Below are 72,089 nucleotides of genomic sequence, written 5' to 3' on the forward strand. Positions count from 1 at the left end.
CACAACTGGATACATTCTGTGGAAGAATAGTATAATGGCATTTTAAAAGAGAGTTGGTTAAGTACCCAAGGGAAAGAGTGTTCATTCGATTTGCAACTGGATCTACAAGATCCAGTTGGCCAGACTGCAATGAGATATGCTCAACAAGGGGACTTTGACTCTGAGGAGACTTTTGCACCAATCATTAACATAAAGATCATCTGGTTGATACTTTTCTTTTCTTATATTATGAGACTCCATATCAAATGAATGTCAAGTCTGTGAATTGTAAGACAACAAGGACTTATGAGACAATCTAAGCACTTCTTTTACCATTCCAAAAATGCATGTTATGGTTTCAAGCAAGCCCCACGGACCAGGAAGCAGCTACTCTGATGAGAACAGGAGGTGCACTGAAGCAGTCGAAAATGCAGGTTATGGTCTCAAGCAAGCCCCACCGACCTGGAAGCAGCTACTCTGATGAGAACAGGAGGTGCACTGAAGCAGTAATGTCATATTCAAAGCAAAAGCTGCACATCAGCGTTGATAATGGAAGGTCAGAACCAATTAAAATCGCCAAAATTGTTGCATATTGAGTGCAAAGTAATATATTTATGCATTTGAATTCTAAACACATGGTCCTTCATATACCTTCGACTAGAGAAACAGCAGTCGCTGTCAATTAATTTGTAGTTGCATGATTCTTGATCAAAGAGAAGATACATCAAAGTCTTTGCAAGATATAAGTTGAGATACCTCCATGACAGCCAATTTGCAACTACCAAATTGTAGGATTAACATAGCTCCTCAGATTTATGTTATGATCAAACTAGCCCTCTGCTCATTGCTGTACTTGATGTATGTACAGCCTCACAAATGGCAATGCCAAATCACCAGGGCATTTTAGTTCATAAACAGAACCTTTAAGTAGGTATCTCAGAGTTAGATGTGCCCAAAAAAGTGTTATGTTTGGAGCTAACCAGTGTCCTTACTGGACCAGATTTCTTGCAATACCTCAAAACGTTGAAGCAATATAGGATGATCTGTGGATCCCTTCATAGCGTAAATTCTGTCAAGTTGGGGTGTTTGAACAGACCCAACTACAACATTTTCAAATGCCCCTGACATCACCTTGTTACACTCCTGCAATGAGGACGAAACCAGAGTTTTCAGTTCATCAAGCTCATCAGGTAGACCACCACTCAGCAGATTCACATTATTCAAATCAGATTCAATTTGGGCAACGCCATCCTCTATCAAATTTCTGGCTGTATGTTTTTGAGGGCAATAAGTCAGCACAGGAGCCAATGCCATGCCATTTGAAGAAAATTGGGATTTGATATCACCATACATCCGTTTCTCCAAGGATATCTGTGGGAAAAAACAGAAAAGTCTTGAATGAATCGTCTCATGTAAGCAACAAAAAAAGAAGCAGCATTCATCCAGCTAATTATAAGAGTTTGGCATCATAAATACAGGAAGTGAATTTCAACTATTACCTCTGCATTTATGGCAGCAAGTAATGAAGGGCTGACAGGATCCGGAGAAAATTCATCTGGCTCAATGTTCAACAATATCCGTCTTACGATAGGAAGAGTAAGCACAGGGCAAACCTGTTGGCACACAATGTCAAGAACATTTTCAGAGGATCCCAGTTTCAAGTATCCTCACATTGAAAAATAAGAAGCATTCACAATCATAGAGAGCAATATAAATACAAATAAGGCAAGCATGAAGCCCAACAACCTTAACTGTCAACCGAGCTGCTTTTTTGTCTTTTGTAATTCTAAGGAAACTACAAACTTCTGTAGAAGAAAGCCAAGATATCACTTCAATAGCAAGAAAGTTTTGAAGTAAACAGGTTGGGTAATCCCTATATTTCTTGCGACAAACTACTAACACATGTTGCAGCAGAAAGTAACAAGACTTGAAAATGCGGTTAGCTCTCACAATCAAAGCACTTTCTAGGGCCTCTCTCTTATGCATATGTGGAATTGTAAATAGAGTAGAACTTGCAACGGTTGAGCACCGTGTAGAATGTGCGCATCATCTACACCCATATTAGAATGGCAGAACTAGGGATCGTAGTCTTGTAATATGAGTCCTAGAGAAATACACTTCTTGCCAAGAACAAATTGTATGTCCTATGGATTGAATTTTTGAATTACAGACTTGAAGGAGTATCTGGCCAAGATGTTTTAATGTTTCCAGAGATGATGTTGTTACTTGTGCGACCATTTGCCAAGGCCTGTATTTGGCACGTTGCACTTGCTGGGGTTAGCTCTACCCAAAGTTGAGAAAGACAGATAATATCTATCTCCTTAGTATCAATGGCATGATCAATTGTATGTTCAATTTGATTAGGTAGTACCGCTCTTATGGTGTGAAAAGGTGTAATGGCGGTAGGTTTATAATTGTCAAGGTGCATAAAATAAGTACCTTTAGCAATTGGCGGATCTAGTGCAACCAGTGTATGCATCCAATTTAGTGAGTCTTCTAACTCTGGTAAGGAAGCACACCAAGAGTCTTCAAGACTCTTCTTGTTGTCCTCTTCCTTATAAACTTTGAATACATTTACCTATGTTGACCTATTGGTAGTGTTAGATTCAGTGGCAAACAGATTCCCAAACATAGGGTGAGCCTTCCAAGTTTGGAGATCCACTCTCATGACTTGCTCATCCTTACGTAGTCGTGGACCAATCCTATAGTTCGCATGAAAGGTCTACCCAATATGATGCCATAGACATCCGGTTGGTTGGGAAATTCCATTACGACATACCAGACTTGGTAGGTTAGATGAAGGTCTTAATCTCCCTTTGAACTGCTACTGGTTAGGCTGTTGCTCCACCAGCTAATTTGACTATGAGGTTTGCGCTATCCATCTTAGGTCGTCCCCACTTAGCCCAATGCTACTTAGTGACTATTCTTACACCAGCTCCACCATCCAAGATTGCAGTCACACTCATACCTTAGTAAGAGAAGGGATAAATTGCATTAGTGTTGTCACTTTCAAAGTATTGGCCCAATTTGTTGACAGAGACCTTGGGAAAGTATTAGGGGTCATTTGGGAGTTTGAGTGGACTCAGGAGCTGCTATTTGCCCATTCATCCCATCCGAGAGGTCTCTCCCACTCTGTCTCTCCAAAGAGTGGGATTACCTCATAATATTGTCACAACGGGCATCTTTACTTCCATGGATAGGAATGAGACTAATACTGTGATGTATCGAGGTCCAGTGATAGGTTGCCTACCAATTTCGTCTCCTCAAAGCCATAGAAGGACATGTTCTCGTCCTCCTTTAATTATTGCAAGGCGGGATCTACTTCAAACGTTCGCTGCATTAGTGTGGATCTTTCTGTTGAAGAGCATGAGGTAAGTTCTTCCACTCTTCTAGAAAATTTCAAGAATTTAGAGACTCAGTTGATTCCATGGTGCCTTGGATAGATCATATCAGCTCCCTTGCTTGCCTTGAGTCTTTACTCAAACTTTGCTTGGCACTCACACACCAAGGTTTGTGCCCGGATGAGGCGGCGTTTCTCTACAAAAGGGTTTGGGTATTCATCATGACTCTTGGTCATTGTGGCTCTACCCTGGATAGGGGTTCTTAGTAATTCAGTGACTTCTTGTGGAGGAGGATTGATTAAGCCTCCATGAGAGGAAGTACCACCCAAAGAAGATGATGTGGCTAGGGTGGCAGTGTCTTCATCAGAGCCATCCTGGATGATTAGGTAGAGATATATACAATGATATGGTGGTGTAGGATAGACTAGGACTTAGACTATTTTAGAGTTTTTGTGTGCTCTAGTACTTGGACTATATATATCAAGTACTTATACTTCATTTGGTTCAACATTTCAGTTGGAGTTCACTTCTGTTCACTTCTTGTTCTCGTGCTCACAACTCTTCTCCATTCTTGTTCCTACATGTGGTCTCAAAGCTAGTCCTTCTAGTCCTATCAGTTGCTTCCCCGCTCTCCTGCATGCTCCTATTACACTTCTGTCGTGGAGAAGAAGTTAGTTCTTGCTCGTCGACTTCCCTTTTGGAAATCCTGAGCTCCCACGAGCTTCGTGTGATCTCAAGCTTCAATTTTGTTGCGAGATTTTGCACCAAGAAGCACTCCTCCGCTAGGTGACTTCGTTTTGCATCACGCGTGCAGTTGTTTTAGGCAATTCTGGATACCGAAAGTTCTATAGCTGTGTTGGGCAACCCGGTTGACCAGTCGTACTAGTATTTTACCCCCCTTTCGGACCTGTCCGTGCTATCCGAATTTTATTCTGCGCAACAAATAAGAAGATACCAGCAATATCATTTATGTTTTGCCGATTTTTACTAATTTTCGTACAGCTTGCCTCTCTACCTCACCATTTGATTTCCCCGCTTGCCCATTACCTCTCCTTATCGCCACTTCCATCTCCAGCTCCAAACTCGACTTGGTGGTCTCCAGCTCGACTATAGGAACAAAGTGGAGACAGGTTGTGAACACAAGTGAGCAAGAGTACACACACAAGAAAGCTTCAATAGAAATGTTCAAATGAAACAATACAAGTACTTGGTATATATAGTACCCAAGTACTACTGGTCAACCATAGGGTTGACTTTATGCCTACAACAACATATCTTTGTAATGTCTTACAAATCCCCCCTCAAAGATATGGCTGAAAGTACCTGAGAAACGTCTCAGGTGTACCTTGCAGTACCGAAAGTACCATGGTTGCACAAATTCATCCAAATGGATATGCAACCTATGGGAGTACATGAAAACTATGTCATTGTGAATCACTTCACAACCTCCCTTGACATTGTGAGAATGTCTCTGATCCCCAAGCCATGTCGATGTAGTAAGAAAAGATCTGTTGATAGGGCTTTGGTGAAGATATCCACCACATTGTCCTCAGATGGACAATAGATGAGATCAATGAAGCCATTAGAAGTCCAATCCCATACATAATGATAATGATTTTCAATGTGTTTCATGCAAGCATGAAAGACAAGATTGTTAGCTATGACAATGCAACTTTGGCTGTCACAGAAGATAGAGTTTGCTTCGCCACTCCGTAGTGGCTAAATTTGCAGCTTTGTACTCTGCTTCACTGGAGGAAAGAGAGACTCGCTCTTGCGTCTTACTGAGCCATGAGATACAAGCTCAATCCAATGAGAAGCAATATCCAGTAGTGGACCGTCTGTCGTCAATGTCCCCTAACCAATCTGAGTCGGTGAAACCAATCAGCTCTAGATCACAATTTGAAGCATAATGCAAGCCAAGAGAGAGAGTGCCATGGACATATCTGAGAACCCTCTTTGTTGTATTCCAATGTGTGATCGTGGGACAATGCATGAACTGGCTCAAAATCCCTGTGGCGTAGGCAATATCAAGCCGTGTGGAGCATAGATATATCAAACTACCAGCCAACTTCTGTACAAAGTGCTATCAAACTTTTCAGCAGCATCATGCTTACTCAGCTCGAGTCCCTTTTCCAATGGAGTAGAGCCACAGGCTTACAGTTCTTCATTTTAAATTTCTGCAACAACCCCTTCGAATAATTTGTCTGTCACATAGAAATCCCATCATGGGTCTGCCAAAAGTCAATGCCAAGACAATAATGCAATAGGCCCAAATCTGTCATGTCAAAGTTGTGACATAAAGCGAACTGCATTGCTGTAATTTGCTGCAAATTACTGCCAATGAGTATGATGTCATCCACATATAGTACCAATATGACTAATTCTGAGTTTTGCTGCAGAACATACAAATTTGGCTCTGTATGAGTGTTTATGAAGCCCCGTGACATCAAAAACTTGATGTATCTTTTGATACCATGCACAAGGTGCTTGCTTTAGCCCATATAAAGCCTTCCTGAGCTTGCATACCTTGTGCACTAATCCCTTCACCTCAAAACCTTGGGGCTGATGTACATAGACCTCCTCTTTAAGATCTCCATTGAGGAAAGCGGTCTTGACATCCATCTAATACACTGACCAACCATAAAATGCAGCAAGAGAGATGACAGAACGAATGGTGGTCATCTTGGCCACTGGAGCAAAAGTCTCCTCATTATCTATCCCCTCCTCTTGTGCATACCCCTTGGCAACCAAACAGGCTTTGTATTTCTCAACTGTGCCATCTGAATGGTATTTCACCTTATAAATCCATTTTGTGCCAACCACATTTTTTCCAATGGGCGCATCAACCAAGTCCCATGTAGCATTCTTCTCAATGGATTTAATCTCAGCTTCCATAGCTTTCTGCCATGCCGGATTATGCTGAGCATCCTTGAAGCTTTGAGGCTCGTTTTCAGCTTCCATCACTGAGGTCATCAAAACAAAATTGACCTTTTTTTTATTTTTCTGAGTGCTGGCCTTGGTTTTTCCCAAAGTAGGCTGATCCTTATCATCTTGAATGGTAAACATTGCCCAACGTGGAATAGATTTCTTTGCTATACCACTCGGGGCTACATCAACATCTTTAGTGGCCTCACGACGTTGATAATGCCTCCAAACATGAGGCTGTCTATTCTCATTAATTGGCTACAAATCTAAAACATTTGAGGGAGAGCCATCCTCAACATGTGGCAAGCCATCTCAACTATGAGAAGTAGAAGGAGAAGAATCAAGAGACTTCGTCTCATCATCCTCAAATTGGATGATGTCCAAAGGGGTGTCATCGTATGGTGGCAAGTCTGCACTAGCGGACTGCATGCACTCATTCTCAGCAAAGAGAACATCTCTGCTGATTATTACCTTCCTAATAGCGGGATTATAAAGCCTAAATTCCCTGCTTTCAGTGCTATACCCCACGAAAATGTATTTGACACTCTTGTCATCAAGCTTTGTCCGATGTGCATCTGGAACCAAAGCATATGCCACTGAGCCAAAAACTCTGAAATGACTAACCTTTGGCTTAAAGCCATACAAAGCCTCAAATGGAGTCACATTAACCAAAGCTTTGGTAGGGCATCTGTTCTAAATGTAAGTGGCTGTCACAACTGCTTCTCCCCAAAAAACCTTTGAGACTCTTGAATTTCAGCATGCATCTTGTCATCTCCACGAGAGTACGATTCTTCCTCTCAGAGAGTGGATTATGCTGTGGTGTGTAAGGGCATGTCAAGTGATGTTTAATCCCATGCTGCTTCAAAAATCCTTGGAATGCATGTGACATGTACTCTCCCTCTCTATTTGAGTTGAGTGTTCCAATTCTAAAATTGGTTTGGTTTTCAGCCATAGCTTTGAACTCCTGAAACCAATAGAACACCTCAGATTTTTCATTCATGAGAAAAAGCCATGTGAACCTAGAGAAGTTATCTATAAAGGTCACAAAGTACCTTGCTCCTCTATGCGTGGGAACAGTCATGGGGCCACATACATCACTATGCACTATCTACAACACTCTGGTTGCCTTGGCCCAATTCTTGCCTTGTTTACTGAATAGCAAGCGATGCAATTTGCCAAGTGCACACCCCTCACACACTTCATTTGCTGGTTGCTGCAATTTTGGCATTCCCTGAGTCATATTATTATTGTACAAGTAGGACAATGCCCTGTGATGGACATGTCCAAACCTCGCATGCCATAAATCAGCCGGGAAGTGTTTGCTACAGCCAATACCTTTCGATCATAAGGCTGAGCATCAAGCTTGTATAAGCCTCTGTCATATGTGTCTATTGCTACAACCTCATACCCTTTCTTTGGATCCTTGATCCTGCATTGGTTATCCTGAAATTCGACCAACATATGTTGATCATGGGCAATGTTTGAAACTGAAATCAGATTTTGCCTCAAATCTAGAACATACCAAACATCTCGGATATACTTAACTTTCCCATTATCAAGCTGAATAGGAATGTGCCCAACTCCAATGATGTCTTGAGAAGCATCATTGGCACATGTAACCTGTCTGCCATGAACAGTTGTGATGCTCTCAAACCACTCCTGGCAAGGAGTCGTGTGCTTAGTAGCACCACTATCGATATACCATGTATCACAAGGGAAGCATCCCTTGATTAATTTTCAGCATTCAAATCCCCCCTGGCATCCATCTTCTTACTAAATGCAGCAAACACAAAATCTCTATCACCTTGGGCAAGATGAGCTTCACCATGTGCATCTGAAACACGAGTTTCAGTGGGGGCAACAAAATTACTGCTAGAGCTGTCCCCTTGCCTTTTCTTTTCATTGGCAATCCTTTTTTGACACGCTGCGATGTAATGTCTTGGCTTCTTGCAATAGTTGCATTTGTCCTTTTTCTGATTTTTGCTTAAACTGCTTGCATTCCCCTCCTTGGGCTGAGTTGTATGGCTATGTTTTGACTCAAAATTTTTCTGAAATTTGCCCTTTCCACCCATGGCAAGCGCTTGCTCACCCTGACGAGAGGCTTTGGCAAATTTTGAGCATCTCTCCTCTTCCTGCAACAGAAGCCCGACCAACTCATCGAACGAGAGTGGGGTTGCCCTGAGAACAATGATCAATGAAGTGACGAATGTGTCATATGAGGACGCTAAGCTATTGAGAGTAAAGAGACGAGCTTCTTGTCTTCTTTTTCCTCATCAATACTTACGAGCTGATCACGTAGATCAGTGATCCTAGCAATATGATCAGTGATGGCCTGGCCTTCCTGCATCTCGAGATCCTTGAGCTGATTTGTCAAGGCAATGACCCTTGCCTCATTCTTAACATGATACATGTTTGCCAATCTTTCCCATGCTGCCTTTGTATCCTTGCACGACTTGATAGTCATCATAATGTGCCTCTTCACATTTGTGGCAATCAAAAACATTGCTTAGGTGTTGAGATATCAAGCTTTACTTGTGATATGCCAGGGTGAACATTGTGCATTTACGTCACCGACTTGTTAGCTGCAGATGCGGTTGGTTTACCGCCCATGAATAATAGCTAGATGACAACTATCTTTATGTACTCTAGTTAGTGGCTCAGTTAGTATGCCACCTAGGTTAGCTGAGTTTGGTTTGAGACCCACATGTAGGGTTCATCTATTCCTTTTGTACTAAGAGAGAGAGTTCTTTTTGCTTACACAACTAAGAAGAGAAATACTGTTTTCAACCTCCACCTTTGTGTGTATTCCCCCATAAGGAGCTCAAGAAAGCAAACCAAGTTCGCGGTGTCTTAGTAAGAGGATCAATGTTGCTTTCCTTTTTTGAGTTTGGGAGCAAATCTCTGCAGGTAGCACAGCCGAAAAGTGCAAGAGTACACTGTCTCAGATTGGGACGCCCTTCACAGTTTCCCGCAGGCACTCAAAAAGGTACCATGTTTTTGCTATGCGACCACTGTTCTGCAGGTCGGTAAAAAGTTGCCACAGAAATTGCATCATATGCCTATGCGCAGAGATATTGGGAGTCACAGTATCATTCTTATTGCCTGTTGATGCAAAATCGTCACTAGGAAGTGACTGTGTGGTCAAATACCACTTTCGTCAGTTTTGCAGATTTGCCCTTGTGAAGCAGAAGTTGTGTTTTTTACAGTGATAGAATATTTTTACAGTGTTCTATAATGGCGTCTGATGCTCTTTCACAGATAGTCACTGAAAAACTTGACAAGAACTTTCCAGCATGGAAGTTTAGAATAACGAATTTTCTTAAGGAAAAAGGCTATTCGGAGCTCATAACTGGAGCTGAACAAGAACTAGTTATTTCTAATGTTCCCAATCAACAGGAGTTGCAAGCATTTAAAGATTGACATGAGAGAGCTAGAAAAGTTATGTACTGGCTGTCTATCAGTATTTCAGATTCTATGATTGTGCATATTTAGGATGCAAGCACGCCGAAGGAGGCATGGGATACTTTGACAAAAATGTATAGCACAAATACGCCAAGTCAGGAAAATGCAGCTCAAGCAGGAGTTGCATAATGTGCAGAGAGAAAATATGAGCATCAATGACTACCACATGAAGGTGAAGAAGATTGCAGATGCACTTGCTTTCATTGGATCGCCAGTGAAAGATGATGATTTAGTTTCTGTGACCTTAAATGATCTAGGAAAGGATTATGCACAGTTCCGGACATCCATTGCCGTCCGTGAGAATTTTTCTGATTTTGGGGAGTTGATTGCTCTTCTAATTTCTGAAGAGCAGAGAAATGGTAGTGCATCTTCTTCAGGAGAAACTTCAAAAGAAGCTGTCTTCTACTCAAATGCTGAAAGAGGTAGAGGCAGAGGTAGAGCAGGCCAATCTGGAGGCCGTGGCAGAAATCAGAATATGCAGCAAATTCAAGAAAACCAGTCCTATGGAGAAGGACGTGGTAACCTTACAGGGGGAGCCAAAGAGGTCGTGATGGATGGCAGAGAGGCCAAAATGCAAACAGCAATGTTGAATGCTACTACTGTGATAAAATGGATCATATGGCTAAAGACTGCTACAAAAAGCAGAATGACATCATGAATGAAAAATTGCAGCAAGACAATTATGTATCTTCTAGTAGATAGGATGATGACAGAAATGAGCATTTGTTTATGGTGCAGCACATGACCAATTCTGTGACAAGTGCATAAGAAAGCAATGATGTGTGGTATGTTGACTCAGGTGCGTCAAACCACATGACAGGTCATGCAAAATGAATGCAGGATGCAAGAAAAATGGAAAGACCAGGATTTGTAAAGACTGGTAATGATATTGCACATCCCATTGTACATTGGTAAATTCCTTTGTCTATGCAGGATGGAAAAAAGAAATACCTATGTGATGTATTTCATGTCTCGAATATCACCAAGAACCTGATTTCTATTGGTCAAATGGTTGAGCAGGGCTTGCAGGTCAGATTTAATCCTCATGGATGCTTTGTTGAGGATATGAAAAATAAAGGTCGCTAAATAGCAAAAGGAAAAAAGAAGGGCAGGATGTTTACGTTGGATGCAGACATGCCTGAATTAAGTGTAGCAATGTTTGCACATGGGACCGGTGTAGTTGCAGATATTGATATCTGACATAAATGCATTGGTCATGTTAATGTACATCGACTTAAATTAATGCAGGCCCAAAATATTATTGCAGGATTGCCTAAGTTCAAGGTTGCAGAAATGCATAGGGTATGTGAAGCCTGTCAATTTGAAAAACAGGCAACCATTTCCTAGACATGTTCAAGAGAGTAAGAGGCCATTGGAATTAATTTACTCTGATGTGTGGACTACTAAAGCTGCATCTATTGGAGGCTGTCATTATTTTGTCACTTTTATTGATGACTACAGTAGAAAAGTTTGGGTGTATTTTATGAAAAAGAAAAGTGTTTGGACATTTCAAAGCTTTTAAAGCTATAGTTGAGAAAGAAACATGCCTGCAAATAAAATACCTAAGGTCAGATGGAGGAGGAGAGTACCTTTCAAATGAGCTTGCAAGGTTCCTGTAGAAACATGGCATAAAGCAGTAATATTCATGCAGTCATACCCCATACCAAAATGGACTTGCAAAAAGGAAAAATAGGCATATTGGAGAGGTAGCTTGTGCCATGCTCAACGAAAAAGACCTACCAGATTATTATTGGGCTGTTACGGAAATTATCTTTCTGATATATCTTGCTTTGGACATTATTATTTTTAGTCGAGTGTGACTATGGCAAAGTACTTCATAGGAGCGCACCGGACGCAGCGGGGATCCTAGTGGATACTTTTTGTGGTTAGTTAGAAACGCCTGACTAACTTGTATTTTTGCCATGCTCGATGGTCGGTATTGTGGGTGATTCCATGTTAATACTGATGTCGCTAGTGTTATTGGTGTTGTGCTTGATTATTGTGCTTTGAGCGCGGTTATGTTGGGATCGGTTGATTCAGTGATTCGTTCGATCAATTGATTCGGTGATTCGTTCGATCGATTGTTAATAACTAATGTAATTGGCAGCTTGAGTACAAGTGATGGAACTCATAGCGAGGATTGGAGTTAGTGCGAGGGTACCGATCGAGGGGTCACACAACGCATTATAAATGGCCATAGGCCAATTTTCTATTTGTTTTATTATTGCACGTTTGAGCACTATATTTTGTGGAGGACATAATTCATTTTGGGCCCTAAGATGGCTATGTAAAGCAAATTTCTCATTTTTGGATGAGAGGGATAATTTTGGCTCCTTGGTACTTTTATGAAATATCATAAATACTCTAGATGAGGAAGCGTGAGCCACTCATCTAGGGGGAGGAGATTGTACCCATTTTGCTGTCGCTTTCATGGTGTGATTGTGTTCTTCTTCTCCAATTGATTAAGTGGTGAATTTGTGTGAAAAGAATTACCTTTTGGTTTCAGTGGTATCAGAGCTTTGGTCACGCTTTTGTGGAGGAAAGAAAAGAAAATTTGTGTGACAGGAGCTGCTCAGATGTCTACCTTGGAGGGGAAGGAGAGTGGTCGAATCAGATGAGTCTTGAAGGAGCTTGCCTCAAAGTTTGTGACATTAAGGCTGAGTTTAATACTCAAAAAGGACACTTTGGAAAGAGAAGCCTTGTGGAGGAATACTTGAAGCTGCACCTCTGATTGTGCATCTCGCTTCATGCACTAGTCTGCATCGACGCCCGAGCCAACTCTATTCTCTCAGTTCAGCTAATGCCCGTCAGCTCCTCTGCGGCTCTGCGTCACGAGTCGCTCTCGCAGACAGTCGATTTTTTCCTTGCCTTGGCTTCACGAATAACGAAGGCCTTTAATATTTAGTCTACGCAGTGCACAGCACCTCCATTTCTGCAGTGAAGATCAGCAGCCGCTTCTAAACTCAAGAGTTTCTTTGTCTTCAATGCGCCGCGTGCCCATCTCTGCAAGGTCCAGCCGCCCATCATAAGCATGCATTAAGCTGCTTTGGCAGTCGAGCTTTCTGCTAAGCTTAGAGCATTGAAGTGCACTGTGCAGCCAGCCATCGCGCGCCGCCTCTGTAGATCAACAGTCCCACCGGCAGCCGCCTTTGGAAGACTTTGGGACTTGGGAGTTTTTGTTTTTTTTTTGGGTCAACGTGCCCATTGCAGAATAACCAGGAGCTTCGGGCCCTCGGGCCTCTCTGGACACAGACTGTGATAGACTTCGTGCCACCGCCCTTGGGGAGACCTCTGTATAGCCGCCGCCCACATCGCCATTTCTCTTCCTAACCTTGCATCAAAGGTTCAAAGGCTTCATTTATTTATTTTATTTTATTTTTTTTTTAAAAAGAGAAAGTGTTCTAAAGGCCAACTCAAGAAGACTCTCTTCCATTTGGCGACCTACAACTCAAGTGCTAAGCCACTCCATCGACCAGCGAGGCCGTATAAAAGAGAAAGAAGAAGAGGAAAATTCAACAAGCTACAGGGCTCCTATAGGTGATCGAAGTTTGACAAGGCGAAGACCATTGCCAAATCTGAGAAGCTCGAATCAAGAAGGCGATTGGAACCACGAATCACCGAGCAATTAATTGGAGATCAGTCGAGCGCAAAGATGACTACGAGCGACATCATCAATCACATATCTCCCACTCTAGTCCTTTCTACCTCCGATCAAAGAGCGAGATAAGTGATTTCTTTTGCTTTATATTTCATACACTTAGTATATTCCGCCATCCATTTCTTACCATACACTCGAAAACAAACTTTTCCATCCGTTTAAATCTCATACACTTAGTATCCTTACCTTTCTCTGCTCTGCTTTATTTTGTACTTATCGCATTATCATGGCACATCAGCCACAACCACCCACACTCCAAGAGCAGTGAGATGCACTTCAAGCACAGTTGGCCGATGAGCGTGAGCATAGGGAGAGATTGGAAAAGAAAATCAATGGTAAGAAAAGGAAAAGACATTCATCTGACGATGAGTCATCCGACGATGATTCCGACGATGATACTATTATCAGGACAGTCAAAGCCACACTGAGAGCACAAAATTCAAGGAAGAAGAGTAAGATAAGTAGAAAAGCTTTCTCATTTCAAAATTTTGATGAAAAGAAAGAAGCACGCACTATCTTGTCGTGGATCAGTCAGCTAGATGATTATTTTTCAGGGGAGAAATTCTCTGAAAAAGACAAGATTAAATGTGCTGCAAATCATTTAGTAGAGAGTGCTGCACTTTGGTGGAACATCACTAAGCACAATAAAAGGCGACCAAAATCTTGGAAGTCTTTTCAAAAGCTCATCAAGAGAGATTTCCTTCCCTCACTCTTCAAAGCAAAAGCTAGACAACAATGGGATCCTTTCAGGCAATATGATAAGGACATACACTGATAGATTTTGGCAAACGTTGATCCAATTACAATTCTTAGAGAAAGTTCATGAGCAAGATCAACACAGAAAGTATGTGGCAGGTCTAAAGTCTAAGTTGAGAGCCGAGATTAACATGTTTCATCCTCGCTCACTGAGTTCTGCAATTTCTCTTGCAATGAATTGTGAGAGGAAGAATGGGATCCCAAAAGAAGGAAAAGATCTGGAACGGCATGTACCCTTCCATAAGAAAAAGAGATTTGATAAAAAGCCCTTCTTTAAATCTCAAAATGGTTTTGCTCCACAAAAGACAGATTCTTCTTCAAAGCCGAACGGTGGGACTTTTCCAAAGAAAGAAATAAGGTGTTTCAAATGCAACAAGCTGGGACACATAGCCACCGAGTGTCCCAAAAGAAAGAAGACCCCGACGGTGAAAGTGCACATGATTGACGACGAAGCAGCCAAGCAAGAGGGAGGTAAGTATAATTGTCATGCTCTTCTAAAGATGAAAGGTTTCATTAATGACAAAGAGGTTGTTATTTTGCATGACGATGATAGTACATATGATTTCATTTCCGAAAGAACCTTAGCAAAGCTAAACCTAGAGTCTTTCCCATCTAACTATAAGGTCAAAGCTGCTTTTACCAAAACAAAATACAATTGCATTAGAGAAGTCAAGAATCTTGAAATCTCAATCAAACCCTACAAGGATACACGAGACTTTCTAGTGGCACCCCTACAGGGAGTGGACATCATCTTAGGAATGCCATGGAGGCATCAATACAATCCTAAGATAGATTATGATTCACATCAGATGTGGATTGAGAATGACAAAAAAGAAATATGTCTAAAAAGCTCAATGAGACCTGAGATCGGTCCTTTACTCAACCACACACAAGCCAAAAGAGCAATTAGAAAACGCGAGAAGACATATCTGATTTTGGTGAATATGGTAACGGCTACTCAGCCAAATACTAAGCCTACCCACCAAAAGTTTCTTTCTCAGTTTTTTGATTGTTTCTTGGATGATTTACCGCCTGGACTACCATGTTCTCGACCTGAAGATCATAGGATAGAAATCCTACCAGGCAATACTCCACCTTGCAAAGCTGCATATAGAGTCAATCAGCTAGAACAAAAGGAAATACAAAAGCAAGTGGAGGAACTGATAGAGAGAGGATTGATAAGACCCAACAGTTCTCCTTATGGAGCACCTGTCTTACTAGTCAAAAAGAAAAATGGAACCTACTGAATGTGCGTAGACTATCGTGCACTAAGCAAAATCACAGTGAAGAACAAATATCCAATCCCTGGACAAATTAAAAGGGGCCAAGGTCTTCAGTAAAAGAGATCTCAAATCCGGCCATCTTCAAGTTCGTATGGTAGAAGAGGATATATACAAGACTGCTTTTAAAACTCAAACGGGACATTATGAGTTCCTAGTTATGCCTTTTGGGCTAACTAATGCTCCAGCTACTTTTAGTAGAATGATGAACCAAATCTTTCTTAAACACCAAGATTGTGTGGTAGTATTTTTCGATGATATTCTGATGTTTAGCAAAGATGTTGAGGAGCATAAGGAACATCTAAAGCTAGTCTTTTCGCTCTTGAAAGAAAATCAATTGTACATAAATCCTAAAAAGAGCAATTTCTTTCAAGATCAGATAGAGTATTTGGGTCACATTGTATCCGTCGATGAGATTCGAGTAGATCAAAAGAAGATTGAGTGTATAATCACATGGCCTAAACCCCGAGATATACATGAATTAAGATAATTCTTGGGATTGTGTAGCTTTTACAGAAAGTTTGTCAAGAATATCGCATACGTTGCACATCCATTGACAGATCTTATTAGAAAAGCTAAGCATTTCTTATGAACTGAGCGTCAAGATAAATCTTTTACAGCTTTGAAGGAAGCTCTCACACAAGCTCCTGTGTTGCAACTACCCGATTTCTCTAGACCATTCTTTGTAGTTGTAACCGATGCTAGTGGATATGGAATTGGAGCCGTACTTATGCAAGATGGACATCCAATAGCATATGAGAGCCGAAAATTAAAAGCAGCAGAATGCAATTATAGTACATATGATAAAGAATTAACCGCTGTTGTGCATGCTTTACAAATGTGGAAACATTATTTGATGGGAGCTGAGTTTCTTATCAAAATCAATCAGCAAAGTATCCAGCATTTGTTAACTCGGCCACTAATATCCGATAGGCACATCAAGTGGGCATCATTTATACAGAGTTTTCAGCCCATGATTCAGTATCAACCTGGAAAAGAAAATGTAGTTGCTGATGCTCTTAGCAGAAAGCCAAGTGATAGCAAGGGAATTTCATTGGCCTACTATAAGAAAAGATGTGGCTAAATTTGTAGCCAAATGCATCACTTGTCAAAAGATCAAGAGTTACAAAGGCAAGACCCCAGGATTGCTAATGCCTTCGCCTATTCCTACGCAGCCTTGGGAACAAATATCCATGGATTTCATAACAGGTTTTCCTACTACAACGAACCAAAATGATATGATTTGGACGATAATAGATCGCTTTAGTAGGCAAGCTTATTTCATCCCATGCAAGAAGACTTTAACAGCTCAACAAGCTGCACATTTATTCATCAAGCATATCTTTGTTCATCATGGCTTGCCAAAGACTATAGTGTCTGATCGAGATTCAAAGTTTTGCAGTAATTTCTGGACTGCATTATTTCATAATCTAGGCACAAAGTTAGACTTCTCATCAGCTTTTCATCTAGAATCGAATGGGCAAACTGAGGTTACAAACGGTACTATTCTAGATATGATAAAAGCTTATGCGGAAAGTCAACCAAAGACTTGGGACAAATACATTCATCTCTTAGAGTTTGCTTATAATAATACTCCTCATTCTGCAACTGGAAGAGCACCCTTTGAGATTATCTATGGGAAGGTTTTACCTTCACACGATTGACCCATAGAGTGGAAACAGCATATGCATTTACCCATGACTATCAAAATATTCTCAAAGAGGTTCAAGAAGCCATTGCAATCGCTCAAGAGAAGTACACAAAACAAGCTAATAAGAAACGGAAACACATGCTTTTTAAAGAAGGCGATTATGTACTTCTTCGGATTGAGAAAAGAAGGTTGAAGAGTGTTGAGAAATGGCCAGTAATCAAGATGTCCCCACCATTTTAATGGACCATTCAAGGTGATTCAGAAAATCAATGATCTAGCTTATAGGCTTGAATTACCTAATAATTGGAAAATACATAATGCTTTCCATATCAGCCTCTTAAAGCCCTTCAAAGAATCTTTACCTATTCATCCTATCTATGAAGAGGCTCCATTGATTGTTGATGAAGAAGAAATTCTAGAACCCAAATGCATTATTGATCATCAACAAACCTCGACCCAAAAAGGAAATGTCTATACTAAATACTTGCTCAAATTTAAGAATTATCCGAGAGATGATGCTCAGTGGATGCCTGAGCGGTTCTTTCGAACTTTTCCAGACCTCCTTAGTTCTTATAATCAAACACGCAACTAAGGTCAGTTGCAATCCAAGCAAGAGGGATGTTATGGAAATTATATTTCTGATATATCTTGCTTTGAACATTATTATTTTTAGTCGAGTGTGACTATGGCAAAGTACTCCATAAGAGCATACCGGACGCGACGGGAGTCCTAGTAGATACTTTGTGTGGTTAGTTGGGGACGCCTGACTAGCTTGTATTTTTGCCATGCTAGATGGTCGGTATTGTGGGTGATTCCATGTTAATACTGATGTCGCTAGTGTTATTGGTGTTGTGCTTGATTATTATGCTTTGAGTGTGGTAATATTGGGATCGGTTGATTCGGTGATTCGTTCGATCGATTGTTAATAACTAATTTAATTGGCGGCTTGAGTACAGGTGATGGAACTCATAGCGAGGATTGGAGTTAGTGTGAGGGTACCGATCGAGGGGTCGCACAGCGCATTATAAATGGCCATGGGCCAATTTTGCATTTGTTTTATTATTGCAAGTTTGAGCAGTATATTTTGTGGAGGACATAATTCATTTTGGGCCCTAAGAATCAAGATGGCTATGTAAAGCAAATCTCTCATTTTTGGATGAGAGGGATAATTTTGGCTCCTTGGTGCTTTTATGAAATATCATAAATACTCTAGATGAGGAAGCGTGAGCCACTCATCTAGGGGGAGGAGATTATACCCATTCTGCTGTCGCTTTCATGGTGTGATTGTGTTCTTCTTCTCCAATTGATTAAGTGGTGAAATTATGTGAAAAGAATTACCTTTTGGTTTCATGGGCTGAAGCAGTTGCTACAGCAGTCTACATAATGAACAAGACTCCCACTGCAACAATACATGGCATGATGCCAGAGCAGAGGTATACTGGTAGAAAACCAGATATTTCTCATTTGAAAGTTTTTTGTTGCATTGCGTATGTTCATGTGCCAAATGAGTTGAGATCCAAGTTGGATCCAAAAGCTGAGAAGTGCATTTTTATTAGTTATTCTCTGCAGCAGAAAGGGTATAGATGCTATAACCCTTCTACTCGTAAGTTTACAATAAGCAGAGATGTTGTTTTTGATGAGATGAGCAGCTGGTATAAAACAGTAAATGTGATTGATGATGTAGATGCACAAAATGGTAATGTTGCACGGAATTCACATCAGCAATCACAAAATATTAGTGGACCTGTAGTGTCCTCTAACAGTGGTTCATATACTTCGCCATGAATAGGCAGATTGAGATCAGGAGAATCTCCTCAAAGCAATGTAGATAGTGGTATACAAGTATCACGAAAGGGAAAAGAGAAAGTAGATCAGCCCATGGTTGATGTGAATGCAGGTCACTCTTATGTGGATGGTGAATCCAGTGGCTCAGAACAAAGCCTTGATGATGAGTTGGGTATTCCTTCTGTTGTTACCCCTGGAATAAGGAAGATAAGGGATGTTTTGAGAGCACCTGGTAGTGAGCCTATTTTCCACAGGTCTACCAGAGTTAAGTATCTTGTGGATAGGCTGAAATATAATGGATTTACAGCCATTCACTATGCCTATATGGTCAAAGTGATACAAGAACGAGAACCCACTTCTTTTGAGCAAGCCATGGAAAAAGAAAAATGGGAGAAAGCCATGGATGAAGAAATGGATGCCTTGAAAGCAAATGCTACATGGAAATGGGTGCCTTTGCCTAAAGACAATAATACAATTGGCTACAAGTGGGTCTATAAGGTAAAGCACAATGCAGATGGTTCTGTGAACAGATACAAGGCAAGATTAGTTGTCAAGGGGTATGCACAGACATATGGAATTGATTATGAAGAAACATTCAGTCCGGTTGCAAGGATGGCAATCGTAAGAGCAGTCATTGCTATGGCTGCATCAAAGGAATGGTCTTTACATCAGATGGATGTAAAGAATACCTTCTTGCATGGTGATTTGCAAGAAGAGGTCTATATGGAGCAGCTACCAAGTTATGTGCATGATGTTCATCCTGAGTTTGTTTGCAGATTGAAGAAAGCCTTGTATGGTTTGAAGCAAGCACCCAGAGCATGGTCTAACAAGATAGGACAGTATCTTGTCACTATTGGCTTTCAGATTTCCACGGCAGATTTCTCACTTTATGTGAGAAAAACACAGAAAGATATTATGCTGCTTGTCATTTATGTTGATGATTTGATCATCACATGTGATAATGATGAAGATATCATTCATGTGAAAATGCTATTGAAGCAAAAGTTTGAGATGAAGGATTTGAGAGAGCTTCGTTACTTCTTGGGCATTGAGGTGATTAGATCCACAAGTGGAATATGGCTCTTGCAGAGGCAATATGGATTGGACATGCTGTCCAAATATGGAATGACAGGCTGTAAACCTATTTCAGTTCCTTTGGAGCAGAATGTGAAGTTGAGCGCAGATGCAGGTGAGCTTCTGGAAGACCCTACTATGTACAGACGCATAGTAGGAAGTTTGATTTATATAACTATTACCAGGCCAAATTTGAGCTATGCTATTGGGTTGGTAAGTCAGTTTATGTAGGCTCCAAGGAAACCGCATTTGGATGCGGTTAGACGCATACTGAGGTATGTGAAGTTCACATTGTAGTATGGACTATTTTATGAGACTGGGGTTCAGATACAGCTGCATGGATACACTGATGCTGATTGGATTGGTAGTATTCCTGATAGATGCTCTACCAGTGGATATGTATTCTCTTTTGGGAGTGCTGCAGTCACTTGGAGCAGCAAGAAACAACCTACAGTTGCCTTGTCGAGCATTGAGGCTGAGTACAGGGATGCAGCAATGGTTGCATGTGAGGTAGCTTGGTTGCGTAAGCTACTTTATGATATGCATCAGTCTACAGATGGGCCAGTTGTCATTTATTGTGACAACATGAGCAATATACACTTGGCAAATAACCCAATCTATCATGCTAGAACAAAGCACATTGAGGTGCATTATCACTATGTGCGGGAGAAGGTTCTAGTAGGTTTTATTGATCTGGTTTATGTCAGCATAGAGGATCAGATAGCTAACATATTCACGAAGGCATTGAGTGCAGAGAAGCTGCACAAGTTCAGAGACCTGCTTGGTGTGTAGGAATTGGGATTGAGCTCGAGGGAGAGTGTTGAGATATCGAGCTCCACTCATGATATGTCAGAGTAACCGTTGTGCATTTATGTCACCGACTTGTTAGCTGCAGATGCGGTTGGTACACCGCCCATGAATAATAGATGGATGACAGCTATCTTTATGTACTCTAGTTAGTGGCTCAGTTAGTATGCCACCTAGGTTAGTTGAGTTTGGTTTGAGATCCACATATAGGGTTCATCTATTCCTTTTGTACTAAGAGAGAGAGTTCTTTTGCTTACACAACTAAGAAGAGGAAAACTGTTTTCAGCCTCCACTTTTGTGTGTATTCCCTCATTGTGTATGTGAGAAAGCTGTAAGTGAGACTCCTTACCTCTCTCCCACTCTCTCTTCACATTGGGCACTATGGCGGTCAAACTTCTTCTGCTCCTCCGTCGATGCTATGGGACAAGCAGGAGGAGCTATAGCAGACTGTTGTCTGCCTGTACTCTGACTCGAAGAAGCTGTGCTGGATGTAGATGAGCTCGCTGGCCTCACCTCATCCCCACTAACAATATCCCACAAGCCCTTACCAACCAAGATGTTCTTAAGCATGAATGACCACAAGGCATAGTTTGGTCCATCTAGCTTGTCACCCTTAGACAAATTGCCAAAACTGTCTAAAAGAGTTGACATGATGCAAAATGGGATACCCACAAGCTGCAAATGTACTTTCGAAAAGAACTACAAGTCCCAAAAGTGCAACTGGCTACAAATGTGCCTGTAAATCCCAAACTAATACTGGCTGCAAATGTGAAGTACGATTGGCTGCTCTGAAATGCCAATGATTGCGCAATGCAATCGCTGCAAAAATGGCATCAACCAATGACTGCACTCTGCTGCAATCTGAAGTGCAATCCCAAACTGAAAATGCACAACCCAAATTTGAAATAGCATACCCATGAGTGCTCAAATGCATCCAACGGAGCTCAAAGGCATCCACAGCTATAAAGTAACTGCAACTGTGCCCAACAATGCAGAGTATCTGCAAATACACGTGACAGTGCAAGAGTATGGGCTGCAAAAACAGTCCTGAAGCGAAATACACAGCTCAAAACACTTACTGAAAGCGCACCTTGGCCCGAACCACCTGCAAAACAGTCCATGACTGTGTGGGCAAGTTGGAGATGACAAAGGACTTCAAGTGAGCTGCTTGGAGATGAATGAAGCTATCGGGAGTACTTCTAAACACAATACACGTGTAGGGAAGAGCCTGGAGAAGTATGGAGACGATTGGAGCTACTGGAACACACCCAGGATAGGCTAGAGCTGAAAAGGGTCCAGATTTGAGAAACAACGCTGAAAAACAGCCGTAAACTACTCGAAATCACCTTCTGACAAGTCGCACGGACTCCCAACACTATCGTGCAACTGTACGGACAAAAAAAAAATTTCTCCTGAAATGGTGCGGGACAAGTTTGTATGTGGGCAGTTAAAAAATTTTTTAAAACGTCAAAATCGGACCTCAAAAGGTCAAAAAACAGCCGTTGGACTGTCGGAGCTACCTCAAACGAAAGCTGGAGAGCTGAATGTGAGAACCAGGAGCAGGCACTCGAGCATCAAGCTTGCGGGAGTCTGGAAGCAAGCGCGGGAATGGGCTGTAGAGACAGAAGCGCTCTAATACCAAATGTAGGAACAAAGTGGAGACAGGTTGTGAACACAAGTGAGCAAGAGTCCACACACAAGAAAGCTCCAATAGAAATGTTCAAATGAAACAATGCAAGTACTTGGTATATATAGTACCCAAGTACTACTGGTCAACCATAGGGTTGACTTTATGCCCACAACACCATTTCTTTGTAATGTCTTACATCGACATCCTTGCTTCAGCTCATTTTCAGCCTCTCCTAGTTGGTTCTTGCAGATAGCATTGCGCAGATGTCTTGCAAATTGCATTGCACAGGTGTCGGTGCATTTGGGACAGCTTTGGGCTGAACATTAAGTGCACATCATTGCTTAGGTGTTGTGCATTTTTGAAGCCAAGTGTTGGGCTGCTCCACTTAGTTTTGAGGAGTTAGTTGGCTTGCTCTTTCAGGAAGAAATGTAAACTTCTCGAAGCACATGACTCACGTGAAAGAGTGGTTTGAAGAAATCAAACCTGTTCATGGTGGAAGACAAGTTACTTGTGCCAATGACGCCACTCAGGACATCACAGGAGTGGGAGATGTTCCCATCCTTCTGGATTCGAGAAAGAAAAAGTATATCCGTGATGTCTGCTATGTTCTTGGCTTGAGAAAAAATCTTGTTTCCGTTCCATCCATGGCTCATGATCAGCACATGCTTGTGGAGTTCCAGGATGATCAATGTAGGATCAAGGATCCAAAGAAAGGATATGAGATTGTGGCTACAGGTTCTTATGAGGCTAGCATGGGTCTTTACAAGCTTGATGCTCAGCTTATAATCAGCATGCTATGGCTGTCTCTTCTTCTACTTCAGGTGATTTATGGCATGCCAGGTTTGGTCATGCACATCACAGAGCTTTGGCATATTTGCATAATCATAATATGGTTGAAGGATTGCCAAAATTATAGCAGCCCGCTCAAGAGGTGTGTGAGGCTTGTGCTCTTGGAAAGTTACATTGCCTACCATTCCAAAAGGATGGTCCACGTTTAGTATTCTTGCAGATTGTGCATAGTGATGTTTGTGGACCTCGAGGGTGTCAGTATTTTGTCACATTCATTGATGATTATTTAAGGTTCACTTGGCTCTTTCTCATGAAAAGAAAATCTTGAGTGTTCAATTGGTTTAAGGAGTTCAAAGCATTGGCAGAGAACCAAACCAATTCTAGAATTGGAACACTTAATTCTGACAATGGGGGAGAGTATACTTCACATGCTTTTGAGGGATACTTGAAAGAGCACAGGATAAAGCATCACAAAACACTGCCATACACGCCTCAGCATAATCCGATTGCAGATAGAAAGAAGTGGACTCTCATGGAGATGACACAGTGTATGCTGAAATTTAAGAGAATTTTAAAGGCATTTTGGGGTGAAGCAATTGTTACTACCACGTATATTCAGAATCGATGCCCTACACAAGCATTGGTTGACAGGACGTCTTTTGAAGCATTTTATGGATACAAGCCCAAGGTGAATCACTTCAGAGTGTTTGGCTCTGGTGCATATGCTTTGGTACCGATCCAAGCTTGATGATAAAAGCATCAAATGCATCTTTGTGGGGTATAGCACTAAAAGCCAAGGCTTTAGGCTTTATGATCCAGCCACAAGGAAAGTAATCATAAGCGGGGATGTTTTGTTTGCAGAGCATGATAGCATGCAACCCATGAGTGAGGAGTTGCCTCCATATTATGATACACCTTCGGATATCATTCAGTTTGAGGATGATGCTGATTTGGGTCTCCAGTTCATGTTCCCTCTACCTCTCAGACTCCGGCAAGGTTGCCACAAGTAATCATAAGCGGGAATGTTTTGTTTGCAGAGCATGATAGCATGCTACCCATGAGTGAGGAGTTGCCTCCATATGATGATACACCTTTGGACATCATTCAGTTTGAGGATGATGCTGATTTGGGTCTCCAGTTGATGTTCTCTCTACCTCTCAGACTCTAGCAGGGTTGCCACATGTTGAGGGTTCTTTTTCCTAAAGTGTTTCAGATTTGCAGCGAGCTCATGGGAAGGGACAGCCCAATATTTGAAGCATTATCAGCACCGTGCAAAAGATGTTAATCCAGATGCACTTCCATATGCTATTCCCAGTGGGACAGCTAAGAATTCAGTTCCTAGATGGGCTAGTTTGACACTTGCAGATGCTAAAGATCAGCCTATATTGGGAAGAACCAGGGCCAGCACTCAGAATGCTAAGAAGTAGGTGAGTTTTGCTCTCATGACCCAAGTGATGGAAGCTGAAACTGAGCCTCAGTGCTTTGAGGATGCTCAGGGCAATCCAGCATGGCAGAAAGCCATGGAAGCTGAGATTAGATCCATTCAAAAGAATGCTACATGGGACTTGGTTGATGCGCCCATTGTTAAATTACACGGCGCAGCGGAACAGAAACTGAACAAAGAATAGAGAGTACACAGCAAACTGGAGATGAACAAAATTTTCCTTCAATACTGATGTAGTACAGATGATGGCTCTGTCCAATCGTGCGCTCCCACAGTGGAGCTTAGATGGCAATCTAGACAGATACTAGGTGAAGAGCTACTAGCTGAAAGATCTCTGCTGGAAGATCTGATCTGGTACAATGGACTGGGGAGGTCGCCTCTTTATAGCTATGAGGGCAGTAGTCGGATCAACGTAGTCAGTGGAACCGACCAGTCAACCTAGTCAATGAAGCCGACTAGTCAACCTAATCGGTGCAACTGACTAGTCGTCCATGGAATATTCACGGAATATTTCCTATATCGTCGCCTCGAGGACACGCCTTGTCCCTTTTTGCTTGCTTACGCAGCTCTTTACTGAAGGCCTTGGCTTGGGCCCTTGTAATTACATTCAAGGATACAGAGGACAACTGACCTCTCTCAATGCTGAGAAGATTAAGACTTACATTCTTAAATGTAGTAGCCGGTGTTGCTAGTCTCCACATTGAACAATCCTTATAAAGGTGATCCCATTCCACAACCAAAACACAACGGTGCAGCCACATTAGAGGCGGTTGCCACTAGTATGTTTTGGTCATACTTGAATGAGAAATCCTCCAAGGAGTGAAGTCCTTCACGTTTAAAACACGAGACTGACGGATTAGCCACTCCGTTGTATGGATACTCATTAGCCCTGTGAGGATCTTGACATTTATAGAATTGAATCGACGGTCTCCTTGTCAAGGTATTCCTATCTCTCACTAGCTAAGGGATAGGAGCCGTTTGGTAGACGGAGATATATTAGTCGTCCTGCATAACATAATGACTTAAATAGTTGGAATGACCCATAGTATTACCAGATTGAGAATAAGCACTCCCACTAAGGGAATGATCCAATTCTTCCTAAATACTAGGTAGGTCCTCTACTAAGACTTGATTCATAGCAGTGATTCACGGTGGAGGTGGTTGAGGACCTAAGATAGGCGGAGGCAATGGGAGGTTTTGAGCCCTATATTGCCCTTGGTTGGCAGAAGGGGCTCCTTGAATGGTCAACTGTCCCTAATTGGACGAATTTGGTGGTATGGGCAAGGTCAGGGATTGCCTTTGTTGGTACATTGGCTAGGGGATGACCTTAGGGTAGCGACATTGAGAGGTCTCATGGTTTCCCCATCGAGTGCAATGGGCCCAGATACCACACCACACACTCTCTTCTACAAAATGGGTGAGGATTGCTTTGGCCTTCCCTTATCCATCCTCCCTTAAGTTGTTGGCTCACTCAATTCAAAAGGTTGGTGACCACCTCATCTATTATTATGTCCTAGGTGAGTGGAGTTGCCTCCTTGCCTTCACCCGCACTAACGATTTTGCTAGTAAGGGACACATTGGATGAAGCCATGTGTGTCTTTTCCACTTGGCCTCTTCTTTTATGTTGTCATCTAAGAGCACAATAGTCTTACTGCACACCAGGAGGACAATTGGAATCAACCTCCGGCCCACATTTTTTACCTTGCTCCCTTTTTTGAAATGGGATTCAAGATAAAAAGATGGTCATGAAGCTTTGAATCCCGTAGTCTGATGAGGAAGCGTGGCAGTAAACACTCATCACTCATCCTCTCATGGGACTCGCAAGCAGGAGTTCAAATGTTTGATTCTAGCAACATCATCTTGTAGAGACTCTGTCTCTTTCTTCTTTACCTCCTATAGTTGGATGACAGGGCTCCACTTGCGATCACTGGGAGCAAACCCCACTATGAAGGACTTTCGCAACGTGGTTCCAATTAATTTCCTCCTGTTCTAAACCATTGTCCAGCTTTGCCATCAAGGCTTAAGCCAAAAGCATTCACCTTGTCTAGATCCTCGATAACACCAAATGTCTCGCAGTCTCTTCAAAACGCTCAACATGGGAGACTGGGTCTCCTTCCTCTAAGATCTTGGTGATTAACTTGGAGATTGTGATGGGTATGCTTCTAGAAGGATTTCGGTCTCTCCCCGTAAATATTGGAGGCGCCCCTCTTCTTAGTACTTGCACTAGTACCGTTTGTGAAGTGGGTGGAACTTGAGGATATGGAGACCTTGCTCTATACATTGGTGGTCTCGGTGGAGGGTTCCATGTATTTGGTTGCTATACGAATGTATGATTGGAGGACTCTGACCCACTAGGCATTTGCATTGTGACTTGGGGTTGAGTAGGCCTAACAGGTTGGACTGAAGGTCCTCTAGGGAATGGCACAGTCACCCCAGTCATAGGCCTATAACGGCTGGTTGTGGGGCATGACATACCTCCCATATTCTGTGACCAAGTAGGAAACAATGGAACTTTAGATGTGGGGGTATTATCTATGGACCTTCTAGATTACTCCCTTGTCCACTTTGTTCCGACATCCGAAACTCTTGGGAAAGTTTGGGCACAAACTCACCTCTACATGATTGGCTTCCATCAAAGGATGGATATAGTGGTAGTGCATTGCCAACAGATACAATAGGACTTGATTTCCTAAATATTGCTTTCGGCACCGATGGTGGGCTAACACCTGATGTTCTAACGGCACCCTTTCTGCCTCGCAAATGGATTTAGCATGTCTCTTGGTTCAAGTAGTCCAACCCTGCCCATCATATTGGAAAGGGTTTCCCTTAACGTGGCTGTTATAGAGGGGTAACAAACTAGGGATCATTAAAGCTAGTGCTTGGAGCCACTGAGGCTCTAACATTGGAGGGTTCTCCCATGCCTCCGTCTAGGCTTATGGACTCTTTTGAGCTAGATAGGTCACCTTGTCGTGGTCCGTGTAAGGTGTAAGAACCAACTTTTGAACTTGTTGACCCTAAGGATGTAGAGCTACGTGTATAAGTCGATGATAAGAGGGTATTTGAGGCACTATCCTCAGGCTCAAGGTTAGCTCCTAGGACTCTTCTTGATCTTAAGTGCATGTATTGGTCAGCACAGTTGAGGCCCCAATTCTAAGTTGATTTTGCTTCGATGCGGCATCCCTTGTGGCTTCATCACGCAATGTAATCTCCATGCAAATTTCATCATTTTAATCTAAATTCGCAACTAGCCAACCTTTAGTTTTCAGGCACTAATGCAGCATGGTAAACACTAACATAACGTGGTCAAAGCTAATGCCATGTACGTTGTGTTATTAATGTAGTGTGCATCGGGTTATTAATGCAACATGTATTGGGTTATTAATGCAACGTTGACTTTGCCAACCTAGCGTGCGCTGGGTTGCTAACTCCCCATGCCCTGGATTATAACCTAGCATGCACTAGGTTAGGGGTTGAGCTCTGTTTTGGATTGGATTTTGTGTATTAATGATGCCAGTTGGTAGATCTTGAGAAGTGTCAAAATGTCAGTTTGTGTCAGAGTGTCAGTTGTTGCTAACCCCCATGGTCAACGCTAACTCCGCGTGCCAGTTAATGCATCGTGTGCTGAGTTATTAATGCAACGTGGTCAACATTAACACACTGTGGTCAACGTTTAATGCAATGAATTGTTAACCCGTCCTGCGCTGCGTTATATTGCAGCGTATGCTGCATTAAGGTTAACGCAGTGTCTCTCTCCCAAACTCTGTTGAGCCGACGGAAATTTTGGAGATTTTTTAGCTTTTGGAGCTTCTATGCAATGTTTGGAGTGCTTGCGGACTACTTTTCTACCTACTTACAAACATGAAGCAACAAAAAAACAACAAGAAATAACTTTTGAGGGAAAAATGGGATGTTTTGCAAAAAGTGACGATTTTTTTTTTTTTTTGGCAAAAAGAGACTTCTATTAAGTATTAAAGAAAACCGTTAGAGCAAGCTCCATACGGGATACACCATGCAATGCATGAAAAGCTCAAGAGCAAAAAAGAAAGGATTGGGGCTGATAGTGCCATCTCAATCAGGTAGAAACCTCCAAGAAAAAAGGGAGAACCCCTCCAAACTCCAAGAAATACAGTCCTCCTAGAAGAGGCTGCCCGTGAAGGGTCTTGCATGCTAGCCCATATGGCTATCAAAGTGTGAACTGTGTCACTCCAAATACCGGTAAACACCTGTGATGGGTGTATCTAGGTGCCATCCAAGGCCTCTGTGCATCTGGCTCTCCAAATGTACCAAGAGGAAATGCTAGTCAAAATCTCCTAAGAGGTGTCCACTAAAGCATGTGAAGCTCTAAAGGGAGTAAGTGGTACATCCTGAAGGGAGCATGGCTCTATCACCTGCCGGTGGATCAAGCATGCCCAAGAAGAAGGCTCACCCTCATAAAACACCTGGGGCCTAGTAAGAGATAACCATGCGACCGAGCCCCAAGTCATGAAGAAAGGGGAAGTATGAAAAATGCTGAGTATCTGAGCAACCCCTTTCCAAACAGTCCTCGCCTGACTACAATCCCAAAGACAATGTCGCACTGACTCCTCTGCAGAATGACAGTGAGGGAAAGTGGGATCAGCCCCAAATCGTGATCTCCATAGGTTCACTGCAATCCCTCCATGAATAGAAAGCCAAAAGTAAAGAGTGATCTTTCTATTTCTGAGGGATTTTCAGAGCCTCCTCCAGAAATTCCTACGCAAATCTGCGGTGATGAAGAAGCTGTCCCAATGGGGGGCTCTGGAGGGAATCCAACCCCTACTGCTCAGCTGAAATCTCCTGGCATTACCAACCATGAAACGAAAGAAGGGAATCCCCCTCTCTCGATGCTCATGATCTATCCACTCCCACTCTCTTGGGCCCCACTACAAGCACCTGATAGGTGCACCTCCATATAACCACAACCTCCAGGATCCCAGGACCAAGAGTAGAGGTTCGGGGTCTAAGTACCACTGCAAGCCCGCTCCATGGTCCACAAAACCAGCAATCCTGACAGGCTGAAAGGCAACCTCTAGAAGAATATCATCCGTGGATCTAGAGAGTATACCTCCATCCCCAACATCAAAGACCAGTGCATCTTCCCCGAGACCTTGAAGAGCGATCACCTGTAGAGGAACTACTGTCCTCGAAAAAGCTCCCATCCAAGTGGTGGAAGTAATGGGCATCTCAACTATCCATTCCACCGGGATGGCTGCATCTATATGCTGAATCCTCTGTGCTACCCCTTTGAGGTGACTCACGGACTCTAGTCTCTGATCCTCAGGTAGCCTGATAAAAGCCTTCCAAGTGCCTACTATGTAGGCGGGGCCTCTCTCCCATCTAGACCACTGCATGTAACAGGAAGTGCCCAATGGTCTGCCATGCTCATCAAGTATACTATCGTTCCAAATGATTGACCGCCTATCAATCTCTTCGAGGGTAGAGGGTGGAACCCTTCAAAGAGTGTTCCTAAAGCTCCCCCAAGCTTTGAGGATGGCAGTCATGAGAGGAGAGGCAGGAGATCTGAGAGAGGCAGAAGTAAAAATCTAGTGAGGGATGTCCACCCAATCATCTCCCAAGGTAGTTGTGCAAGCCTGAATGCGTCCAAAAAAGAAATCCTTCCGGCATGAGTCCCCTCACCACCATCTTACAAAGCAATGCCCTGCACTGCAAGTCCGGGTCAATGATATTAAGGTCCCCTTCACATGTAGGGAGAATAATGGTCTCCCAGGCCACCCTCGCTGCAACATCTACCGTGCCATCAAGTCCACTCCATAAAAAATTCCTGACTAGTCTAATGAGCTAAGTGATGCTGCACCAACAAGAACACAAACCACGCAGTGGCCAAAAGAACCTAGTTCACTACCACAACTCTAGATGCAAGGTCAAGTTTGGCTGAGCTCCAAAAAAGGAGCTTTTTCCTTATACTTTCTAGTACTGGGGCAAATTGTTGTGCTGGAGAGATGTAAAATCCTACCTGGCATCCCAAATATCTGACAAGAACACCCCTCTGAATCCAAGAAAAGCCAATGTCAACTCCCCAGCCTGGAGTGTCCTCATCACTGATCCAAAAGCCAAAGGATTTATGCCAATTAATGTGTGCCCCTACAGCTGAGCAAAAGATATCCAAGGCTGTTCAGAAAGAATCAAGTGACTGCGAAGAGGCCTCAATAAAAATAGCAGTGTCATCAGCCAACTCACAGTCAAGAAGATCTTGCTCCTGTCTCAAGGGCAATCTCAGCCCATAAAGCTCAGCCTGAGATCTAAGGAAGATACTCATGGCTTCTGCCACAAAAAGAAAGAGGAAGGGACTAAAGGGCATCCCTGATGAACTGATCTGGAAATCTGAAACCTATCACCCCTTACCCCTCCAATCAAAGCCTGGCTATGGGCTGATCTGTAAAAGGAGGCCACCCCTCTAATCCATGCATCTGAAAATCCAAATCGTAGAAGAGTGCCCTCAAGAAAACCCCAATCTACTCTGTCATAGGCTTTCTCAAAGTCCAAGAGTAGAACTGCCAGCCTCTGCCCACTCTCTGCATAGCCCACTCTGTGGCTTCCCAAAAGGAAAAGATATTATCAAATATGCTCCTGCCATGCACAAAACCTGTCTGAGTATCATGGATGAGGTCAGGAAGAAGGGGCTGCAATCGGATGCTGATCGCCTTGGCAAGGATTTTGTATAGAGTGCCCAAAAGAGTGATGGGTCTCCAATGGGATACAAAATACTTGTTGCCACCTTTCGGAATAAGGTGTATGAGTTCCTCGGTCAGTGAGTCAGGCATCTCACCAGAGTCCCAAATGCCCTGCAAGGCCGAAGTAATATGATCACCGATCATATCCCTAAAGGCTGTAAAAAAAGATGGAGTAAGACCATCGGAACCAAGGCACTTGCCCTTATGAAGGGCGGAGAGAGCAATCCTGAACTCTGTGTCGGTAAAGCGTGCATCAAGTGAGCATATCATCTCTAGTGTGACCAACACAGGTAAACTCTGCCAAATTTCATCTCTAGCCACATCTCTGGCCTGTGTGTCAAGATCTGCAGAAAGAAGGGAGGCATAGAAAGCTGTCGCTAAGTGCATGACGGTATTCGGATGAGACTGTAAAACGCCGTCATAGTCAATAAGCTGCCTGACACTCTCTCTACTATGTCTGGGACCAAGTGTAGAGAAAAAGTGTTTATTGACTCTCCCTCCCATTTGTATCCAAAAGGACTCCCGTGCATGGAAGAAATACTCTGCTCTCTGATCAAGCAATGTCTGCAAGTGAGCCCCTGCCGTAGCAAGGCACTCCTGTATCCAAGCATCTGATGGTCGTCTCTGCTCCTCCCTCTGCAAGGCTGCCAACTGCTAGCGGATACCAATCTCCCGCCTAAGTATCTCACCTCGCCGAGCACTAGCAATAGAGTGATAAAAGTCGCTGATACTGGCAAGTGCTGTGGCCACATGTGAAGGACCACCCCCCCCTGCATGTGAGAAACCCAGATCTCCAAGACCGCCTCTGTGAGAGTCTCATCTGTGTATAAGGCACCGGGGATCCTAATACTGTGAGACCGTCCTCTCAGATGGGCTCTGAGATAGACAAAACTACCGAAAAATGGTCGGAAGTGAAAACACCAGGCCAATGCAAACTGTCCTCCCTCTATCAAGAGCCTAGTCATCCACATAAAATCTGTCAATCCGAGCATGGATAGGCATCTGCACCCTACGCTTCGACCACGAAAACAAAAGTTACCGAGACTGAATATGAAATGCATCATCTGACCAAACATCTTTGCCACTGAACCTGAACAAGAAGGCATCCCAAGCTGCTCTCTCGAGGGAATGAATACCACCTTCTCTGCCCCCTTGCTTATCAGATGGTGCCTCAACCATGTTGAAGTCACCTCTAATAATCCACGAATCTACAATGTCAGCCCACGAGAGCAACTCTTTCCAAAACAGAACACAGTCCCCTCTGTTGTTCAGAGCGTAGAGGTTGAGGAAACCAATCTTACGTCCGTCAATCAGAAGTAAAACCCACTGGGCCCTGGAGGGGGTGATGGTACCATGTCCAATGACCAGAGGGAGAATAGAATCTGAAACTGATATGCATGTACCTCCTCTGGTTCCCAAGGTAGGAAGCCAAAAAGTCCAGCCTGAAAGCAGCTTACCTGACTTGGAGCAATCTCTGACATCCAGTTTGTGTTCCTTAAGAAAAAGAATGTCTAAGGAACCACCTGAAACACCTAGACAGAGCTGATTCCTGATCAACTGTCTGCGACAGAACCCATATCGAAGAGGGTAATCTCTACTTTTACACAAACCATCTGAAGACTTTGTTCTACTATCGTCCCAAGTGTTAGAATTATAGATATAATTCAGCAGTGACCAATGTAATTTAATAAGCTAGTTAGGGGCACTTTTCCCTCTTTAAGAGGTTTTTCCCCCTAACCGCAATTAGTCCACTAACTATGGTTAGTGACTACTAAGGTTTTGTCACTAGGACAAAACCTTATCTCACTCCTTCAGTTGTATCACTCTCACACTCATCTATTTGCAACTAAGCTTTCAGCTCTCTCTCTCTCCCATTTCTTGCTCTCTCACTTTCTCACATTTGGTATCAGAGCGGGTTCTTCTTGCTCTTGCTCCTGCTACACATTCGCCTCTAGCTCCAACCCAAGAGCTTCCTACTCCAATCATTCGTCATCCGTACAGATTGTCCATACAATATGTACGGAACCTTACCTGACCTGGTGGTGGAAAAAGAACCGTCCACCGGAGCTGACCTCCTGCCATACACACGAGGTCCAAGGGGAGGAAAGTCCACAAGTGAGAGAGAGAAAGATCCCTCAAAAGGGATGCCGATAACTCGCTCTCCGAAAGTGGAAGGTACAAAATCATCATCTGGGAGGTCAAAGAGGTCCTCCAGAGCAGAAAAGGAGTTCCGTTGAGCCAATCCTGGGGAGGGGGTCCGAAGGATTCCTACCGAAGCAGGGAAAGAATGTAAGACCCCCTTCCCTCTATCCATGGAAGGAGGCACCTGTACTAGGTCTTGACCAAGAAGTGCTGCAGACGAGGTGCCAACAACCTGGGCTGCTAAGGGAGGTACAGCATGATCCTGGGGTGGAGTAAAAGAAGGCTCCTAAACACTAGGCTCCAAGGTGTTAGCCTCCCGAGGCTCCAAGGGGGTAGCCTCCGAAGCGATGGAGGTATGATCTCAAGTAGAGGGCCTAACCACGACCAGATCCCATCGTGGGCCAGAGGTGGTGCGAGGTGAAGGAGGGACTCGAGTAGCCCTAGGAGGGGGAGGAGCCCGCATCTGAGGCGGTCCCTGTGGAGCGGTAGGTCCTGTTCATGCTCTCTGTCGTAAGCTAGTACGAGCTGGTTGCTTTCTGCGCCACTTTTTCTTCTTTGGGCAATCTCTGGCGAAGTGCCCCAAGGATCTGCAAATCCTGCAATGGTTTTGCCGACCTACAACCTCAAATCTCTGGCGGAAGAAAGACCCATTGGGTTGCTATAGCATGATGTGTTCATTTGAAATATTAGGGTCCTGGACAATGACCCTAACCCTGGGTACCCCATCCATCCTCACCGCCTCAGCAACCGAAGAGGGCTTGCCAGGAGAGGGGGATCTCTGCTACCACACCAAACCTCTTGCCAATGACTGAAAGAAGCCGGTGATAAACTGAGGGGAGACCAGGGAACAATTCCCTGCTTGTCCTCTTCAACTTGGTCAAAGCCCAGTTGAAAGGGAAACAAAAAAATCCTCCTATAGCCTAGAAATAGAAACCCGGCATGTAGCAAGTCTCTCGTGACGTCCGGGGAATCTAGACACACCTGAAAGAAACCTCGTCCCAACAAATGAACATCCTTAAATTGGGGGGCGAGCTCCTGGGAAAGCACCGCAAGCATCCAATCTCTAGCCTGTGATCTGGAGGGGTGTGAACCAAAGATGCGTGCGAAGAGAGTCGTGAAACACTCATGCTCCAAGTCCTTTTGCAACTGTTGCAATTCGTCTTTTGAAAATGTGACGGTTCTCGTGGCCGGTATGTGCAGTAACGGATTGACTGAATGGGTGCCCATTCGTCAATCGAGGTGGGAAGGCCGACTCAACACACACAAAAAAACTCCGTCCGCTTTCCTTATGGCCAAGAGACCCCCAAAAAAAGAGGGTACACCTGAAGGGAGAGGGTGAAGGAAGGAGGGAGAGAGGAGAGAGAGCAAGTTTGAAGAAGTAGGGGATAGGTTGAAGGAGGAGGGAGGTTGAAGGAGGGGGGAGAGGGAGGGCAGCAAGGGAGAGAAGGGAAAGGGACAGCAGGGGTGTGAAGAGGAGAGAGGGAGGGGAGGAGAGGAGGAGGGGGGGAGAGGAGGAGAGGGAAGGGGGGGCAGATGCAACCAGCAGCAGCACGGGAGCAGCAGCGGGGGGGCAGCGTAGGCAGTAGCGCCGGGAGGGGCAACGCAATAGCAACGCCGAGGGGGTAGTGCAACAGCAACGCAGGGGGGCACGGGAGCATTCTTTCATTTTAAACCACTTTGAAAATCACTCTTAGCATCATTGCTTAGTGTTTCTATTGGGATTTTCTATCATACACACCTTAAAAATACATCTAAATCGCTCCAACCAACTTCCAACACCTCTCTTTCACTCACACCTTTCTATACACAAAAAACCAACAGCTTTTGACTAAGCTTACTCTGTGTTGGGCAATGGGTGGGCAACAAGAGAAACAAATGCAATGTGAAAGTACACCTAGAACTCCCCGACAATGGCGTCAAAAATGTGTGTCCAATAGTGACTCACCTATCGTGGGGATCTTGCAAGAACGCCAATGTAGTACTCCTCCAAGCTACTCTAGGTTGAGAGCAATGTATGCAAATGCCGTCCACTAGTGACACTCTAGCAGCTCCCAGATTATTGCGATCGTGAATCCATAAGGAGAAGAAGAGGGAAGGGAGAGAGAAGTGGAGAAGGGAGAGGAGGAGGAGAAGAGAACATGGCATTCATGAAAGAAAATATGAGGGAACAAGACAACTCCAAAGAGGAGGAGGAGAGCTTGTATTCCAATGTGTGCAACCAGCAAGTGAAGACCAAAGTCAACCATTTGGCCTTTTATACATTCACCTTTTCAAAGGGAGGGCCAAACCTATTCCCTTTATACTCTCTCTTTCCTCATTCTTTACAATCAACTTGGGCCTATTTGGCTCCAAGGCACAATCCTAGCTCTACGGACTTACCACATCCATCCAATGACATTGCCACCAACTAATGTAGTTAACATCAAGTGATAAAACTTGCTTGCTGCAAATTTATTCTGGACTCTGAATTGACATTAAGAAGAAACTAAAAAGTGGTGAGGGATCAGCCAAACTCTCAACCATAATCTGATAGGCCATGCTTCTGTGTTGCAAGAGATGGCATTGGCATCAGAGACCCTAACGACGACATCGCACCTGAAGGCATGAAGACGATATCAACCTTGCAAGAGACGAATACAATCAAAGCCCACAAAGTCATCAATCGAGTATAACTCAGCAATCTCTCCACTAACCCAAAGTCCAAGATGTGCTAGGAGGGCATGAAACCAAGAGTGGACAACATGGGTTCATGGTCCAACCAAAGGGAACAGAGCATCTCCAAGCTACAAGGAGTTGGCACGTATAGGAGTTATGGCCCCCGCTTGAGAAGCCATAGCATTATTTCTAGATGACATGCCCTTTCATTCCTCTACAACATCTGGAAGTCAAAGTGCTGGAAAACAACAGCCAAAATATGAGATATGACATCCACAAATAGGAATCGGGTGAGGATGCACTCAATCGATGGGAGAAGTAATTGATGACTATGAGTGCATGTAATCAGGAGAGGATGAAGACAAAGATAGAGAGATGATCGTATTTTCAATCGTAAAAGAGTATAGGGAGAGTGTGAGAGGAGAAGAGGATGGAGCTACAATCTCGCCAACGTTTGGGGAAAAAGGTTTGCTACAGACACATCAAGGTACAAGAAGGGATACATGAGATGGAATCTTGAAAGTCCTCCAATCGAGCAAGTGGTAGTCGAACCTAAATCAGGATTCCAAAGGGCAAAAATAAGTGTGAACAATAGAGATGCTAGAGTAGCTGTATCAAGAGCATTAACACACTTGTCAGCCAGCTTCAAAGGTTGGTTATCAAAAGTTGGCACAGACACCTTCAATGGATAAAATAGGAGTCAACATAGTTGAAAGAGAAAACAAGGCAAATGAAAATATTGCTATTCCAAAAACCGGGTCTGACTGACTTTATATATATTCAAACAGGAGTAATTTCCCAAATGTATCTCTTTGCTTGTTGCCTTGAGTAATTCCTTTTCATTTTAGAGTAGAGAACTCTTTTGCTTCTTTATTCTGTGAAAAAGGAATATCATTATAATTACTTGGGAAACGAGCAGACCTCTTTTCGCACAGACTTGTCTGCAATCATGTCTCTTGGAAGCATCAATAAATCAGCTACTGCTTTCAATAGAGGGAAAGTGATAAACTGTCTGTCTTCATCACTTACGACATCAGCATTCATGCCACTGTTGCAACGCCTTTCCAAGAGGAGCGTCAGCCATGTAGACCATGTGCTAACCTTGAAACATGCCAAAAACAGTATAAAAATTGTGTTCGGAGGGCTGCCAAGAGCTCAAAGATCCCCTTCACATGAAAACACAATGCCTTGATAGTGAGTTATGTCCATTTAGTGATCTGGTTATTTACCACGTTTTTTAGCTGTGCTCCAGCACCAAACGTTAAGCTTCCAGGCAGAATGGGAAGGACATGTGGATCACTTATTGGATCGGAAATTGGGTTACTTGCAACTTCATCTTCAGAGCTTCGTAATATGGCATTAAACATGGATACATCTAGTTTGGTAATACACTCCTCCAGTACCTGCATGAAGATTGGAAATTTTTTCATGACACTCAGATAAATCTAAAACTCTAGAACCAAAAGAACAGATTTAAAGCAGGTAGATGCAAGAAATCCATAGAACAGGACATTGTAATTCACACGAATATCTAAGACAAGAAAGACACCCCACTTTATAACATTTTTGAGACATACTATGGAATCATTCATACTAATGGGGAGGCATTATTCTCAATGACTGTGACAATACCAAGGTGTGTACGCACACCCCCTGAATTTTTCAATTATACAACCACTAAGGGTTCTCCAGTAGATTATGAAACATGAGGATGGTGAATATGAACCTTGGCATTGCATGCATTACACCAAGGTTTGGCAGGAAGGGGACTGACAACACACCCGATATGAGGTGCACAATATGGAGCATTCCCAGACAGAGTAATACAGCCCCAAAAAACAAAATACAAGAAAATTTCAGCCTTGTAGGTTTATATATACATCAGAATTGCTAGGCCAGCCAATTATACCTCATAATTTATCCCTAGACTAAGGCTATTCTAGCTCTGTGGTGGTAATCCACCCACAGTCTGTTGAAAGTGCACAAACACTTCTTGAAGTGTTGCCAGTCGTGCCAAGAACATCCCTCCAAACATGCTAGAAAAATGCTATGTGATAGGAAAACAGTTGCTAGAGGACCATGAGACAAGACAAATGATGGCTAGAGCACCATGAGGCTAGCTAGAGAGCAAATGTGCAAGCGAACTATTGCTTCCAAAAAGCAAAGTTTGGCTAATGCCCTGGTCCATGGGTCGCTCCAAGGGATGCTTGGAGAGTGCTGGCTGACGGCCTCACCCTGTCCAGAGCAGTGCAAGCCTCCTACTCATCTCCCTCTACTCTCTCCACCTGTACGATGACTCAAACAGCACTCCTTGAACTCTCACAAGGGGAGCGCTTCTCTCCAATCTCTGTTTGATGGTCCCATGTGCACCATGCGAGATGTGAAATCTGCCCCGTTTTTCATCGATTGGATGGGGTAGTCCTACCCTTCTCACTATCTTCAACTCTTTCCTATCATCTCTTCCTTGGTTCGTCTATGAGCTTTCGTTGCTTTTATATTAGAAACATTTGTTCTGTAATAATGCCATAAACCCCTGGAGAAGATATAGCAAATAGATGGAGCATACCATAATCGAAAGGTGTAACAGCCCAAGCAACCAAACTGATTACCAGAACCAGTATAAAAAGAAAGAAATTAGCACTTTAACATGGAATGGGTTCCTTTTAGAATTAATTCAAGCCATCCACTAAAGGTTGTACTACATGCTAATTCCCCTACTTGACGGCTACTTAATTTGCAACTCCAGCTCCTGAAAATTCTTGGCTCTGCTGGTTTCTCATAACCCATCATTCCATTTAGGGCTTAGCTACCTCGATCATCTTCACACACCAAGAACTAGAAACCAAAATACATAAATAACCATTTCAAACTCACCACCCAACTATGCTATTCTTCTCCCTCATCCCAGGGCACACAAAAGCCATGGGTTAAGGTCTGTGGCCTGATCCTAGCCCATTAGACATTCGCATCCCATACCACAAACATCCCCTCCACAAGGGGGTCATTAGACTATCTTGCCTACCTACGATGCCTATGGCCAAGATTCACAATCTAGGTACTAACCAATGAATCCTCATGGCCCAAGCCCTCATGCCTAGCCATGGCTAAATGTATAATCAATGCATTTTACAATCCAAATTATTTCTAAATCTTTTACCTATGGTCTTTCACCTAGGCTAATAGTCTTGTCTGCTAAAGTCTTCCCTCACCCTAGTTGTAGCTACTATCGATCCATGGTTAGTCATGATGTAACATGCATCCCTCCCTCAAGGTATTTGCGTCCTCATAAATGTAGTGGTAAAAACCATTTTCTTTTACATGGCTCTCTACACATGGATCTTTCTAATATATATTCCACATCTACTCCAAGAGAGCAATAGTGTTAGAAAATACCCAACAGAGGGTACACGCAGCGGAAGACTTATAGTAATATGCCCAGGAGCTCACACAGTGTGCAGTGTGGGTGTGGAATCACAGACTTCTTTACTTATGTGCATACAATAGGTGTGCAGACTCATCGATAGACAATGAACCAACCAGATAGAGAAACCACCAAGAATATATATTTCCGTCCACAAATATGGACACAATACAAAAGAGACAGATCCAGAGTCCCACCAATGATGTGGCCCTCTGATCTTACCACAAGGTCCTTCTCCTATCTGCTGGCTATCTCTAGACTCGAGCCCGCATGCTCCACCTCGAGCGTAAGTAGACTTTCCATCTAGATCCCTTCCACCTTGCTGTCTTTGCACCAGCCTAGGTGGGCAGCACCCTCAGCTAAGTCTGCAGCTACTGTATGCTCTCTTCTCCTCCAGTGATGAGGCCCAAGACAAGCTCCCTGCTGCTCCTTTCTGATGGGGCTTTTCTGCTGCTCCAAGTGATGAGAAATGAGGCCTAGGGCCTCTCCTTTTATAGGCCCCAAGGGGGCTGGCAAAAAACCGACCAGCCTGTTACAGACTGGCCGACCAGTCTGTGGCTGGTCCAGCCCTAAAAGGGCACACCCCCCAGGGCTTTTGCCCCAAACTTTCAGGGTCCTTTGGCCCTCCATTCAAGGCAGGTATCCAGCCTATAAAAGGCCTGCCTCCTGCCCACTGGCAGCCACATTTCCTGCTGCATATCTGGGCCTGCACTCCCTGCCGTATCTGTGCCTCTGCCAGGCTCTCTTCCCAGCCACGTGTCCTGCACCGTACACTGCTGATGTCATCGTGCCCTGCCAGGTCAGATCTAGGGCTTGCTGTCCCTGCCTTCTGCTCCTTCCACAAGTTCCGTCCTTTGCAGCCTTCTTCTCTTGTGAGGTGCTGCCCATGTGGCAGCCCCCTCTCTCTTTCTTCTCTGGGCATCTTCTGCCCTAGGTCTCCCTCCCCCACGCTCTCCTCATTTGGGGGCTTACAGATGGGGAGGTGACCTTTCCAACAAATAGAAGATCACTAATGAGGAACCAATCACTCATCTATCCACCTAGGTATCGGATCCTCTGTATGCTGTCTAGGGCACCGAAGCCACCGGCCAGTGGCAGAGAATAGAGAAGTTAAATCCTCAAACAATGAAGGCTGGCATTACCAAGGAATGGGGTCAATCATAGGACAATTGTTGGTGAAGATCTTGGGTAGCTTGCAAGTTCTCCTATCTCCTCTGATGTGGTCTTAGAGAGGTAGCTCACTGCTAGAAGCATTTGCTTATATGTCACATGCTTGCACTTGGGTGCAATGTGACACACTGGTTACATCGACAAGTGCGTAATAGTTCCCTAATAGGAGATTTTGTCATATGCCGTGAGCCCTTGTCCAGGGACAGTCAGGCACAAGCTGTCAGTCTCTCAGCCTTAGGTCAAGTTAGACAGATCAGTCCTTGTTCAGCGGTACCCACTGGAGAACAATAGAGTAGTGTTTCCGTCATAGGTTTAGATATAGGTTTAGGTCCAGCCTAGGATAGGAGACCTTTTGGGCCCCCTTAGGGCTGGAACAAGTGAAAGGGAATCGCAAGGGAAGGGCTGCCTTTATAGGCTACCATGCACCCCTCCCTAGGCCACCTTTTATGGGGCCTAAGGGCTGCCTTTTATGGGGCCAAGGGACCAGCCAACCAGCCAAAATAACTGACTAAAAAGTTGGCCATTTTGGGCTGGTTGGCTCAGCCCTCCAGCCATATAAATTCCATGCCCTCGTTCCTCACTCAGCTCCCCATGCCTTTAGCACTCCAACAGCTCCCCTCCAGCCTCTTGTGTGCAGCCCTAAACACCTCCCGAGTTGGTCCTAAGGTGTATACGCAGCACCACAGTTGAGGATTCCGACCAGCAAACGGAGCAAGGTTAGGGTACTGTTTCAGCATCTATTTACAGCTTTCTTTGCAGTTTTGCACAGCTCACTTCTCAGCTCTATATTTCAGTCATCTCTCAGCTCTTTACTCCTAGCTTTCACTCTCTCACTCACGCAGTAACCCTGCATCCCGGTGGACAGCACAAGCCTCTTCCTCGCCTTGCAGAATTGCCCTACATTGTCAGTGTGGACAGCATCAAGCTCTTGGTATTAGTCGGTGTTGCCTCTCATGTCTTTGGGTCTACAATACGTGCGCACAGTGTAATCTTCAAAAGCGCATTTTCGGGGGAGGGGGGCCTCAGCGGGTACAAGGACCCAATTGGTTGTCGACTCCATTCTCTCTCTATCCTTATCTCCTTTCTCTCTTATCGTGCATAACGCTAATTCCTCGCTAAAGGTTTATAGAAGATCTTGTTGTGATTACACGATTAGATTACCGTTGCATGTTACATTGGTATCAGAGCTTCGGTCCAGCTTGACTACCGCGAGTGTATGGTTGTGATGAGATCCAGAAAGGACACACAATCAAGCGCCATGGAAAGTTCAGGGAAAGACATCATATTTGAAGACTTTGAAGAGGAGAAAGACAACCAGAATTATACGCTTCCGCCTAGTGCTCAAGAAGTGATGGCTAATCTTTTGGAGCAAAATCGGGTCTTCCTCAAAGAACATTCATCCCAGCTAGAAGAAAGCAGAATACAGCTAGACCAATACAGCTAGACCAGACAAAATGATGTTTGGAGGAAAACGAAGCAGAAAAGCTGTTGGAAGAAAGAGGAACCATCTTAGTAATGCATGAGGAACACAAGAATGAGAAGGCACTACGACGCGCAAAGCTCACCTAGGCAGAGAGACAACAAAAGCTAGACCGAGAGGCGATGCTTCTTCAACACAAACAGATCTTAGACACTATGCAGACAATTTTGAGCGCGGCAACAGTCACCACCACAGCTTTGTCATCGACAAAGGTAACACCACTTACCCGATTCACTCCAAATTTTGTTAAGTATGATGGTAATTGTGACCATTCAGCTATTCTTTAGTTCATTCATCAGTTCGTAGCTCATTTTCCGTTAGCACGGATTCAAGATGAGCAAGACAAAGTCCACCTAGCAGCCCCTCATCTTACCAATGAGGGTTACCTGGTAGCAACATTGGGCTAGTAAGCATACGAACCCAACAACTTTTAAGACGAATTTCGTTTGGGCAACGTTTGTTACCAATCTCAAAGCCCGTTTTCTACCACCACAGTATATGCTTAACCTGGAGGATGAATTTTCTCATCTCTCCCAAAATGGTTTGCCTATGTTGACTTACAACAACAAGATCATCACTCTGGCACAGCAGTTGAGCGTGTCTAAGAGCGATAAGATGAAGCAATTCATTCGAGGATTGGACACAAACATCTGCTTTACCATCCGGAACTTCGATCCGCTCGCTTACAAGTGGGCGCTGACTCTCGCCTAGAATCAAGAAATAATGTTGAACAGGGGAAAATCCAAGTAAGTCTAGAAGGATTCCAAAGCCCTGCAGCAGTCAAACAACACAGCGGGTAAGGATCAAAACAAGGACAACCAGTACCAAAAGAAAGACGAGTCCAAGCCAAAGATGACTGTATAGATGAGAATGCTAAAGCGGGTATTACGGGAGGCTAGAACGAACATAAGCGGTACCACCATGAACCTCATCGCTTTCATTGCCACCACATCGCTGGGCACAGCGAGAAGGATTGCCCTAAGTGGCTTGCCGAAAAGGCTATGAAAGTGCCTACTTCTTCCGTCGCCAATGTACTAGCTCTTTCAGCCCCGCCACCAACCTCAGCTACAAATGCCGTCTTCCTTGCTTTGAATGCCGTTCCCATGATGGTCTTTCAAGGTAAGAAGAAGAGTAACCTCTCAGACCAAAAGAAAGCTCTCATTCGAGCATATGGCACAACTAATGGGCATCAGTTCATTGTCCTATTTGATATGGGGAGCTCAGAAGATGACATCTCCCCTCAGCTTGCCAAGAAAGTGGGGTGCACTTTACTGCCTCACGAGCTTATAGTGGACATGTTCACACTCGGCTTGCACACACATATCACACATAAGGCCATTCATTTTAACTTTTTCAATTTAGAAGGCTATTTTTACGCGGGATTTCATTCTAATACCTTTGATGGGATGCGACATGATCCTTGGGATTCAATGGTTCCGTGAGCATGTACCGACGCCTGATTGGCAGCAGGATACCTTCATTATTGTGGAAGGTTTACCTGAGCCTGCCGTGATACGTGGCGATCGAAGAATACCAGGGATTCCGTTAATATCTCATATCCAAGCAGATCGTGCCATCTGCAAGGGTGCCATGTGTGCACTTGTTTATGTCCAGTGCCAAATCACTGCAATTCAAGCCACTCCTCCGATGGGGAAAATTATGGTGGATCTACTCCAAGAGTTCCAAGACATCATGCTTCGGGAGGATCTGCCACCCCAGCTGCACAGACTGGAAGACCATTGCACTGATTTGATTCCGGATTCCACACCTCCAAGTAAGTTTCCTTACCAAATTTCCAAATCTATGAAGGCAGAGTTAGAGCAACAGTTGTCTCAGTTTACTGCGTGCAGGGTTTATTAGACCGTAATCTTTGTCATTCGCTGCACCATTCTATTTGTGGCAAAGAAGGGTAAGTCCACACGATTATGTGTAGACTATAGACCACTCAACAAGCTTACAGTAAGTAACAAGTACCCTATGCCCCGCATCAAGTATATCTTGGAAAGACTCAATGGAGCAAATTTTTTCTCAAAAATGGATGTCAAGAGTCTAATACCCACTATAGAACAACAAGGTAGTGTTTCCGTCTTAGGTTTAGAGATAGGTTTTGGTCCCTCCTAGGATAGGAGCCCTTTTGGGCCCCCTCAAGTCTGGAACAGGTGAAGGGGAATGGCAAGGGAAGGGCTGCCTTTATAGGCTACCCTGCACCCCTCCCTAGGCCACCTTTTATGGGGCCTAAGGGCTGCCTTTTAATGGGCCAAGGGACCAGCCAACCAGCCAAAATAACCGACTAAAAAGTCAGACATTTTGGGCTGGTTGGCTCAGCCCTCCAGCCCTATAAATAGGGGCCATCCATGCCCTCATTCCTCACTCAGCTCCCCAAGCCTTCAGCACTCCAATAGCTCCCCTCCATCCTCTTGTGTGCAGCCCTAGCCCTGAACACCTCCGGAGTTGGCCCTAATCAGCCTCAGCCTTTCGTCTTCAGTTCAGCCTGTTCGGAAGGTGTATACACAGCACCACAGTTGAGGATTCGGACCAGCAAATGGAGTAAGGTTAGGGAGCTGTTTCAGCATCTCTTTACAACTTTCTTTGCAGTTGTAAACAGCTCACTTCTCAGCTCTATATTTCAGTCATCTCTCAGTCTCTTTAGAATCTAGGAGGCATGCTAGGCTACGCTAGATAGCAAACATAATGAAAGGGGAATGGAAAGCAAAGGAAATGAAATACTTAGAAAGAAATGAACCATCAAATGAAAGTACTTACATAACCAAAGAGGCTTGAGGCTTAATTGATTTGACAGGTGAAAGTACAATGCCTTTATAGGAGGCACACACACACACACTCTTAGTACCAAATGTATATGGGATAACTCCCAATATGACACGTGAAAATCCTAGATATAAAATAGTCTAGGACTCAATAAAATACACTAGAAGTCACTCAAATTGACTCCATTTCCTAACAGATCAACCTTTGGTTGGACTTCATCAGGATTGAAAAATATTGTCGCTAGTTCTCAGAAACCCAGAGGCTTGTTTTTGTAGACCAAATTTAGGCTACATGAATCATGATGTGACAATCATGATTCAAGGTATATTGCCTTCGATGATGCAATCGATATATGGTACATGGCCAACATGAAATGTCATCTTCTACACTGCCACAGCCATAGACTGCCATGTCCGTAGTCTGGTCGCTGTTTTAACGGGCCTGATTGTTGTCCATCATCTTGCTTAAGCCTTATCTATCTGGCTGCTGAATGGCTGATCCAATATGCTTTTGCATCCATCCACTATCTTTACGAGTGAGCATCTAAACTAGGCGGATGTCAAGCGTCGATTCTCCAATAAAGGATCACGACATGCTGGAAAAAATACCTCGCATTTGAGGATGCTGAGTTATAAATAGACTACAGGTTTGGTCATTACACAGTTGGAAAAGAGCTGAATTTCTTTAGAAACTTGACGAATATTTTGGGAAGAAGTACGCCACCGCATACCCTTTCCCCTGATTGCTTTGACTTGAACTTGTGGGGAAGCAGAGGCTCATATTTAACCTTTACAAAGTTCATTTTCTTCTTAAAAAGTCTTTGACCCAGCTTGCAGGCTGCTAAATCAAGCATGGACAGTCAGCTCTAAGCTCGGGAAGACAATGTGGAGTGAAACCTTGTAAATCAGATGCACTACACAAGAGGAGATATGGTTGCAAAGCACAGAAACACATATATTTTTAGCAGCATGAAAGAAATCTTGTTGCTGTGAGCTTACGGAGTAATGGGTAGTAGAGCCATTGAAGAAGTAAAAATTCTCATATAAAATATCATTAATTCACTTGTAGCTAAATAATAGTTTCTATGTGCATCTTTTTGGAAAACAGCATATTTTATAAATTTGGTATCAAGGTAGCACATAAAACTTGTATAATTATGAAAATAAGAAGGCTTACTATAAAGGAACTACTAACAATATTAAAAACTGAGTCACAAGCTTAAACTTGTAGTGGAACAAGAACAATGTGTCAGATTCCTCTTCCTGCACATAAAGTATGACATACAAAACTTTTCAGGTTGCCAAGCTGGTTCAAGACACTGCTTGGGATTGAAACGTGCATCCCTATCTCTCCCATGCAAGTATCTTCTCATTTTTGTTTTTCATTTTCACTTTAGATGACCGTGGAGGATGTATTTATATGGCACTGGAGCTTACTTTAGCTAGCTCTCCCACCTTTTAAACTTAATTTTTGGACAGGTAGTATACTTTACAATTTTCTAGACTCTAATAAACTATTAGACCTGGCCTAAATACAACATTTGTACATGCTTAGAATACAATGACAGGAAATTTTCATAGCATCACCGTACGTTTCAAAATGGACAGATTAAGTACACACAACATCCAGGTGGACTTCTTATTTATTGGCCTTCCTTCCTCATGCCTTCAGTCTATCTTTTGGGATTTGTTTCCAAAGGAAAAGGATGATCTACAACTTAAGAGGGGGAAATGCACATTTATGTACAAGATCATAAGTTGTACTCTTTGTATAAGCTTGTGCCATCACTGTGCTCATTCATTCACATACTACTATGGTTCTCTTCAGTATTGGACGTCATATGCACCAAACAAAATCCACAAAAGGTTCAAGTATAAGGATCTCATATAGCATATCTAGCGTTAGCTTCAGTTAAACATGTATGTTTTTTTGAATCATTCACATACCAGCCTAGTAAGACCAGGAATGCAGCCACATTCACAGTCCCTAGCTCGAATGGGACAGAGTCTTTCAAGAGCATCCAGGAAAGCTTGTTTCCAAATGTCGATAGAAATGTTTGATTGCATACCATCTTCAAGATTGAGTACCGAGAATGTATTTTCGTCGCGTTCAGAATTCATATTGTGGACTTTGTCAATGTTCTCAAATGAGAGACTTTGTAAATCCGAATCTACATTCTTCTGCATCTGTGGTGCAAGAGCCTACAATTTTCATAATGACATTTGTCAGCACGTTTGGAACTTTTTTCATCAGTCATCACCTTATAATTGCACTGCCACAGAACATTTTACCACTGTTTAATTATAGTGTACACAGTACAAGACTGACTGATAGTAAGCCTTTTTCTCAATTCACAGCAAGGGGAAAAGCAAAGTACATTTGACCCCTTTTGGGATGTCGTGGCATTTTAGACCACCACCATGAATTTTTTGCCACATTGTTGAGGCTAGGGATAGAGTACTTTCTCTCCCACCTGTTGTATGATTCGTTTTGAATGGAATATATCACTTTTTCTTCAAAAAAGCAAAGTACATAAGAATGACATACTCACATTTCTTCATAGACAGAAATCTTCTGATTAACTGTTTATAATGATCAGCTGTCATCACTGTAGTAAAAAAGTGTAGCAAGTTCTCAGGCAAGCTTCTAATTACACTTCTTATCGCCTCTCCTTCCCTTCAACACGACCTAGGAACCTATGACCAGAAAATTTTCAGATTTTCATGCCTCTTCCACATGGTTCCTAAAGAAGTGGATATATAAAGGCTCCTTCACAAGCTATTGAGAGAACAATCAGCTTGGCATCTTCCATTCTCTCCATTTCAAAAAAAACTTCAATCAAATTGATGTACTTTTAATTACCTGTAACAAAAAATATAGCTACAAAGACCTTCAACACAGGTGGCACAATGTGGGATGGAACCCAAGAAACATCAATTACTGGTATACAGAATCCATGCATGCTTCAGATTCTGAAATCATTGGCAGCTTCAACAGTCCATTCAAAGGTGTGTGAAACATTTTGGGGAAAGTATCAACATGTATACAACTCAGTTTTTAACAAAATACTAGAAAAGTTCATAGGTCCTTGAAATGCTAGTGGCACATGCATTAGATTTTGCCAGCAGTACTGCAAATTTCTGCCAAGACGAAAGAGGTAAACACAAGGTGCCTGGAAGGCTTGGCTTGACCAGTGGACACTTAACCCCTTGGTAGAATCACAGCAATGTCCAGAATTCCCAAAATACAGAACAAAGTCACAAGGGTGGATCTATAAAGATCCAAAGTACAAGCCAAGAGGTATGTTACGGTTTTCCCTGTTCCAACAGAACAAGGAAAGATGTCATTCAGATGCACAACAGAAACAGCTCCAAAGAAGGATGGAAATCTGTTTAATTTACTCGGAGATAGCAAGGCTGGGGCCAAGGAAAGGTAGATTGTTCCTCAGTCAATGAATGTGCTTGTGCCTTAAGTTTCATAAAAAGGAGAGCCACATATGTGGCATACAGCTCTTGTCTGAGAGTTATTTAATGTTGTAGAAATGCAAGCATGCAGCAGTTCCTTTAATAAGCTACCAACAACCCTAATTTATAGGATAATCTATGAGCAATATAAGTTCCCGATACCGTGCTTATTTACAGTTATGATAAAACAGCAAACTGGCTGCAGCTGCAATGCATGTGTCCTTTCAGTTGGCTATAAGTTTCTTTAAAATTGCCTAAAGGCAGGCAGTAAAGAGGTCCGGTGGGTGATCAAGAGGATGGAGTTCATTCAGGGAGTACCGAACTGTTTGTACATGAGGTCACCCAACTCAGATCCAGATTCATGAGGCTCACCGTGGGACACGGCACCAGACAGCAAGAGATCCCATTCATCTCCAATCAAGGTGTTGAAGAGGTACACTCAAATTCCTTCATGTCGCAGACATTTGCAAAATCTACTTTCAGAGAGTGCTTTTAGCAAGCATAAGGTGAAGGTAGACTTCTACAGCCAAGAGATTGTCATCAAGTCCAAAGACATAGGTAAGGTTGTTGCATGAGGGACTGAGAAGGGAGGTGTGTACAAGATCACAGCTTTGTTAGTATAAGCATAGACAGATCACTCGTGTGTTGAGGCATGATGGGTTTGGGTATATCAGCTACTGCAATGTTTATGCAGGCAGCTAGCATTTAGGGCAAGCAACAGCAGGATCTATTCTCGAAAGAGTCTACAATGCTAGGCAAAGCCTCACTTGAATTAGTGCCATTAATGGGAAGATAACTTCCAGGTCAATATCAGGGTCAGGGTATTTCCTCACTTTCATTGGTGATTTATTAGCACGTTTTTGGAGATGTGTTCTCCCAACAAATTCTCAAGCTCTTCCAGAATGGAAGAAGAAGACTTTCAGGATACACAGTCGGGGAAGACCTTGAGGGAGACTTTACTGCAGAGGCAAATGCCTCTGGCAAGAAGATTGTGGAGCACATCCATGGTCTTTGAGGCGACTGAGTCTCAGTCAAAGACAGTTGTTTGAGAGGCAAACTTCACCTAAAAGAGCCATGAAGCCACCACTTGTGGAAAAAGTTTGGTTAAACTCCAAAAAGTATTTGACATTGTAAGGAGAATTTGGATACATATTTATTAGACTTTGATAGCCTTGCAGCAAAAAGGGTTAATCCCAGTCAGCACATAAATCTGGTTGTGGATGCTATTGGTGGTGACAAGGATTGCATAATTGCTGGCTACAAAACCCAAACCAGATGATTGGTTGCATTCAGACCCACGAAGATAATGGCCACTAGTCCAAGCATGCTTGTGTTCATTTTAGGATAATTTTGCTAGGGCTGCTGCAATTTTGTGAAGAGGTTTTTTCTCTCTAAGATGTAAGAGGATGGGGTCCTTTCAAGATGAATGAAACTTGGAGGGTGCAGTCACAAAAATAACAATGGAACGCCTGTCCCTGCAAGAAAAGCCTTGTGTGTAGAATTCCAAAAAATTTGCATCCTTTACCCCTATTCTTCCTTGGCTTCAGAAGTGTAATAAGCATGCGATCTATTCCTTCTCAATCACACCCTCAGCCTGCCTTTGAAGGCTGGCCTCTTGAGTCTCGACTGGCCTCTTGACTTCCCTTTTGGATAGCTGGGGCTAGCCTTGGTGTGCCGTTAGTGGGGTAACAGCTGGCCTTATGGGCTGAGCACAGGTTATGATGCCCAACTAAGAGCCTTGAGATCCAAATGTAACAAACATCGAGACCACTTGTTTACACATTTGCACATGCTACTTCTAACCAAGTGCTGAAATGTGAATGATCGAACTACAATACAGCATGAAAGAATTCCACAATACAAAGCATTGGGTCCAAAACTGCCACCCCCGTGTCCCAGAGAGAGGTTTTCTATTCTTCCAAATTGCCACATTGCTGAAATATACAAGGCTGGAAGAGCTGCAAATAAAGGACTCCTAGTTGCTCCCTCCATGCTGCGAGAACATGAATACCCTGCACGCCCCAAATGTCTCCAGAAGGTTGCAGACTGCTCCACAAGCTTCTATGCTGCTGTTCCAGAACTGTCTCAATCAGTGGACATTCGCCTTAATCTAATGATGTCATATGCTAAATGATACCCAAATAGTGCCCCTTTATAGTTTTGGACCCCTTCATCCGTTGGCTGACTTTTTTACTTTCAGTTTGTCCCCACCTGCGTTTTAGGGCCGTCGACAGCCCACTCTACTGGTCTGATGTGGATGATCCTGGTTATGCCATGTGGCTGGTGGGCCTTCCCCCCTGGTTGTAAGATGCGACTTTAAAAATATCCTTGCTCAGAATTCTGATTGAAGGTATCTCACTCAGAACTTTGATTGTTAAGCAGATTGTTGAGTTCTAACCTCAACATTCAGACACACATTGGTGCGAACAGAATTCCAAAACTCCTTCTGGATTTGGATCACGTCTGAGAGCTAGGAGTGCACACAAAGTCCCTTCTGGCGAGTTTAGGGTTAAGCAAGTAGAAGACAAGTAGCCATGCCACTGCATCCTATGTAGAATGAATGCAGGTGTCATAGTGGGACTTCGTGAGGCATAACATCTTCTATTCACTCTCAAGGGTTGCAAGCCCCATATCTCAAATGGCTTTCTGTCCATTGTTTTACAGGCGTTCACCTGTTGCATGGCTTTGCAGCTTCTGACAAGAACAACTCAGGAGGGATAGATAAAAAATTCATGAGGGACTGAAAGACTGGTAGGAGACACATGACGATGACTGAAAGGACAACTCTAGATGCTCCAGAATGGCAAAGTTCTCGGGAAAATAAAGACGCTAACGAAACAGATTCAAAATATCCTCCATGTCTTGACATGCCCATATAAGATCTGGAGACATATGAGGCCTAAAGACCCAACGGTATCAAAATTCAAGAAAAAGGGACAGCACATGAGAAAACCATTAGTCATCCCAAAGAGTGTGTCAGGCTAGATAGCCATTCTGTGATATTTGGTCCTCAGCACAAAGGAATGGTCTTCCATTCTCTCAGATGATCTACCTGACATTTGTCACATATGGAACAAATACAAAACCAGTTATCGATTGAGAATGTCAATGTCGTTGTGGGGTCTATTATTTCTCTCGTGTTATCTTTCAGGTTTCCTGCAAAGAGCAGGAATTTTTATCCAGAATAGAAATGCTTACCTGCCACCACACAGATTCTACGACTCTCGCATACACCCATGCCTCCACTCTTTGCAATGCTGCGATAAAAGTAGCTGGTTTTTCCCAGTCATAAGCATTTTGTTGGGGGCAGCTCAAATTCTGATTTGCTAAAGTAGGCCTTTCAGGATCCTTTACAGCATAGACTTCAACATCATCAAGGGCTGCTCTACTGGACACTTGTATTTCTTGCCTCAAAGTGAGCACATTGGACCACCAGAAGGTCAACCTGCATAAACGATATAGGATGGAACTTCAAAAGAGCGCAGGTCCAAAAAACAAAGCACCGCATTTGGTCGCAAGCCAGTATATCAACTATTAGAAGGGTTACGTGAAGACCTTGGTACATCCTGACCACAGGCTCTGGTAACCAGGATTAGTCCCGAAATAGTATTTTTAATCAAGCTTGCTCGCCTCTCTGAAGTCCATTGTGTGCTGGCATGATTATAAAGCCTTGCAAGATGACGAGCAGGAGTGAGTACTTTTTGAGATAGCCCTCCATGTTCGACAGTAGTGCAGTACAAAATGGCCTCAATGGCAGCTACATCTTGGAGCTCCCCCGTAAGCGTGTCAATATGCAATTGCAACTGACTCATTTTCTCTGAAGCTGCAGCACACTTGGCTTCTGCCTCAGCTATCTTTACCTTGGCTTCTTCTAAAGCTCTTTTCTCAATCTTTTCATTCCTCTTATCAGCACCTTTTGCAAACTTCAGACGAGCTTCCTCTAAAACGCTCATCTCCTGCTCTGCCAGAATTGATTCTTTCTCGCTTTCTTCTGGATATTCTGAGTCCAGATCGTCTATGCTTAACCTCCACACTTTTCTTTCATATACTTGTTTTTTACCTCTCTTTGAACCCTCCTTTATTTCTGGCATTTGCTTCCTTCCTAATTCAGCACCAACCTTGTTTCTTAAGCCGTTTTGTGACTTAGAATCATTAACTTGTACTAATTCTTGACTCTCCTTAACTTCTGGTGGCTTTTCACCACTTTCATGACTAAGTTGTGCATCGGCGTCGTCCATTGACTTCGCACTTTGTGACTTCACATCGCCACATACTGGATCACCACCTTGTCGACCATCCTTGGATGCATTTTCTACTCTGCTCGCTCCAACTTCATGTGACACATTTTTATCAGAGAGTCCTGGCAGTTTGTCATCTGCGGATGAGAATTTATTTGCCTGGGCTGCAGTTGTCTGCGCATTCAAGCGTTTATCATTAGCATCATTGGTAGAATTACCTGCACTATTTTGAGGAGGAATACGAGCAGATACCAAGCTCTGAGACGATATATGATTGGCTGGACTCGGACTCTGTCCACGTGAAGGTGTGAAAAAAACATCATCGCCTGGACTTGACGCCTCTGAAGAAGATCCGAACAAAGAAGACAGTGCTTCGTCTGAGCATGGAAAATATTTATTCGGTGTAGAAGCAGGTACCGCTGCGGCTTTAAAAAGTGGTGGTTGAACAGCTGAGCCTACCAACGGCGGTGCGTTCTTCTTGTCAGCTGCTTTTGGCATTTTCTGCATCAAGATAAAAGAGTATTGAAAACGATTCGATACAGATACAAAATAGCCTTAGCTGACGTGATCGCTCTTGTTCATCCACAAAATTATGATTTGTGCCAATCTCAACTCACTTTATCGCCATCTCTGAGAGGGGCACTGCTTGGGCTTCCATTGACGGCCGGCGAAGGCGCTACTACGGCCTCCACTTTGCGAACTGGTGAGGCTGACCCTTCATCGGAATCTTCATCGTCAGTGAACGGTGCAATCTCGTCGTCCTCGCTCAGCAATGCTTCGACTATTGCTTCTTGCGTAGGACCATCCAAAGCGGTCGAACAAGTGGGATTCGAAAGTGGGCGCGCAGATTGGGTCGGTAGAAAAGTAGGACTGGAGGTCGTATGGCGTTTCGCCTTGCGAAAGCAGAACGCGTATGGTTCGTGAGAAGCTACGACGATCAGCAGATTCGGAATAGCCGCAGCAGCCGGAACCTGTTTGGAGACGATGAGCGGGATGCTTGCGCTTTTGGATTGTGGAATGGCTGCATAACCAGCTAAATCCAAGGTTGCACGAGCGAGAGGCTGGCCTGTGGCATTGTTCGCCTCAATCAGGCTGAACACGAGCAATTTCTCCTGAAATGCGGCAGTTGCGCTGCTCTTCTTCCCATGGCCACGATAGAGCGTGCTGAGGAGCTGGAACGACTCGTTGAACACGATCTTCCCATCGCCGGAGCTCGTTGCAGATTGTGGCACGACGCTTTTGGTGATTCCGGAATGCCTGTTCCCTCGTTGCCATCGCAAGACCAGCGAGCTCGACAGCTTGGATTGCCGGGATCCTAGCCAAGGCTTGATCTCCATAACTCGAATTTCGAATCGGAAGCGAACGGGGCATCCTCGATCGTTGCGTAGGCCAAGAAACATGGTTGCAGAACCATCCGGCGGATCATCAGCGATGGCCGCGAGGGCCGATATGGATGAGGAATTCTTCCGCGAAGATTGCGAGGAGCACGATCATCGATGCCTTGCCATCTCCGCAGCCGCAGCAGGAGCAGCAGCGGCAGAAGCATCGCGCAAGGGAATGCGACCGTGCATGCTCGATCAAAGAGCGTTTCGAAGCAGGCAACTGTGTCGAAGAGGGATTGGGAAGTATGTCTGGGAGGAAGGATGATAGTCGAAGATGGGAAGGATAATAGGTGAGCAGATGAGGCGTGATCGCGATCCTCGAAAAGCCATAGCCAGGAGCTCGGGATCGGAGCAGCAGGCGAGGCTGGCGATGGCACAGACAACCGAGTTTAGTATAAACAAACAACCATGCAAAATCCAAAGGAATGAGAATGATGATGATGCTGCTGATGCCAAGAAAGAAGCCGCACGTGTGCCTCTTCGTTCCTCCTCTCATCCCATTCCTACCTATCCTCCCTCACACACGCCTTCCGGGTTGTGCATTTCCACACACATACATACACACAAGAACCTCGCTTCTCTCTCTCCATGTGTCCCAGACAAGAACCTCGCTTCTCTCTGCGTCTGTCGCAGGCACTAGCATGTGTCATCACAAAGAAAGAGAGAGGAAAGACACACATGCTTGTGTATAAGCAACTCGGCATGAGCATGTGTCAACAACGGAGAGAACGAGAGATACAAAGAGAGAGGAAAGACACACACACACACACAGATAGATTGGGCACATGTTGGCACATCCGCCTCATTTCCGTTTGAAGGGTGCTTGCCGAAAGGCATCACGTTGTACCTTGCCGGACTTTCGGGCACATGCTCAAGGAGAATTCTGTGACATTGATTGCAGCTTCTGATTGGTTGCCGGATTCTTGCTTGCCCTTACCCACCTGTGCAGTCTAATTGCAAGGGTCAGGAGAGGTTTGCCCTTCCGCTTGCCACATCAACTGCAAGCTACCAGAACAGCTTACAAAAGATCTCATGTGCCCAAGGTGAGAGAAAGAAAAACAGACACACACACACACACACAAAGGAGAGGAGGGTTCATGGAAATAATTCGAATGACGGGAGAGAGAGAGAGAGAGAGAGAGAGAGAGAGAGATGTGTGCGGTTTGGGGGGGGAGCCTTGCTTCCCCCTTGTCAAAATACAAGCTCACATGTCACTTGTTCTACAAAACAGCATGTAACACTTTCCTTTGAAATCACTAGTATCACCTGTTTCTATGGCCAACCCTCCCGATTTCTTCCTCTCTAGGAGCAATTCACATCACTAGAAGATGCAAGGTGATTTTCATGGTGTAGCTCATAGGAAAAACTCCACAACAGCTACCCATTTTTCATGCCAAGGATACATTCCACCGCATTAAAACGTTCTCTAAGGGCCATGATCCAACAATGAAAACCCAAATGCCTACATCACTAAGGCCAAAGCCTTGGAGGTATCTATGCTACCTTGGACCATATTAACAAGGTGACGCTCCTCAAACACATGGGAGCTAACAAAGGCAACGTCTGGTATCCTCTAACCTAGCTTGGACCATCCTAAGAAGGCAATAGTCCTCAAAGACATGGGGGCCCTATGGGGGCTAAAAGAAAATGTCTAATATCGTCTATGGAGAAGGTCCTCAAAACATGGAAGGCAATGTCAAGTATCATCTAACGCAGCTTAGATAGTAGAAAATGTTGATTTACATTCACAATACTAACCATTTCCTTGTCATTTCCCATGCCTTTGAACATCTCCGCATGCTAGCGTTTTTGCACTAATGGAGCTCCAATAGTGCAACTTCTACTGCATTAGTACAATTGCCACCTCCATTTTGATAGGCATGTCACTTGACCATGAAACTTAGTGAGAGTGTGAGAATACACCTCGTGAACTAACATTGTCTAGCATGCGGAGGCTATACTCATGTCCCTCCATGGTCATCTCCCATGATATTGCATCACACGTCAGGCTCTACGTGCACACACAAACCCACACCTACTCACCACAAAATGTTATATCCTATGGATGGTTGTGAGAATAAGGGCGATTATCCCATCCCTCAACTTTCAATTTTAAAATTTGAACAGTGCACGCGCACCGGAACAATTTTTATCTTGTCCCATGTCCTAAATGAATTCAAATGTTAAATCCTAATATGCATGATTCCAAGAATAAACATAATTATCCCATCCGACATTCAATTTTTAAATTTGACTAGTGCATCATAACAATTTCAAAACATTAGACCCTATGCATGATTCCAAGAATAGCCACAACTATCCAATCCCTGGACATTCAAATTTGTTATTTGAATAGTGCATCATAACAATTTCAGCTCTACCTAGATCATAGTTAACATGCAATTTTTTTATTTGAATAGTGCATCATAACAATTTCAACTCTACCTGGATCGATAACCCATTTCAATGGCTTATGGAATGATGATCCTTAAACCCCATCAACCCACTAATTAGACTAAACATGTCATGGTCCTAAGGCATAAACTTATTTATAGCCACCCATCACATCAAATCAGTTGCCCCAAGCAATCATGATATCAACTTCAAATGTGCCATCTTATGCATGATTACAAGAATAAGCATAATTATCCTATCCCTTGACTTCAGTTCTAAAATTTGAATAGTGCACCATAACAAATCAAAGGACCTGCATTTCTGCTCTACCTAAATTGATGACCCATTTCAAGTGACATTTGCAATGATGATCCTAAAACCACATTAGTCAACTAATTAGATTAAAGATATCAAGATCCTAAAGCATAAATTCATTAGCAGCCCCAATCCATCATATCTAAACACCATCCTATGCACGATTACAAGAATAAGCAAAATTATCCCATCCTTGGACATTTATTTTAAATTTGAATAGAGCTCACCATTGCAAATCAAAGGGCCTACATTTTAGCTATGCCTAGATTAATGATCCATTTCAAATGGGATATGCAATGATGATCCTTAAACACCATCAACCCACCACTGAGGCTAAGTAGATTATGGTCCTAACGCATAAACTTATTGGCAGCCCCTTCCCATCTCATCAAATTGCTCTCCCCAAGCAATCCTTCTCAACCTTTCTTGATTACAAGCAAAACATCTCGAGATTGAATGTGTAAGAAATGTTTTGAGATGAAAGAACTGACCATGATAGGGGAGCTTTGTATGTGTGTCCTTTTGGTAGATAATGAGTGAAAGGGCCTACTAGTGTGGAAATATGCATGTGTCATAGTGGCCATTTTGATATTTTGTAATTTCTCCAATTGGAGCTATGTACGATTTGGTCTTATTTGATGGGCACGCAAGACCTTAAAAAGAAGAAAGAAAAGGGAATGCACTCAAGAGAGAGCCTATTAAAAGTTAAGGATCTCAAGAGAGGGATTGGTGGTTCACAATAAAGAATTATCATTGGCAGGCCTGCCTTGACCATGTCAGGCCTCCTTGTTTTCCTCCCAGGGCAAACTATCCCCTAGCTAGAACTATGCTCATGTTTTCCATTTGGTTCAACCATTTGGCCCAAACTTTGACTTCCTAACCAGCACTCCCCCTATTCTCTCTCTTCCAAAACGTTTCAAACATTCATTCCCGCCACTTTCTAGCAGCCTTTCCACCCTTGCTTAGTCATTGTCTCTCCTCTTTGCTCACGTTTTTCTTCCACATTAGAAATCTCTCAGAGAAACTTATGTCCAAGCTCTGTTCATCCCTCTTCTCTTCCATTCATTCTCTACTTATTTCACTCTCTCTTAGAAACCAAAGTTGCGACCTAAATTTGCTTGGAAGGATTAAGAAAAATGGGTGTTCTCTCATTTTCGATTGAACTTTCCTCACCTTTTTGGAGTATAGAGAGTCAACTCCTGAAGTTGCGACTTAAATCTGCTTGGAAGGAGTGAGAAAAGTGGGTGTTCTATCATTTTTGGCTCTTTCTCTACCTTTTTGGAGTATATAGAGTCAACTCCAAGAAGAAACACATACTTTCCAGGTAATGAAGTGATTTCGCCTTGAAAGTTTTGTTTGTATTAAGTAGATATGTTTTTGTATCACACTTTGTCTATATGTTTGTTACAAGAGATAGGGAAGAGGGGGAGATTGAGGTAGATGATATGTAAAACTACAAGACGACTTTTGACATTTTTTTCTTCACTAATATAAGAGAGATAGATAGATATATAGATAGATAGAGAGAGAGAGAGAGAGAGAGAGAGAGAGAGAGAGAGAGAGAGATTATTTCGAACTACTATGTTCTTTTCTATTTGAGGGGATGAGTGAGGGAGAGAGAGACATAAAATAGTCATTTTTTTCTTCATTAGTATAGGAGGGAGAGAGAGAGAGAGAGAGAGAGAGAGAGAGAATATTTGAAACTGCTATGTTTTTTTATCTATTTGAGGGGATGAGTGAGGGAGAGAGATAGAAAATAGTCGTTTTTTTATTTGCTAGTATAGGAGGGGTAGATAGAGGAAGGGAAAAGAGACAAAGAGAGATTATATTTTGAATTGCTATGTTTTCTTCTATTGAGGAGATGATTGAGGGAGAGAGATAGAGATTGTATTTCAAACTGCTACGTTTTAGAGGTATTTGAGAAAGAAGGAAGAAAAAGAGATCCTAATCAAAGAGTTTTGGGAGGGAGAGAGAGAGTGATATGAAATTGATAATGTTTTCTTTGTTTGTGGAGAAATAGAGCAGGAAGAGAGCATATCGTAAACTAAGTATTTAAAAAAAAAATGATGTTTGTTTGTGTGAGGGGTACCTTGGAATATAGACTGAGAGAGAGAGAAGTATTCTATGTTTTTTGTAATAATATTTTGTTTGTTTTTGTGAAAGGTTTAGTTAAAGGAGAGAGGGAAGGAGGGGGAGAGAGAGAGAGAGAGAGAGAGAGAGAGAGAGAGAGAGAGAAAGAAAGAAAGAAAGAAAGAAAGAAATTTTATTAAAGGTCCACGGAAGGCCATACATAGCCTATGGGACACAAAATCATCCGAAAGGAAAATACATCATCAACGATGCGCCAACTAGGTGGCCTCATCGTAATACAGCTAAGATGCCAAAAATGGCTACAAAAATCCTAGATACAAAATGAAATGAAATAGAGTACCAAAAATGCCTAGATACAAAATGTAAAATATGAAATATGAGGAACATGGTCTTCCCTAAGGGGTCTGTGATCCAAAGAAATGATGGAAGTCATGGCCATCGACCATGCCTCCTGCCATGAGTGTGAAGATCTGGGCAAGTGTCAAGTGGGCTGCTGGCGGTGCCAAGTCTCCATGCAGCAATCTCCTCCGAAAATCTGCCATCATCCTTCGTCGTCTAGAAATAAAGCGACGGGTACGGCCTCTGTGTAAGATCATCTTGCGGTGCTGCCGGATCATGTCATATGTACATCCTCGGGGTGGAACCATCGCTGCTCTCTGGCAAGATGGGCTATCTCTGTGCTCATGGTCCTGCGCCTCGTCCTGCTCCTTATGAATAACCAGGTCTCTAGCAGGGATGCGACGGTGCTCTCTGAGGAATCTCTCTCTGTATCCGGTGATCTCCCTGATGAACAACGCTAAGCAATACTGATCCTCATACTCCATAATTCGAGAGAGAGGTCCAAATCCGTGCCCAAATAAATAGTGAAATCTGGTGATCTCCCTGATGAACAACGCTAAGCAATACTGATCCTCATACTCCATAATTCGAGAGAGAGGTCCAAATCCGTGCCCAAATAAATAGTGAAATCTGCCACGGATCTCATAATATAAAGGGCATCTGCAAACAAAGTGCTCCTTAGTCTCCACCTCCCCCATAGTGCAACAAGGGCATATCCTAGTCTCTCACCTGGGTCTATGTCCGGTAGCTGTACGACGCATCCTGCCGGCCTCAACGTCTAATCTGTGGGAAGATACCCTAAGCTAGCCCAAGGCAATCCTGAGTGAGTGCGACATATGAACGCCAATATATCCTAGGGATATGATGAAGCCATCCTCTGAAATCCTAAGAAAATGGTCACGATATGTGGCCATCTTCGTAGGAAGCTCCGTGGGATGAACCCAAGTGCGAAACATGTGTAGCTACAACAAATCTGCCCTGATAACCTGACTGAGCTCATGTCGAGTGAGAGGGAGGCGAGGGGCATCTATGCTGTATCGAAATGGTGGCAGCCTATCCATATCCAAGCCCAACGAGGTGAGCCATGTGGAGAGTGTGTGGTACCAACAAAAAGTATGACCTCTCTCTGCTAACATCTGCAAGGATTTCAGTGCTAGCCATATGGTAATCGTGCTCTGCCTGCTGCTGAGTCTCCGAGCGCATTGATCCTATGCAAGTATGTAACTGACTGAAATGCTGCATCTAGCGCTAGGGGTGTAGCTCCGAACTCTGCGAGCATAATCTGATGTGGTACCGTGGGCTTCGCTCTGATCAATCTGGAGAACATGATGATCTGTAACCTCTCTACTCGTCTCCAATCTGCAACACTGAGATCTCCTGCCCAAAAGGGGCTAGCATACATGGCTGCAGGTCTCACCAGCGTATCGAAAAGTAAGGACTTCGTGTTGGGATGCTGAAAATATGACTGTGCACACTGCCTTTCGAGAAGAGCCAAGGCAGCATATCCTCTACTGATCCTATCTCGTGCTGCATGCGTCATGGTGAAGACTGGACCTCTAAATGTGGCACGCAAATATGTATACTCCCTGACTAGCTCCACCTCCTGCCCATCAAATGTGAAAGAGAACTCGCCTCTCCTATAAACCTAGTATGACGTGTTGAAGACCATGACTTTGGTCTTCCCAAGGTTTACAGACAACCCTCTGTCCTGACAAAAGCTGTGGAGTGCATGGAGATGTGCCTGTAAACCCTGCTGGGAGGAAGAAATAAGAACCACGTCATCTGCATAGAGGAGAATCGGTATCGTGGATCCTGCCAGTAAAGAACCTGTACCACCCATCGTCTGTATGTACATCTCTAACTCATCGATATAGAGACCAAAGAGTGTCGGAGACAAAGGACACCCCTGCTTCACCCCTATCGTACTGCGTACTTCCCCCGACAGCCCCGCCCGTGTCCTGACTCTACCTGTGACTCTCTCATACAAGGCCATGATTGCCCATTGAATCTCCCCACTGAATCCTAAGTCACAAAGTCGCTGGAAGAGTCTGAAACGCGGCACAGTGTCAAATGCCTTTCTGAAGTCCACGAAGCAACAATAGAGCCGCTGCTTACGTGACTTCGCCTCCTCAATCAAAGCCCTGAGTGTGAAGATATGATCTAGAGTTGAGTGCTCTGCACGAAATCCTGCCTACCCTCTAGCTCTCATACCTGTCGCCTCGGCATGGTCATTTATATGTCCTTCTAGAATGGTCGCATAAATCTTGGCCATGACATGGCCAATCATAATGGTCCTGTAGTTCGACGCCTCCAAAGGATCCCCCGACTTGTGTATGGGTACTATAGTATTTTCTAGCCAACTATGTGGAAGACCTGTACAAATGGACTCGTTAAAAAGACGGGAGAGGACTGTAGCTAAGGCATCAATCCCATGGATTACATACTCCGCTTGCAATCCATCATGGTCCTTAGCTCTCCCAGTCTTCAAACGATGAACTGCTGCTCGGACACTACTGGATGAGAATAAGGCAGAGGAGGTGGGTCTAGGCACATGGGATAAGTTGATCTGTGGCTGGTCTGGAATATCATATAAAGTGGAAGTATAGGCAAGCCAAACATGCGGGTCTGTAAGAGGAGTTTGAGATTTCATGCGAAGGAATTTCTTCCAGAATTCCTTGGAATCACAGCTGAAAAGTAAACTTCTCAGCTCCTCCTCATTCCGGGCTAGAAATTGGTGCTTTTTGCGTCGCACCAAACGCTTGTAACTCTTCTTGGTCTCAAGCTTCCTGCGGAGTTCTTTACACTCCTCATCATACCATCCATTACAAGGCACAAGACACTGGTGGAGGACCGGATGTGTGGCAAGTGACAGGGAAGGACTTGTGGGCTGCCGAGATGATGGAGGTATGTACAAGGTCCCACCGATCCTGTGTGGAGGGTAGGGCATCGAGAAGGTGCGGACGGAGAAGACTACTCAGGTGCTGGCTATAAATATCATCGAACTGGTGGTCAAAATGAACGTCATAGTATGGCTGACGCTCATGATGTCTAGAAGGGGGGGCATGAGGAATCTGGGTAAGAATAAAGTGCAGATGTGCATGATCAGCTGAAGGCATAAGAGGGTTGACTGTGAGGTTATGTACAAAAGGGATTAAAGTTGGGGGACCCAAGACGTAATCAATGATGCTCGTACCACCACCCGTGAAGGGAAAACATGTGGCTGTGGATGAATGTGGCCACTGTCGAAGTCCATTATAAATGACCATGCCATGCGATGAGAGAAGCTCCAATAGGCGATGTCCTTGATCTGTCACTTCTACCCCTCTATCTGAAGATAAGCGTGGAAAACTCTCATCTAGGGCAGCTGGAACTAAGACTGGATCCTCAGCAAAGTCCAAAATCTCTACCTGTCTGTCTGATGTCCTTGCGTTGAAGTCTCCTAAAAGGATGACCTCTCCGCAGCGTGAGTACTCCAATACATCGGCTGACAAATCCTCAAAAGGTGACTGTCTTGGTCCATCTGAGGCATAACTAGACTGTCTCGGGGGAAAGTAGCATATTGCAATAAACAAGTCTCTCAAGGGGGGTCTCCTGATCCGTACCCAAAGATATCTGGTCCGATGGTCTCTCCTCACGACTGTGAGTATCGATCTGAGATGCTCTCTATAAAGAACTGCCACACCGCCAGATCCTCTGACTCCTCCTGATCGTCTAGTGTGCTGTCGAAAGACAGACTCCCAGGCATACCCTGTCACCTGTAGCAAGCCTCTCTCTGGGCTCTCATGGGTCTCTGTAAAGAAGACGATGTCCTGATCAAAAAAGGCCTCTCGTAAGTTGCCACGCTGAGCTGTGAGGGAACCATTACAGTTCCAAACTGCGAAACTCAAGTTATCTGGCAAGCTACATGTCCCATAGGCCTCGTGTCGTCAACTGTGGGCTGTAGCCGGTCTAGATCACATAGCTCCTATCAAAAGTCTGCCCTCTCTGATCATGACCCACTTGCCCTCACGACGGGCAACATCCCTCTATGTAATGAGACGTCTATGCTCCTCCCACTGAAGAGCTGTAAGGTCCTCATCCATGTGAATCTGTGGATGGTCCCTCAATCTGGATCTCCTCCGTAATACTGCGAGACGGGCCTCAGCATCTCTGAATCTGATGATAAGTGGCTGGTGCCGTGCTGGATCCCGGCCCACTCGATATGCAACTACTATTCCATGATCCTGAACTCCGAGTTTCCCAGATATGAAATCTGTCGCCTGATCCATGGCTGATCTCGTATCTGATCGCTCAACTCCGCGGTTGAGGGCCTTCTGAACTCGCCACTGACTCTTGGAAATAGTCTCAGAGACTGTGGTCTGCTGGGCCTGTGGGATCTATGCACAACGTCCACCCACTCTGAGGTCTTCTGTACCTCTCTGTCTGCAGTGTGGCCAGCCTCTCCTCAACTGCTGCACTAGCTGGAGGAGCTACATGCAGCTGCTGGAGGCGATCATTGCATGCCACAACATGCTCCTGAATGCATGCCTCCAGCTACACTATGTGCTCAGCATGTGTCCGTAACTGGATGTCCCGATCAATATCTCTGGTATGAAGCTGGCGAATATGGGAGTCCTGATCAGATCTATGACTCTCAATTGTCGATAGCTGAGCAATTATTGTGTGTATCTGTGCTGTGAGAGACTGAATCGCAGCGCCCTGAAGTCTGCAAGTCTCCATGCACTGCATAACTAAATCTCTCAAGCACAGATTATCTGCCAGGATTGCTTCCGCTGTGGAGGGTGAAGGGGAGAGGGGGTACAAGGATGAGGGGGTAAGAGGGTAAGAAGGCGAGTAAAGGAGGGGTGCAGAAAATGGAGGTCCTGAAGAGAGAGATCCAGTAGGAGGAAGTAGGGAGTCAAGGACCGAAGAAGAGCCTACACTAGGGGAGGAAGGGGCTGAAAGGGAGGGTAGGTGGGAAGAAGCTGGGTAGGGACTAGGGGAGGGGAAGAAGAGGAGGGAAGAGGCTGGGTAGGGAATAGGGAAGGGGAGGAAGAGGAAGGAAGAGGATGGGTAGGGACTAGGGGAGGGGAGGAAGGAGGTGAAGCTAAAGGAGGGGGAGGAGAAGGATTGAGTAGAGGAGGTGGGTAGGAAAGGGTTGGGATTGAGGCAAGGAAGGTAACCGGGAGTGATGGGGGAGATGGAAGTAAAGGAGATGGGGTAGGAGCCACAGGAGGATTGAGTAAAGGAGGTGGGTAGCAAAGGGTTGGGGTGGAGGCAAGGGAGGTCATTGGAGGTGGTGGGGAAGGAGATGTTAAGGGTAAAGAAGAACTTGCCTCTTCAGCTCTTGTACTGCTGCCTATATCTTTCTCTACTTTTGCTCCTTGGAGGGCCATGGTGGAGCTCCTTGTTTGTGGCATCTCCTTAGTCAACAATGTCCAGCACTCGGGTTAATACTGCCACTGTCTTCACACATTCCCTGAGCGTCCCTGAGCGTCCATTTGTTTTCTCCTTTTTTTCCTTTTTCTGTGCAAAGGCATGCATTCTTTCAACTCAGCAATTCTGTGATTTCTCTGATTTTTTTGTGTTGTTTTCCGATAGGTACACTACCTGGTTACACTAACCAGACTGATTGGTTCTAAGGTGACAGTCTAGTTAGCCTGTAACTGGCCTACTAACTAGAGTTAGTTAACCAGGGTTAGTCTAACCACTGGTTTGCCTAGCCATGGCAGCAGCTGGGTGACGGCCTCGTGACCATTGACGTAACGTGGGTCTCCAAGGACTGAAGGTCGGCCTTCAACCCGCTATGGGTCGAGTCTGGCGCTGCTAACTACGATGGAGCAGCAGATGAGGCGGAACGCTAATGAAGCAGATGAAGCGGAGAGGCTACACTGATGAAGCAACGGATGAAGCAGAGAGGGCAGCGTAGGTGAGCGAAGAGGCTAGCGTAGATGAGCAAGAGAGCACCGATGACCGACGCTGAGCGGCGGATGTAAGATGGGCAACAGAGCAGCGATGAGCGACGCTGAGCAACTATCGTGCAACAAGGAGCTCAGACGCATGAGGTCAGATGGGTGAGACGGGTCAAACGGAGAGAGAGAGAGAGAGAGAGAGAGAGAGAGAGAGAGAGAGAGAGGTAGCGTATGTGAGCAGAGAGGCTAGCGGGTAGAGAGAGAGAGAGAGAGAGAGAGAGAGAGAGAGAGAGAGAGAGACTTGCAAAGAAAGAGAAAGAGAGGAATAGAGAAAGAGAGAATAGAAGACACAAATTTGGAGGGTCTTTGGAAGTAGAAAGACCTAATTTTAATCATATGCTACATGGGCAAAAACTACAGAAGTAGAAAATGATAGATACAGAAGTAGTTTAGTCTGTTGTATTGAAGAATGTTAAGGATGAGCATGGGGAATGTATTCCTCAGCTCTACAGGAAATATTCTTGGATCACAATGCAACCCACTAATTGTGGGTGCTACAAAGTGGGTTGGAAGGATGCAATGGACATCTCCAAACATTGGAAGGGAAGGATCTTAGATTTTGAAATTCTCCTGGTAGTAACACAGTGACACAGGTATATATTCAGCATATCTTTACCCATGCGAACATATATGTGCATCTGAATGCAAGACTTCCATATCGTAGGCCTAATTGTAAGTTTTTCAAAGTGTACTAGTACTTCATTTGCTTTTTATAGTATTTACATTTATTTGGGCATGTTGACACTACTGTCTTATGCCTTGTATTTGTTTTATAGCCTTATATCCATCTACTTATACAAAGAGTGGGAGCCTGCAGCATGCGTAACTGGGGTGTTGCATGTCCTCCATGTTGAGGTCGAGAGACTTCAGTATGAAAGTCTTACACCATCAGAACTAAAAAAGGACGGGATCTTCTTCTATGACTCAATGTTCGTTGTGCTAGATGAAGAATGGTAGATTAGAATCTCTTCCCTTGCTCTCTTTTGATAGTCCAGAATGGCCTTCCAAGATGGAGATAAGTGAATCATATAGAAATAGAATGTTTAATGATGTGAGAAATGCTATGAAGCCAACTACTAGTGGAAGAAATGCTAGGCTGAGCTGGTTTCTTCCATTTTCATGCTTTGTTGATTTCTTTGCAAGTTGTAGGCAATTAAGGAAAACAAAGATTAGAAATGGAGTGGCTATCTGAGCTATTTGATAATGGATGGATAACAAGAACATGTCATGTTGAAGATTTAGTACAATGTCGATTGAACACCTCATATGTGACATTTCGGTGAGCAAATCTTACAATTCTTGTTTGTATAAAAAATAATCAGGATACTATGTATTAACAGATCCCAAATTTTGTAGGCATTTCATTGGAAGGCAAAATCTCTGCATAACTTTCACATATAGAAGGTTTAGATGAAAGAAACTTCAATGGGAAGCAATGGATGATGATCTGCGCGATGGGAATCACAGTCTTGTTGTCGAGGTATCAATTTATCAAGGACATCCTGATCTAATGTTGGAATTGGAAGAGGAGTGGACCATGCGATTTATCAGGGAAAAATTGTAGTTGGCAATAGCAAGCCCTTCCCAAGACTATTATTTTAGACTTGATAATCGCAAAGTTAGATATAGGGATGAGTCAAGTATCCTATGTAAGAATTGTTGCCCCCCCCATACTCTAGAGATAATAGAGACATGATGGCAGGTATTTCATATGATATCCAGTTTCTTGGATCCTTAGCTTCAACAATGCACTTGGCAACAATGAGTCATTGTTACATGTATGAACAGAAATCATATATAATACAAAGTGTTGTTTCATTTATTATTAATATTTTTAAATTAAGTTTGCACCTCTAGATTGATGGCTCTCTATGGTCTATGAATGATAACACGATAAATATTTGTAATTTTAAATTTGTGTGGGTATTTGTATATTTGTATTGTGCAAGAGAGAGAGTGTGAGAGAGATAGATAGCAATTAGAGCATGAGAGAGAGAGAGAGAGAGAGAGAGAGAGAGAGGTTGAGAGTACAATAAGTGACACAAATAATGCACCTAGCCATGAGATAGAGTTAGATGTATGAATAGAGAGAGAGAGAGAGGGCAGTCAGGGACACAAAGGGAGGGAGAGAGACAGAGGGAGGGGGAGGGACACAAAGGGAGATAGAGAGAGTTAAGATTGCATTTATTCATTTGCACCTCTAAGTTGAGAAAGAGAAAAATACGAAAGTTAAGTTCTTTGAGAGACTATGAGATTGAAAAAAAACCTAGATACAACTGATCCAAAGGGTGGATCCGCTAACAAAAGACAAAAAGTGTATATGTAAAATCAATGTCCATGACAATGGAGACAGGGACAGAAAGAGGGAGATGGAGAGTGGGATAGAGAGAGAGAGAGAGGTAGATCCGCTAACAAAAGACAAAAAGTGTATATGTAAAATCAATGTCCATGACAATGGAGACAGGGACAGAAAGAGGGAGATGGAGAATGGGATAGAGAGAGAGAGAGGTAGAAAATGGGAAGAGATAGAGAGTTAAGATTGCATTTACACCTCTAAGTTGAGAAAGATAAAAATAAGAAAGTTAATTAAGGTCTTTGAGAGACTATGAGCTTGAAAAAAAACCCAGATACAACTAATCCAAAGGGTGGAGCCGCTAACAAAATACAAAAAGTGTATATGTAAAATCAATGTCCATGACATAGATAGCTAAGGGCAACATGGCAACAAGATGATCATCGGGTGAGAGAGAGAGAGAGAGAGAGAGCAATGAGGGACACAAAGGAAGGGAAAGAAAGAAAGATATATTAACATCCTCAGAAGACCTTGTGGGTCTATGAGAGAGAGAGAGAGAGGACGATAGCTAAGGATAACAAGAGAGAGAGAGAGAGAGAGAGAGAGAGAGAGAGAGAGAGAAGAGAGAGAGAGAGGGAGAGAGAGGAGAGGGAGATAGCTAAGGGGGGAGAGAGAGAGAGAGAGAGAGAGAGAGAGAGAGAGAGACTTTTCAAAGGAAAAACAATAAATATAAAAACATTGTAATTAAGAGCATTTTTAAGGGCAATGCCCATTTATAAAGTACACTTCTAATAGTTTCCCACTCTTAAGTAACCTTGCATTCCACAACCTCCTCTTTCGTCTTCCCGAGCATCCTCCTACACTCAGGGCTTCCCCTAGAGAGGCTTTTGACCAGTGGATTTCATCCACTGATTCCCATGCCTCTACAAATCAAATTTATCCTATCTTCTACAAGGCATTCCATCTTGAGTCACACTTGAGAGCTCTCCTTCCTGCTAATAATCCCTCTCTTCAATTTTTTTATAGACTTATCCATGGGCAATCTGTAGTGATTGCTAACTCCCCTCACCAATGGGTTTCATTGGATATTTTGAGCTCTTTTGACTAGAGTGCTAACTTCAAGAAGACACTAGGTAGGGCCATGGATAATGTCCTTATCTCTCTCCATGAGTACGTTATTCCCATCGGGGATGATTTATCTTCCCCAATTCATTTGATCAAGAGAGATGCAACCCTTATCGTTCTCCTTGTGACTAGCAAGTTTGATGAGGATGTTGGTGAACAGCCCGAGGGTCTTGCATCCACAAGTGGTAGAGCAGGTCCATCAACAAGTGGTGGAGGAGATGACCTAAACCTAGAACTAGAGCCTGAGGAGCAAGTTGAAAGCAAGGTCATCTTATCTTCATATCCGACTCGTGCATATCCATCCTCTACCTATAATCTAGATGAGGCAGCAACCAAGCCACACCTTGCTTCGGTTGATCCAATCAGGATTGAGGGTGAGGAATACCTTACCCTATTGGAAGTGATGGAAGAAACCGGCTCTCGAATGACACTTTTTATTGATGTCATTGACTTTGATGCTCTAGTCAATCTAGCAATCGATGAGATTGCATGCTTTGATGACTCGAGCCTTATCGATTTGGAGGCAATCCAACTAACATTGAAGGCAATCGAGGATGCCGCACTAGAGTACGACGTGTCCAATGAGCAGTTCATGAATTTGCAGAGGGAATTGTTCGGGGAGAGAGATGAAGAAGCTGGCACCTCAAGCCAACATGAAGTTTAAGACCAACCACAAAAGGGAGTCTAGTTGGACACTGTAGCTGACGCACTCCGTGATGAGGTAAAAAAGGTATGTAGCTTTGCCAGCTTCATCATGTGATTCAAAATCATCAGTATAATTCTAGGTTTAGCAACAAAAATCATTGCTTTTTCTTCAACTGGTAGGGAATAAAAAATAGGGTTTAGGGTTTAGAGTAGAAAATCCAACCAAATTTTATGATTTTAAACCCAAGACATCCTACCACTACCACTTGCCACTGCCATTTGCCCTTGCCACCTACCCCTGCCACTCCATTTTCGGAAACAATTAGGGTTATGGTTTTGTAATTTAGGAAAAAAATATTAAAAAAAAATCAAATTTGGGAGGCCATTGACACCCTAGCAACCATTTGCATCATTTTCAAGCCAAAAACGCCCCTGAAAACCCTAAATCCGACATCATGTGACCAGAGCCCTATTAAATAGGCCTCTGGTCGTATGATGTTGAATTTAGGGTTTAAACACGGCTTTGGTCACATGATGTCAGATTTAGGGTTTTCAAGGGGTTTTTGGCTTGAAAATGATGCACATGGTTGCTAGGGTGTCAGTGGCCTCCCAAATTTGATTTAGGGAATAAAAAATAAGGTTGAGGTTTTAGGGTACAAAATCCAACCAAATGTTATGATTTTAAACCCAGGACATCTTGCCACTATCACTTGTCCTGCCACTTTCCCTGCCACTCGCCCCTCCCACTCCATTTGTATAAACAATTAAAGTTATGTTTTTTTCATAGATGAAAAATCATATCTTTAAGAAATTTGATTTGGGAGGTCACTGGGACCCTAGCAACCATGCCCATCAATTTTATGCCAAAAAATCCCCTGCAAGCCCAAAATCTGACATCATGCAGCCAGAGCCTAGTTTTTGCAGTTGGATTTTGCAAAAACTGGGCTCTGGTTGCATGATATCGGATTTTGGGCTTGTAGGGGTTTTTTTGGCATAAAATTGATGGGCATGGTTGCTAGGGTCCCAGTGGCCTCCTACATCAAATTTCTTAAAGATATGAATTTTCATATGTGAAAACCCTTATTCTTATTAATTCTTGAAAATTGATATTTTATTAATTTATATAATCTTTGGGTTTTGATGTAATATGTTGGTTGCAGGGTATCTTATTGGTTGATGAGAGTATATCGGGACACAAGGGTGGAACTAGAGGGTCTTCTGGTGGGGGGATGGCATCGATCGGCCACTACATCAACAGAGTGGCTCAACACACATCGACAATTATCGCCAGATGGAAAGATGAACATCATGAAGTTCAGGGTCCTCAGTCAGATGGTGAAGATGAGGCCCATCTGTCCTATTGCCATCGTGTTGTTCTGATTAGGCATAGTGTAGCTTTATTTTTTTTCTCAAACACACGATCCGGTCCACTACATAGTATTATAGTAGCTATTGTAGCGCTAGCTGGCATTACAAATTCCCAGGCTATAGAGAATGAAAGCTTTGATAATCTTTGTGATACTACTCAATATAAATAAAGAATACCATTTTCAAATTATTTTCTCTTCCCATTACAGAACATTGTTTCCTTTCCTATGTTAAGTAAAATTGAGTATTATTTCCTTTTGCATGTTCTATTATGATTCGATGTTTATTATTTCATTTTGCTATTATATACGTCATTAGAAATCCTTTCATAAGTAAATAGAGAGTGCATGTAAGTAAATTAATAGATTGCACAAATACATTGAAAATAAATTTAAGATTGCACATACAAAGACAATTTTAAAAAAGACATTTTATTATTTTGATGCTTGTAGGCAGAGTACAAGGTAGATGCCCGTAGGTAGAGTACAAGATAGATGCCCGTAGGTAGAGTATAAGGTGGAGCATACAAAATCCCTAGGTGCCCTTGGGCTTCCTAAGACGTACAATAAATTGCATGTTTGCGGCAGTCATCATGACCCTTTTCCTATGGATGGTAGCTAGCTATTCGTGAGTTCTACTAGGTAGGCCTCAGCTGCATGCTGCAGGGCAAGCAAGGCATCTCTAGAAATACACCAGGGAGCCTCCACAACTCCATGCTTGTAAAACTGGGACGTTGGGCTAACGTTAAGGTCCTGCATGACCTCGCATACCACCCTTGCGAAGCTGGCCATCGGGATGAGTACATCAATGGACTTCTAAAACTTTCTAATCCCCCGAAGTGTCCCTGGCTTAAATTTGTACCACCTCACTACAGGAGGGCCTCTTTTCCCTTGATGTGGAGGGCCTCTTCGGCCTCTTCTTGGATGGTGAGGGCCTCTTTGACCTGCACTTGGAGCTCGGACACCTCTCCCCTGTTGGTGTGGACCCTGATTGTCTGTTCTTGCCTTGGTCCTCTACTCTGTCCTTCATTGTTCCTCTTTCTCACACTCCTCCTTTGTTGTCTCTGAGCAATCCATCTCTATCAGAGGATCTTCTTGTGCCTTCCGATATCCCTCCTCTTGTGCCTTCCTGAGGATTACCAAAAAGCGAGCGAAGAAAAGAAAGTAGCCCCAAATAAGCGAGCAAGATTAAATAGGTTTCAAGCGAGCGAGAACCTCATCTAGCATCTTATTCCTCTCAATATCATTGGAACAATTGATGTGATCATAAGCAAATTAAACATATTCCAACAATGAAGGCATGCCTGAAACTCACAATTAACTTCTCTTTCATCCCATACTATCAATTTGAGTCGTTGTGGAGAGGTAGAGACACAACAATACATAAAATTTGCGATAAAAAAAGCAAACACTACTCAGATTGAACATCCACACAGCAAGATAATGATAGATCACAATGTAGAATATATGACTGAAAATATGTAAACATGATCATGTGCTACATATACATATAATGTCTTTTATGCTTGCAGAAGATCATCCATACATTCGATCCAA

At 43.6% G+C, this 72,089-nt stretch overlaps 1 protein-coding gene across 1 annotated transcript; it reads right to left on the minus strand.

Moving 5' to 3' along the window:
* Nucleotides 1–716: 716 nt before the first annotated feature.
* LOC147886696 (uncharacterized) lies at nt 717–54,032 on the minus strand. The gene is made up of 8 exons (XM_087395304.1): nt 53,248–54,032; nt 51,948–53,131; nt 51,591–51,837; nt 46,875–47,129; nt 37,318–37,491; nt 37,010–37,189; nt 1,479–1,592; nt 717–1,350 (listed from the first exon to the last, which is right to left on the minus strand). Exons 1-8 carry the CDS (start codon nt 54,028–54,030, stop codon nt 955–957), a joined length of 3,333 nt encoding a protein of 1,110 aa, XP_087251430.1. The 5' UTR covers nt 54,031–54,032; the 3' UTR covers nt 717–954.
* Nucleotides 54,033–72,089: the final 18,057 nt, after the last annotated feature.

The sequence above is a fragment of the Dipteris shenzhenensis genome, chromosome 24 (assembly GCF_047967505.1).
Source record: "Dipteris shenzhenensis isolate YYH24624 ecotype China chromosome 24, Dip_SZ_1.0, whole genome shotgun sequence".
NCBI classification, from domain to species: Eukaryota; Viridiplantae; Streptophyta; class Polypodiopsida; order Gleicheniales; family Dipteridaceae; genus Dipteris; species Dipteris shenzhenensis.

Coding starts and splice junctions, on each gene's coding strand:
- LOC147886696 (XM_087395304.1), bottom strand. CDS start 54,030: ATGTTTCTTGGCCTACGCAACGATCGAGGATGCCCCGTTCGCTTCCGA. Junction 53,132..53,247: donor CTCTCAGAGATGGCGATAAA/GTGAGTTGAGAT, acceptor ATCTTGATGCAG/AAAATGCCAAAAGCAGCTGA. Junction 47,130..51,590: donor TAGAATCTGTGTGGTGGCAG/GTAAGCATTTCT, acceptor TGAAAATTGTAG/GCTCTTGCACCACAGATGCA.